This window comes from Coregonus clupeaformis, chromosome 11, assembly GCF_020615455.1.
Source record: "Coregonus clupeaformis isolate EN_2021a chromosome 11, ASM2061545v1, whole genome shotgun sequence".
Lineage (NCBI taxonomy): Eukaryota > Metazoa > Chordata > Actinopteri > Salmoniformes > Salmonidae > Coregonus > Coregonus clupeaformis.
In genome coordinates, this window is record NC_059202.1 from 1 (window position 1) to 60,000 (window position 60,000).

At 50.4% G+C, this 60,000-nt stretch overlaps 1 protein-coding gene across 1 annotated transcript; it reads right to left on the bottom strand.

Annotated features, from left to right (window-relative positions):
* Positions 1–8,105: 8,105 nt before the first annotated feature.
* On the bottom strand, positions 8,106–53,056 carry LOC121576315 (glypican-6). Its single transcript, XM_045223636.1, has 4 exons — positions 53,009–53,056; positions 48,197–48,327; positions 44,561–44,736; positions 8,106–8,904 (listed from the first exon to the last, which is right to left on the bottom strand). The coding sequence occupies exons 1-4, from the start codon at positions 53,054–53,056 to the stop codon at positions 8,687–8,689; spliced, it is 573 nt and encodes a 190-aa protein (XP_045079571.1). The 3' UTR covers positions 8,106–8,686.
* Between the last annotated feature and the right edge of the window lie 6,944 nt (positions 53,057–60,000).

Consider the following 60,000-nt stretch of genomic DNA (forward strand, 5'->3'; position numbering starts at 1 on the left):
GAGGAGAGAAGAGGTTCCCCGCAGACGGAAACTAAAACAGAAGCCATAAATTCAGACGGAGGAGAGAAGAGGTTACCCGCAGACGGAAACTAAAACAGAAGCCATACATTCAGACAGAGGAGAGAAGAGGTTCCCCGCAGACGGAAACTAAAACAGAAGCCATACATTCAGACGGAGGAGAGAAGAGGTTCCCCGCAGACGGAAACTAAAACAGAAGCCATACATTCAGACGGAGGAGAGAAGAGGTTCCCCGCAGACGGAAACTAAAACAGAAGCCATACATTCAGACGGAGGAGAGTAGAGGTTCCCCGCAGACGGAAACTAAAACAGAAGCCATACATTCAGATGGAGGAGAGAAGAGGTTCCCCGCAGACGGAAACTAAAACAGAAGCCATAAATTCAGACGGAGGAGAGAAGAGGTTCCCCGCAGACGGAAACTAAAACAGAAGCCATACATTCAGACAGAGGAGAGAAGAGGTTCCCCGCAGACGGAAACTAAAACAGAAGCCATAAAACCTGGAGTCGTAAGACTGAACATTTCAGACAGTCATAACCCTCTCCTGTACATCGCTGCCCTTCAGGCAACAGAAAATAAATACAGTTTTGTCCCTCACACCCACCCAACCCCTATATATGAACGTTTTAAATTCCTACACATGACAATATGTGATGACGTATGTAAACCATCCAATGAGGAGCAGAAGTTGGTATGACGTATAAATTGGGGGAGGGACCTTCTTTCAGGAAGCAGACCATCGTGAGTACATAGTGTGACAGAAGACTCGGATACATCTCATTACGGTGCATGTTTAAATTGAGATAACTTGACATAAAAATAAAAATAAAAATAAAACGTACTTGTGTAGGAACCTCTAAAGAAGCACACTTGATAGGTTTTGAACATATCTTGTTTTTATTAATATTCAAAAAGGTGTATTTTTCTTTGTGCAGTTAGGCTACTGTTTTTGTTGTTGCCTCAGGGCAACGTCGTGCAGCTGGGTCACTTTTCAGGGCAATATCATGCTCAATGAAAGACATGTCAGTTGACGTAAAATGGGTGGCCTTGGTCAATGTCTTTTGCCAACATATCCACGGACATTCACAGGCAATGGACACAGAGACATTCTATGGGTGAGAGGAGCCTCGTTGTTCAGTCAGGATCATCCCCTCTCATAGTGAGGACAGTGAGCTTGAAATTTAATTAAATTTAAATTTAAATGTAATAATATATTTAATTTAATATGCCATTTAGCAGACGCTTTTTATCCAAAGCGACTTACAGTCATGCGTGCATACATTTTTGTGTATGGGTGGTCCCGGGGATCGAACCCACTACCCTGGCGTTACAAGCACAGTGCTCTACCAGCTGAGCTACAGAGGACAGCTGAAGACAGCGACAGAGAGGAATCAGGTTTAAAATGCTAGTTTATGACCAACTTGTATTTTCTTATGAAAAGAGTGCTTGTTTTCTACTATATTTTCTTATTAATAAATGTTCTGAAAATATCTGATTTTCTTTTGGTGTTTTAATACCCTTATGGCACAGCGTTGTCCTGAGGCAACAAAAACCTTTCTGTTTGTGGGGAGGTCAAAGTCTTTATTTGGATTGATACACTATCAGAAAGCCTAAATCTTCCCATAAAAATGAAAAAGCTAAATGTGTGCAGTAGAGGGACAGTGATAATATATCTGACCACAACAACAGGATGCGGGGAGAGGAGAGGCTTCTGGGATAGAGGAGGACTGACGACCCACAAGCCTCCTGGTCTCTAGGGCTGAGTCCCACATTACACTCTCTTCCCTTTGGGCTCGATTCAGACGCCATTTCAGAAGCAATTTGTAGATTTAAAAATACTCTGATCTTGTATATTATTAGGGTTCGGAAAGTATTTATGAATAATACAAAAAAAGAGAGAGAGCCTTTACGCATGAAATATATTGGCAAATAAAAAAATACAGTGGTTTGATTCATCCTGAAAGTTGCCAGATTCAATTGTTCAATCCATGGAATATTGGAAGGTGAGAAAAGTGTCCAATGGGGGGGTTGATCAGTAGTCCTATAAATCTAATGTCATGAGCCTCTCACTCCACCGGGTTACCACCTTAATTTTCTTCCACTCTGCTCACCACTCTCTCTACTCAGCCTAACTAGCTCCACCTGTCCCTGCTCTGCTCGGCTCTAATTACTCTGCCAGCTGCGCTGCATTACCCACTAACCTCTCCCAGTATTTATAGCCCTGTCTTTCAGCTCTCCTTTGTCAGATCGTCTGCAAAGCTCACACCCGGAACCTGTTTGCTCGCGCTTCTGGCTCACCCTGGTTTTGTGACCCCGGACCTGCCTGGTTTTTGGATACTCTTCTGCCTCAGGAGATCCAGACCTGCTTCTGCCATTACGACTCCTGACTACTCTTCAATCCCGGTAACTCTGACCAGCCTTCTGCCTTGCTACTACGTTTTTTGGATTTCCCTTGAACTGTACTGCTGCCTGGTTTCATTCCGCCCCGTTGTGTCTGTGTTTCCTCCCCCCCCCAGGACTTCTGGACCACCAACCACCGAGCGTCATCGGACGCATCGCTGCCACTGGGGGGAGGCACAGACCCAGCACATCGGACGGGATAACCCCTGGAGCCTTCACTCACTCCCTACATCCCTTTCCCCTTAAGTTTAAATAAACTTTCTGGTGTGACGCAATTGTGGTCCTCTTGTCGTCTGTCTGAACCGTGACAGTACGATCTGACCCTTATGGACTCAGCGCACACTTCCCCCGACATGGAAACCGAAGAACCTGAGCAACCCACCGCCATGCTACGCCTGGAACACACTGAGAGAGAGCTAGGCCGCATGAGCGGCGACATCACCTCTCTGCTTCAGGCCGGCTACCAACAGCATCAGCAGTTCCAGCAGCACCAGCAGCAGTCCCAGCAGCAGCAACAACAACTTCGCCATGATCATCCAACTCCTCACCAACCTGACCCCAGCCAGTCTGCCCACCAGCCCTGCCCCGAGTTACCTGCCCCGGTCATTGCAGCCGCTGCTCCGGAACCCAAGATTGGAAACCCCGAGCGGTTCAACGGCGATTCTACCCAGGTCCGGCCATTCCTGACTAGCTGCCGACTTCAGTTCTCCTTGCAGCCAAGGACCTTCGCCACGGAGGGGCTAAGGTTGGGTATGCCATCACTCACCTGACGGGCCGAGCTCGACTCTGGGGAACAGCAGAGTTCGAACGTCAAACCCCGCATGTGCAACCTTCGACCGGTTTGCCGAGGAGATGCTGAAGGTGTTTGACCTGGATTCACCAACCGCGAGGCGTCTCGTGAACTGTTCAGTATTCGACAAGGCAGACGTACAGTCGCAGACCATTCCATCGACTTCCGAACCCTGGCTAGACGAAGTTCTTGGAACACACCATCGTTGGTGGACGCGTTCTTCCATAGTTTGGCTGACTATATCAAGGACGAGTTGGTCTCCCATGAACTGCCTTCCACTCTTGATGAAGCCATCGCACTGACTGTCAGGATCGACAGAGGGATACAGACCCGTCGTCGTGAGAGGGGGGCGCCAAGGTCCACCTACTACCGGCATTCGGAGAGATCCGACTGGGCTCCTGTCATCTACTGCCACTCACCCAGTTCAGCTTGATCAGTCTGAGCCTATGGAGATTGGGCGAGCCTCTCTCACTCCTGCAGAGCGCCAGCGACGCTTCACCTCAAACCTCTGCCTCTATTGTGGAGGTGATGGACATCGTGTGGTAACCTGCCCTTTAAAGGGCCGAAGCTCACCGGGCATAGGGGGAGTCCGGTTGAGTTCAACGACCATCCAGTCCTCCGACCGCAAACCCCTGCTGCAAGTTCACCTCCGCCTCCCTGACTCAACTCACACCCTGGCTGCTCTGGTGGATTCTGGCGCCGAAGCCAACATAATGGACATCAAGCTGGCACGCCAACTGGGACTGGAGAACCTCCGTTTGACACCTCCTATTCCTGCCCGGGCACTGGACGGACACTTACTCGGATCGGTCACTCATGTCACGGCCCCGGTCTCGATGGGTCTGTCCGGGAAACCATCAAGAAACTATCCAGTTTCACCTGCTCCCCTCTCCAGGCCAACCCCTCATCCTGGGTTACCCATGGCTCCGCCGGCACAACCTCAGCTCGACTGGGTGACCGGGGTGATCAGGGAGTGGGGAGAGGACTGCCACCGAACCTGCCTGCTTGCCGCCGCACTACCCTCGGCCAGTACCTACTAACTCCGCTCCTGACCCTCCAAGGACCCTGTGTCGATTCTGCCAAGTCCCTGCATCGTTGCAGCTCTGACCTGGGCTGTTGAGGAACAGGTGCTGGAGGCTCTCCGTAACCAGCCAGGTCCCAGCACTTGCCCAGCTGACCGCCTTTTTGTCCCCCGAAGACCTGAGGTCCCAGGTCGTTCAGTGGGGACATGACTCCCGCCTAGCTTGTCACCCTGGCTCCACCCGCACTTACAACCTGCTCGCCCAGAGGTTCTGGTGGCCCTCTCTGAGGAAGGATGTACGGGAATTCGTCCAAGCCTGCCCCATCTGCAACCAACACAAGTCGTCCTGCCAGCCCCCAGCCGGATTGCTGCAGCCCCTGCCTGTGCCCAGGAGTCCGCTGGTCCCTGCTGCGCCTTGTCCTCCTCCTCCACGGCTCGTCGATGGTGGTCTGGTTTACACCGTCCGCGCCTGCTTCGGTCCAGACGGAGGGGTAGGGGTCTCAGTACCTCATTGACTGGGAGGGCTATGGACCTGAGGAAAGGACCTGGGTGCCAGCTAGTCGGATTGTGGATAGGACTCTCATCACCGCTTTCACCAACGGCATCCTGATCAACCTGCAATCCGTAGGGGCCGCCCCAGAGGGGTCTCTAACCGTCCTGCCCGCTCGGCTTCCTGTCCTGTGCCTGATCCGGTCTCGGGACCTGTCCCATCTCCCGACCACGGCCCTCCGGCTTCCTCCGAGGATGAGGACGTTCACTCGGACCGTTCGGAGGAGTTCTAGCCCTCCTCCGGCTCCCCTCCTCCCGCCCGGCGTGGTGTTGCTCTTGGGACTTCTGGGGCCGTCCCTTGGGGGGTTCTGTCATGAGCCTCTCACTCCACCGGGTTACCACCTTAATTTTCTTCCACTCTGCTCACCACTCTCTCTACTCAGCCTAACTAGCTCCACCTGTCCCTGCTCTGCTCGGCTCTAATTACTCTGCCAGCTGCGCTGCATTACCCACTAACCTCTCCCAGTATTTATAGCCCTGTCTTTCAGCTCTCCTTTGTCAGATCGTCTGCAAAGCTCACACCCGGAACCTGTTTGCTCGCGCTTCTGGCTCACCCTGGTTTTGTGACCCCGGACCTGCCTGGTTTTTGGATACTCTTCTGCCTCAGGAGATCCAGACCTGCTTCTGCCATTACGACTCCTGACTACTCTTCAATCCCGGTAACTCTGACCAGCCTTCTGCCTTGCTACTACGTTTTTTGGATTTCCCTTGAACTGTACTGCTGCCTGGTTTCATTCCGCCCCGTTGTGTCTGTGTTTCCTCCCCCCCCCAGGACTTCTGGACCACCAACCACCGGCGTCATCGGACGCATCGCTGCCACTGGGGGGAGGCACAGACCCAGCACATCGGACGGGATAACCCCTGGAGCCTTCACTCACTCCCTACATCCCTTTCCCCTTAAGTTTAAATAAACTTTCTGGTGTGACGCAATTGTGGTCCTCTTGTCGTCTGTCTGAACCGTGACATCTAATCATCCTCACTGATCCTGTAACTGTGATGTCACCGGTCCAGTCGTCAAGACCGTGCGCCAGGCGCCAGGTTTAACCCGCTATTACGGTCTGTGTCCCATTACGATTCAAATAGGTGAACTAACGATGATATGGAATGATGCAAAATGTCAGGAAACGAACACTAAAGTGACAGTTATAAACGTATGTTGGCATATTATTATTATATTATATATTAGCTACTGAATCTCAGACTTTATAATTCCGTTATTAGCTACTGAATCTCAGACTTTATAATTCCGTTATTAGCTACTGAATCTCAGACTTTATAATTCCGTTATTAGCTGCGAATCGTTGAGTTTTCTCATTTTCTCTCCTCAGTAGGAATCTTCACCATTATACTGTATATGATTATTTTCCACGTTGGTAAACATAAATTCATGCTTTAATTTAAAGGAACAGAATGTATTATAAACCCATTTTTCAACCCACTAAATAGATCATCTTCTCTCTCTCTATGGTGAAAAAAAAAGATAACGTTTCCCTGCCATTTTTTTCCCTCAACAGCTGGAGCCAAACAAATGTAAAAAATTATAATAATAATGTCTCATCATAAAACATGGGTAGTTCATTAAACTTTATCAAGTGTGCAATTAACTGAGAGGAGCGTGACCACGGGAGAGGCTGCCCAGTGTCCCAAATGACACCACATTCCATATTCAGCGAACTACTTGTGACCAGGGCTCGTAGTAGTGCACTATGTAGGAAATAGGGTGTCATTTGGGATGCTGGTCCCCCCGCTCTGTTCTGGAACCGGAACAACATCAATGAACTCCATAGCAAAAGGAAATATCTCAGACTGGGTGATGAAATGCGTCGTATAGCTTTAGTGAGTGGAAAACAATAGTCTTTCTGTATCTCTGACCTTGTCATGCTGACTCCAAATGATACTGACGCAGTGGAACATTCATTCTCTGTTTCTCTCTCTCTGTTTCTCTCTCTGTTGTGGGAGGATGTATGGGACACGGACAGAACTTTCTCTCTCTGTTGTGGGAGGATGTATGGGACACTGACAGAACTTTCTCTCTCTGTTGTGGGAGGATGTATGGGACACTGACAGAACGTTCTCTCTCTGTTGTGGGAGGATGTATGGGACACTGACAGAACTTTCTCTCTCTGTTGTGGGAGGATGTATGGGACACTGACAGAACTTTCTCTCTCTGTTGTGGGAGGATGTATGGGACACTGACAGAACTTTCTCTCTCTGTTGTGGGAGGATGTATGGGACACTGACAGAACTTTCTCTCTCTGTTGTGGGAGGATGTATGGGACACTGACAGAACGTTCTCTCTCTGTTGTGGGAGGATGTATGGGACACTGACAGAACGTTCTCTCTCTGTTGTGGGAGGATGTATGGGACACTGACAGAACGTTTCTCTCTGTTGTGGGAGGATGTATGGGACACTGACAGAACGTTCTCTCTCTGTTGTGGGAGGATGTATGGGACACGGACAGAACGTTCTCTCTCTGTTGTGGGAGGATGTATGGGACACTGACAGAACGTTCTCTCTCTGTTGTGGGAGGATGTATGGGACACTGACAGAACGTTCTCTCTCTGTTGTGGGAGGATGTATGGGACACTGACAGAACGTTCTCTCTCTGTTGTGGGAGGATGTATGGGACACGGACAGAACGTTCTCTCTCTGTTGTGGGAGGATGTATGGGACACTGACAGAACGTTCTCTCTCTGTTGTGGGAGGATGTATGGGACACTGACAGAACTTTCTCTCTCTGTTGTGGGAGGATGTATGGGACACTGACAGAACTTTCTCTCTCTGTTGTGAGAGGATGTATGGGACACTGACAGAACGTTCTCTCTCTGTTGTGGGAGGATGTATGGGACACTGACAGAACGTTCTCTCTCTGTTGTGGGAGGATGTATGGGACACTGACAGAACGTTCTCTCTCTGTTGTGGGAGGATGTATGGGACACTGACAGAACTTTCTCTCTCTGTTGTGGGAGGATGTATGGGACACGGACAGAACGTTCTCTCTCTGTTGTGGGAGGATGTATGGGACACTGACAGAACGTTCTCTCTCTGTTGTGGGAGGATGTATGGGACACTGACAGAACTTTCTCTCTCTGTTGTGGGAGGATGTATGGGACACTGACAGAACTTTCTCTCTCTGTTGTGAGAGGATGTATGGGACACTGACAGAACGTTCTCTCTCTGTTGTGGGAGGATGTATGGGACACTGACAGAACGTTCTCTCTCTGTTGTGGGAGGATGTATGGGACACTGACAGAACGTTCTCTCTCTGTTGTGGGAGGATGTATGGGACACTGACAGAACGTTCTCTCTGTTGTGGGAGGATGTATGGGACACTGACAGAACGTTCTCTCTCTGTTGTGGGAGGATGTATGGGACACTGACAGAACTTTCTCAGGCTTCTCTCCTTCTATTATGTTCTGTACATTTGGTAGGTTTCATAATTCTGCCGTATAAAAGAAAGGAAAAATAGAATCTCATGTATTTTTTTAATTCATCATCATCGTTTTTAAAGAACATCTCGTTCTGTCTCTCCAGGAGAGAAAGGAGCACGTTGTTGTTCAGTCAGAGTTAAGGAGAGAAGCGGGTTGGGTTGGTTTGGAGACAAGAGAAAAGGTCAGAAGTTTGGCTGCTCCACTGACGGGTAGGTTCTGTTCTGGAAGTCACCAAGCAGAGCAGAGAAGAGCAGAACAGAGCAGAGAGAACTTGGGGACAAAAGCAGGATGCGGCACTGCAACACTCACACAACACTCCTCAGTCTACTACGGTTTACTACTGTGACCGTATCTCTTCATGTTTGGGGGGTTCCAAAGTCCTGTTCCGGTTCCCTTTAGAGAACACTAACAGTCAGCATGACAACCAAGCTGTCTGTCTGTCTGATTATGCCCTGGCGTCCTCTCAGGCCGGCTGGTATTATCTCCCGGGCCAGGACAGGGCTGTGAGAGTCAGGGAGAGCAGCGTCAGTAGAGACGGTCCGGAGGGATGTTTTGGGGCGCTGCCTGCCGTAGCTGAGGCGCGCTCGTCACTCCTGTCTGCTCCCACCACGGGGGCCTCTGAACCCACAAACACAAACTCTGTGGTGCATCCCTCTGTACAGCCGCTGCCGCTGGCGCTGCCGCTGCCCTCGTCACCTGGAGAGAGGGGAAAACAGGCGCCACACACACACACACACACACACACACACACACACACAGCACACACACACACACACACACAGCACAATGAGTGAGGTTCGAGACGGCACTCAAAGCACAGAGAGTGACTGTCTGCCATGACAGTTCTCAGAGCTATATCAACTGACAGTGTTATTCAAATCCCTAAGGATGTCTGTCTCGCTTTGCTGGGTTGATGTTTATTGGGATGAATCTTGTCCTGGAGGCAGAGCTGAGCGATTTCCACTAGATGGGCCAACGGCAAAGTCAAAATTGGCTATATATCATTAAAGAATCATGAAAACAGAAATGTGCTTTTTGGTCTGGAAGAGGCAGTGCAGTCTGAAAACGTGATTTCCTGCTAGTTTCCACACTATGAGGTCGAAATAACACTGGAAATTGTTAAATTACGATAATACCCTTTTAGTGTAAGAATTTCAGCCTGTTCAGGTGGGATTTAGTTTTTTACCCACAGCATGATATCACAATCTGATCTGATTATTCTGACCAATGACCAGTCATCTTTTATTTGCATATGCATCCTCTAACTTTTAAGGGGGTAAGCAGGTTTATAATAAAATATATATTTTAAAAACAAAAGTACATGTAGTTCTTGGGCTGGAAAATGGTCTTCAACAGAGGCTGGCACATCCAGGTCACATCCAACTCCGGTGGGCTGCACATAGTTCAAGCCTACAACAGTGTCCTGAAAGTCAGTCAAGAGCCACTCTCCACCCTCAGCTCCACTCTCCACCCTCAGCTCCACTCTCCACCCTCAGCTCCACTCTCCACCCTCAGCTCCACCTCCACCTCAGCTCCCTCCACCCTCAGCTCCACTCTCCACCCTCAGCTCCACTCTCCACCCTCAGCTCCACTCTCCACCCTCAGCTCCACTCTCCACCCTCAGCTCCACTCTCCACCCTCAGCTCCACTCTCCACCTCAGCTCCACTCTCCACCCTCAGCTCCACTCCACCCTCAGCTCCACTCTCCACACCTCAGCTCCACTCTCCACCCTCAGCTCCCTCTCTCCACCCTCAGCTCCACTCTCCACCCTCAGCTCCACTCTCCACCCTCAGCTCCACTCTCCACCCTCAGCTCCACTCTCCACCCTCAGCTCCACTCTCTCCACCCTCAGCTCCACTCTCCACCCTCAGCTCCACTCTCCACCCTCAGCTCCACTCTCTCCACCCTCAGCTCCACTCTCCACCCTCAGCTCCACTCTCCACCCTCAGCTCCACTCTCCACCCTCAGCTCCACTCTCCACCCTCAGCTCCACTCTCCACCCTCAGCTCCACTCTCCACCCTCAGCTCCACTCTCCACCCTCAGCTCCTCTCTCCACCCTCAGCTCCACTCTCCACCCTCAGCTCCACTCTCCACCCTCAGCTCCACTCTCCACCCTCAGCTCCACTCTCCACCCTCAGCTCCACTCTCCACCCTCAGCTCCACTCTCCACCCTCAGCTCCACTCTCCACCCTCAGCTCCACTCTCTCCACCATCAGCTCCACTCTCCACCCTCAGCTCCACTCTCTCCACCCTCAGCTCCACTCTCCACCCTCAGCTCCACTCTCCACCCTCAGCTCCACTCTCCACCCTCAGCTCCACTCTCCACCCTCAGCTCCACTCTCTCCACCCTCAGCTCCACTCTCCACCCTCAGCTCCACTCTCCACCCTCAGCTCCACTCTCCACCCTCAGCTCCACTCTCCACCCTCAGCTCCACTCTCCACCCTCAGCTCCACTCTCTCCACCTCAGCTCCACTCTCCACCCTCAGCTCCACTCTCCACCCTCAGCTCCACTCTCCACCCTCAGCTCCACTCTCCACCCTCAGCTCCACTCTCCACCCTCAGCTCCACTCTCCACCCTCAGCTCCACTCTCCACCCTCAGCTCCACTCTCCACCCTCAGCTCCACTCTCCACCCTCAGCTCCACTCTCCACCCTCAGCTCCACACTCCACCCTCAGCTCCACTCTCTACCCTCAGCTCCACTCTCCACCCTCAGCTCCACTCTCCACCCTCAGCTCCACTCTCCACCCTCAGCTCCACTCTCCACCCTCAGCTCCACTCTCCACCCTCAGCTCCACTCTCTCCACCATCAGCTCCACTCTCTACCCTCAGCTCCACTCTCTCCACCCTCAGCTCCACTCTCCACCCTCAGCTCCACTCTCTCCACCATCAGCTCCACTCTCTACCCTCAGCTCCACTCTCTACCCTCAGCTCCACTCTCTACCCTCAGCTCCACTCTCTACCCTCAGCTCCACTCTCCACCCTCAGCTCCACTCTCCACCCTCAGCTCCACTCTCCACCCTCAGCTCCACTCTCTCCACCCTCAGCTCCACTCTCCACCCTCAGCTCCACTCTCCACCCTCAGCTCCACTCTCCACCCTCAGCTCCACTCTCTCCACCCTCAGCTCCACTCTCCACCCTCAGCTCCACTCTCCACCCTCAGCTCCACTCTCCACCCTCAGCTCCACTCTCCACCCTCAGCTCCACTCTCCACCCTCAGCTCCACTCTCCACCCTCAGCTCCACTCTCCACCCTCAGCACTCTACTCTGGCATGCTGTTCTCAGCTCCTCTGAGGCCCTGAAGCAGACTTGAGTAGGGGGAAATGAGTGGTCACATCCAGCAGGGGGGGGACAAGGCCCTGTAGTAGACTTGAGTAGGGGGAATCAGTGGTCACATCCAGCAGGGGGGGACAAGGCCCTGTAGTAGACTTGAGTAGGGGGAATCAGTGGTCACATCCAGCAGGGGGGGGACAAGGCCCTGTAGTAGACTTGAGTAGGGGGAATCAGTGGTCACATCCAGTAGGGGGGGACAAGGCCCTGTAGTAGACTTGAGTAGGGGGAATCAGTGGTCACATCCAGTAGGGGGGGACAAGGCCCTGTAGTACATTTACATTTACATTTTAGTCATTTAGCAGACGCTCTTATCCAGAGCGACTTACATGAGCAATTAGGGTTAAGTGCCTTGCTCAAGGGCACATCGACAGATTTTTCACCTAGTCGGCTCGGGGATTAGAACCAGCGACCTTTCGGTTACTGGCACAACGCTCTTAACCACTAAGCCACCTGCCGCTGTCGAGTAGACTTGAGTAGGGGGAATCAGTGGTCACATCCAGCAGGGGGGGGGGACAAGGCCCTGTAGTAGACTTGAGTAGGGGGAATCAGTGGTCACATCCAGATTTCACTAGGGAGCCAGAGGCACATCGCAGGGCTAGATTTCACTAGGGAGCCAGATGCTCATCGCAGGGCTAGATTTCACTAGGGAGCCAGAGGCACAACACACATCAGGTATTGGGATAGTCCACCTTGGAGTGGGAGATCTAATCAAAACTACAACAAGCCTCTGTGATGTCCAAGCCTGTCCTCTGTGATGTCCAAGCCTGTCCTCTGTGATGTCCAAGCCTGTCCTCTGTGATGTCCAAGCCTGTCCTCTGTGATGTCCAAGCCTGTCCTCTGTGATGTCCAAGCCTGTCCTCTGTGATGTCCAAGCCTGTCCTCTGTGATGTCCAAGCCTGTCCTCTGTGATGTCCAAGCCTGTCCTCTGTGATGTCCAAGCCTGTCCTCTGTAATGTCCAAGCCTGTCCTCTGTGATGTCCAAGCCTGTCCTCTGTGATGTCCAAGCCTGTCCTCTGTGATGTCCAAGCCTGTCCTCTGTGATGTCCAAGCCTGTCCTCTGTGATGTCCAAGCCTGTCCTCTGTGATGTCCAAGCCTGTCCTATCTCCAGTTTAAATAAAAGATAGCTAGCCTCTGGGCTGTCTGGACAAAATGAACTGACTGCCGGATCTTATGACACCGTGGAATCAATAAATAAATAATACAAACTTACTAAGCTAACAAAATTACAAAAAAGTACAAAAATAAAATAAAAAAATGCTATAAAACAAAAACAATAAAATATTTACAAATGTACAGGAGCTCTCTGCCTAGGAAACATCAATGGCGCCATGGCGACCACATGGCTCTAGAGTCTAGCCAATCACAGGGTGACAGAGGAAAGGAGATCTTATTTCCCTGACGTGGACAGGGGTGACACGTCTGGTGGCACCTCAGCAGGCTGACTGGTCTAGACTGGCCGTGATCCTGCCTGATACCATGCTGAGATTAATGGAGCTGATCTCTGGGGCTACTGAACTACTGGCTGTGATCCTGCCTGATACCATGCTGAGATTAATGGAGCTGATCTCTGGGGCTACTGAACTACTGGCTGTGATCCTGCCTGATACCATGCTGAGATTAATGGAGCTGATCTCTGGGGCTACTGAACTACTGGCTGTGATCCTGCCTGATACCATGCTGAGATTAATGGAGCTGATCTCTGGGGCTACTGAACTACTGGCTGTGATCCTGCCTGATACCATGCTGAGATTAATGGAGCTGATCTCTGGGGGCTACTGAACTACTGGCTGTGATCCTGCCTGATACCATGCTGAGATTAATGGAGCTGATCTCTGGGGCTACTGAACTACTGGCTGTGATCCTGCCTGATACCATGCTGAGATTAATGGAGCTGATCTCTGGGGGCTACTGAACTACTGGCTGTGATCCTGCCTGATACCATGCTGAGATTAATGGAGCTGATCTCTGGGGCTACTGAACTACTGGCTGTGATCCTGCCTGATACCATGCTGAGATTAATGGAGCTGATCTCTGGGGCTACTGAACTACTGGCTGTGATCCTGCCTGATACCATGCTGAGATTAATGGAGCTGATCTCTGGGGCTACTGAACTACTGGCTGTGATCCTGCCTGATACCATGCTGAGATTAATGGAGCTGATCTCTGGGGCTACTGAACTACTGGCCGTGATCCTGCCTGATACCATGCTGAGATTAATGGAGCTGATCTCTGGGGCTACTGAACTACTGGCCGTGATCCTGCCTGATACCATGCTGAGATTAATGGAGCTGATCTCTGGGGCTACTGAACTACTGGCCGTGATCCTGCCTGATACCATGCTGAGATTAATGGAGCTGATCTCTGGGGCTACTGAACTACTGGCTGTGATCCTGCCTGATACCATGCTGAGATTAATGGAGCTGATCTCTGGGGCTACTGAACTACTGGCTGTGATCCTGCCTGATACCATGCTGAGATTAATGGAGCTGATCTCTGGGGCTACTGAACTACTGGCTGTGATCCTGCCTGATACCATGCTGAGATTAATGGAGCTGATCTCTGGGGCTACTGAACTACTGGCTGTGATCCTGCCTGATACCATGCTGAGATTAATGGAGCTGATCTCTGGGGCTACTGAACTACTGGCTGTGATCCTGCCTGATACCATGCTGAGATTAATGGAGCTGATCTCTGGGGCTACTGAACTACTGGCTGTGATCCTGCCTGATACCATGCTGAGATTAATGGAGCTGATCTCTGGGGCTACTGAACTACTGGCTGTGATCCTGCCTGATACCATGCTGAGATTAATGGAGCTGATCTCTGGGGCTACTGAACTACTGGCTGTGATCCTGCCTGATACCATGCTGAGATTAATGGAGCTGATCTCTGGGGCTACTGAACTACTGGCTGTGATCCTGCCTGATACCATGCTGAGATTAATGGAGCTGATCTCTGGGGCTACTGAACTACTGGCTGTGATCCTGCCTGATACCATGCTGAGATTAATGGAGCTGATCTCTGGGGCTACTGAACTACTGGCTGTGATCCTGCCTGATACCATGCTGAGATTAATGGAGCTGATCTCTGGGGCTACTGAACTACTGGCTGTGATCCTGCCTGATACCATGCTGAGATTAATGGAGCTGATCTCTGGGGCTACTGAACTACTGGCTGTGATCCTGCCTGATACCATGCTGAGATTAATGGAGCTGATCTCTGGGGCTACTGAACTACTGGCTGTGATCCTGCCTGATACCATGCTGAGATTAATGGAGCTGATCTCTGGGGCTACTGAACTACTGGCTGTGATCCTGCCTGATACCATGCTGAGATTAATGGAGCTGATCTCTGGGGCTACTGAACTACTGGCTGTGATCCTGCCTGATACCATGCTGAGATTAATGGAGCTGATCTCTGGGGCTACTGAACTACTGGCTGTGATCCTGCCTGATACCATGCTGAGATTAATGGAGCTGATCTCTGGGGCTACTGAACTACTGGCTGTGATCCTGCCTGATACCATGCTGAGATTAATGGAGCTGATCTCTGGGGCTACTGAACTACTGGCTGTGATCCTGCCTGATACCATGCTGAGATTAATGGAGCTGATCTCTGGGGCTACTGAACTACTGGCTGTGATCCTGCCTGATACCATGCTGAGATTAATGGAGCTGATCTCTGGGGCTACTGAACTACTGGCTGTGATCCTGCCTGATACCATGCTGAGATTAATGGAGCTGATCTCTGGGGCTACTGAACTACTGGCTGTGATCCTGCCTGATACCATGCTGAGATTAATGGAGCTGATCTCTGGGGCTACTGAACTACTGGCTGTGATCCTGCCTGATACCATGCTGAGATTAATGGAGCTGATCTCTGGGGCTACTGAACTACTGGCTGTGATCCTGCCTGATACCATGCTGAGATTAATGGAGCTGATCTCTGGGGCTACTGAACTACTGGCTGTGATCCTGCCTGATACCATGCTGAGATTAATGGAGCTGATCTCTGGGGCTACTGAACTACTGGCTGTGATCCTGCCTGATACCATGCTGAGATTAATGGAGCTGATCTCTGGGGCTACTGAACTACTGGCTGTGATCCTGCCTGATACCATGCTGAGATTAATGGAGCTGATCTCTGGGGCTACTGAACTACTGGCTGTGATCCTGCCTGATACCATGCTGAGATTAATGGAGCTGATCTCTGGGGCTACTGAACTACTGGCTGTGATCCTGCCTGATACCATGCTGAGATTAATGGAGCTGATCTCTGGGGCTACTGAACTACTGGCTGTGATCCTGCCTGATACCATGCTGAGATTAATGGAGCTGATCTCTGGGGCTACTGAACTACTGGCTGTGATCCTGCCTGATACCATGCTGAGATTAATGGAGCTGATCTCTGGGGCTACTGAACTACTGGCTGTGATCCTGCCTGATACCATGCTGAGATTAATGGAGCTGATCTCTGGGGCTACTGAACTACTGGCTGTGATCCTGCCTGATACCATGCTGAGATTAATGGAGCTGATCTCTGGGGCTACTGAACTACTGGCTGTGATCCTGCCTGATACCATGCTGAGATTAATGGAGCTGATCTCTGGGGCTACTGAACTACTGGCTGTGATCCTGCCTGATACCATGCTGAGATTAATGGAGCTGATCTCTGGGGCTACTGAACTACTGGCTGTGATCCTGCCTGATACCATGCTGAGATTAATGGAGCTGATCTCTGGGGCTACTGAACTACTGGCTGTGATCCTGCCTGATACCATGCTGAGATTAATGGAGCTGATCTCTGGGGCTACTGAACTACTGGCTGTGATCCTGCCTGATACCATGCTGAGATTAATGGAGCTGATCTCTGGGGCTACTGAACTACTGGCTGTGATCCTGCCTGATACCATGCTGAGATTAATGGAGCTGATCTCTGGGGCTACTGAACTACTGGCTGTGATCCTGCCTGATACCATGCTGAGATTAATGGAGCTGATCTCTGGGGCTACTGAACTACTGGCTGTGATCCTGCCTGATACCATGCTGAGATTAATGGAGCTGATCTCTGGGGCTACTGAACTACTGGCCGTGATGCTGCCTGATACCATGCTGAGATTAATGGAGCTGATCTCTGGGGCTACTGAACTACTGGCTGTGATGCTGCCTGATACCATGCTGAGATTAATGGAGCTGATCTCTGGGGCTACTGAACTACTGGCTGTGATCCTGCCTGATACCATGCTGAGATTAATGGAGCTGATCTCTGGGGCTACTGAACTACTGGCTGTGATCCTGCCTGATACCATGCTGAGATTAATGGAGCTGATCTCTGGGGCTACTGAACTACTGGCTGTGATGCTGCCTGATACCATGCTGAGATTAATGGAGCTGATCTCTGGGGCTACTGAACTACTGGCTGTGATCCTGCCTGATACCATGCTGAGATTAATGGAGCTGATCTCTGGGGCTACTGAACTACTGGCTGTGATGCTGCCTGATACCATGCTGAGATTAATGGAGCTGATCTCTGGGGCTACTGAACTACTGGCTGTGATCCTGCCTGATACCATGCTGAGATTAATGGAGCTGATCTCTGGGGCTACTGAACTACTGGCTGTGATCCTGCCTGATACCATGCTGAGATTAATGGAGCTGATCTCTGGGGCTACTGAACTACTGGCTGTGATCCTGCCTGATACCATGCTGAGATTAATGGAGCTGATCTCTGGGGCTACTGAACTACTGGCTGTGATCCTGCCTGATACCATGCTGAGATTAATGGAGCTGATCTCTGGGGCTACTGAACTACTGGCTGTGATCCTGCCTGATACCATGCTGAGATTAATGGAGCTGATCTCTGGGGCTACTGAACTACTGGCTGTGATCCTGCCTGATACCATGCTGAGATTAATGGAGCTGATCTCTGGGGCTACTGAACTACTGGCTGTGATCCTGCCTGATACCATGCTGAGATTAATGGAGCTGATCTCTGGGGCTACTGAACTACTGGCTGTGATCCTGCCTGATACCATGCTGAGATTAATGGAGCTGATCTCTGGGGCTACTGAACTACTGGCTGTGATGCTGCCTGATACCATGCTGAGATTAATGGAGCTGATCTCTGGGGCTACTGAACTACTGGCTGTGATCCTGCCTGATACCATGCTGAGATTAATGGAGCTGATCTCTGGGGCTACTGAACTACTGGCTGTGATCCTGCCTGATACCATGCTGAGATTAATGGAGCTGATCTCTGGGGCTACTGAACTACTGGCTGTGATCCTGCCTGATACCATGCTGAGATTAATGGAGCTGATCTCTGGGGCTACTGAACTACTGGCTGTGATCCTGCCTGATACCATGCTGAGATTAATGGAGCTGATCTCTGGGGCTACTGAACTACTGGCTGTGATGCTGCCTGATACCATGCTGAGATTAATGGAGCTGATCTCTGGGGCTACTGAACTACTGGCTGTGATGCTGCCTGATACCATGCTGAGATTAATGGAGCTGATCTCTGGGGCTACTGAACTACTGGCTGTGATCCTGCCTGATACCATGCTGAGATTAATGGAGCTGATCTCTGGGGCTACTGAACTACTGGCTGTGATGCTGCCTGATACCATGCTGAGATTAATGGAGCTGATCTCTGGGGCTACTGAACTACTGGCTGTGATCCTGCCTGATACCATGCTGAGATTAATGGAGCTGATCTCTGGGGCTACTGAACTACTGGCTGTGATGCTGCCTGATACCATGCTGAGATTAATGGAGCTGATCTCTGGGGCTACTGAACTACTGGCTGTGATGCTGCCTGATACCATGCTGAGATTAATGGAGCTGATCTCTGGGGCTACTGAACTACTGGCTGTGATCCTGCCTGATACCATGCTGAGATTAATGGAGCTGATCTCTGGGGCTACTGAACTACTGGCTGTGATCCTGCCTGATACCATGCTGAGATTAATGGAGCTGATCTCTGGGGCTACTGAACTACTGGCTGTGATCCTGCCTGATACCATGCTGAGATTAATGGAGCTGATCTCTGGGGCTACTGAACTACTGGCTGTGATCCTGCCTGATACCATGCTGAGATTAATGGAGCTGATCTCTGGGGCTACTGAACTACTGGCTGTGATGCTGCCTGATACCATGCTGAGATTAATGGAGCTGATCTCTGGGGCTACTGAACTACTGGCTGTGATGCTGCCTGATACCATGCTGAGATTAATGGAGCTGATCTCTGGGGCTACTGAACTACTGGCTGTGATCCTGCCTGATACCATGCTGAGATTAATGGAGCTGATCTCTGGGGCTACTGAACTACTGGCTGTGATCCTGCCTGATACCATGCTGAGATTAATGGAGCTGATCTCTGGGGCTACTGAACTACTGGCTGTGATGCTGCCTGATACCATGCTGAGATTAATGGAGCTGATCTCTGGGGCTACTGAACTACTGGCTGTGATCCTGCCTGATACCATGCTGAGATTAATGGAGCTGATCTCTGGGGCTACTGAACTACTGGCTGTGATCCTGCCTGATACCATGCTGAGATTAATGGAGCTGATCTCTGGGGCTACTGAACTACTGGCTGTGATCCTGCCTGATACCATGCTGAGATTAATGGAGCTGATCTCTGGGGCTACTGAACTACTGGCTGTGATCCTGCCTGATACCATGCTGAGATTAATGGAGCTGATCTCTGGGGCTACTGAACTACTGGCTGTGATGCTGCCTGATACCATGCTGAGATTAATGGAGCTGATCTCTGGGGCTACTGAACTACTGGCTGTGATCCTGCCTGATACCATGCTGAGATTAATGGAGCTGATCTCTGGGGCTACTGAACTACTGGCTGTGATCCTGCCTGATACCATGCTGAGATTAATGGAGCTGATCTCTGGGGCTACTGAACTACTGGCTGTGATCCTGCCTGATACCATGCTGAGATTAATGGAGCTGATCTCTGGGGCTACTGAACTACTGGCTGTGATCCTGCCTGATACCATGCTGAGATTAATGGAGCTGATCTCTGGGGCTACTGAACTACTGGCTGTGATGCTGCCTGATACCATGCTGAGATTAATGGAGCTGATCTCTGGGGCTACTGAACTACTGGCTGTGATCCTGCCTGATACCATGCTGAGATTAATGGAGCTGATCTCTGGGGCTACTGAACTACTGGCTGTGATCCTGCCTGATACCATGCTGAGATTAATGGAGCTGATCTCTGGGGCTACTGAACTACTGGCTGTGATCCTGCCTGATACCATGCTGAGATTAATGGAGCTGATCTCTGGGGCTACTGAACTACTGGCTGTGATGCTGCCTGATACCATGCTGAGATTAATGGAGCTGATCTCTGGGGCTACTGAACTACTGGCTGTGATCCTGCCTGATACCATGCTGAGATTAATGGAGCTGATCTCTGGGGCTACTGAACTACTGGCTGTGATCCTGCCTGATACCATGCTGAGATTAATGGAGCTGATCTCTGGGGCTACTGAACTACTGGCTGTGATGCTGCCTGATACCATGCTGAGATTAATGGAGCTGATCTCTGGGGCTACTGAACTACTGGCTGTGATCCTGCCTGATACCATGCTGAGATTAATGGAGCTGATCTCTGGGGCTACTGAACTACTGGCTGTGATGCTGCCTGATACCATGCTGAGATTAATGGAGCTGATCTCTGGGGCTACTGAACTACTGGCTGTGATCCTGCCTGATACCATGCTGAGATTAATGGAGCTGATCTCTGGGGCTACTGAACTACTGGCTGTGATCCTGCCTGATACCATGCTGAGATTAATGGAGCTGATCTCTGGGGCTACTGAACTACTGGCTGTGATCCTGCCTGATACCATGCTGAGATTAATGGAGCTGATCTCTGGGGCTACTGAACTACTGGCTGTGATCCTGCCTGATACCATGCTGAGATTAATGGAGCTGATCTCTGGGGCTACTGAACTACTGGCTGTGATCCTGCCTGATACCATGCTGAGATTAATGGAGCTGATCTCTGGGGCTACTGAACTACTGGCTGTGATCCTGCCTGATACCATGCTGAGATTAATGGAGCTGATCTCTGGGGCTACTGAACTACTGGCTGTGATCCTGCCTGATACCATGCTGAGATTAATGGAGCTGATCTCTGGGGCTACTGAACTACTGGCTGTGATCCTGCCTGATACCATGCTGAGATTAATGGAGCTGATCTCTGGGGCTACTGAACTACTGGCTGTGATCCTGCCTGATACCATGCTGAGATTAATGGAGCTGATCTCTGGGGCTACTGAACTACTGGCTGTGATCCTGCCTGATACCATGCTGAGATTAATGGAGCTGATCTCTGGGGCTACTGAACTACTGGCTGTGATCCTGCCTGATACCATGCTGAGATTAATGGAGCTGATCTCTGGGGCTACTGAACTACTGGCTGTGATCCTGCCTGATACCATGCTGAGATTAATGGAGCTGATCTCTGGGGCTACTGAACTACTGGCTGTGATCCTGCCTGATACCATGCTGAGATTAATGGAGCTGATCTCTGGGGCTACTGAACTACTGGCTGTGATGCTGCCTGATACCATGCTGAGATTAATGGAGCTGATCTCTGGGGCTACTGAACTACTGGCTGTGATCCTGCCTGATACCATGCTGAGATTAATGGAGCTGATCTCTGGGGCTACTGAACTACTGGCTGTGATCCTGCCTGATACCATGCTGAGATTAATGGAGCTGATCTCTGGGGCTACTGAACTACTGGCTGTGATCCTGCCTGATACCATGCTGAGATTAATGGAGCTGATCTCTGGGGCTACTGAACTACTGGCTGTGATCCTGCCTGATACCATGCTGAGATTAATGGAGCTGATCTCTGGGGCTACTGAACTACTGGCTGTGATCCTGCCTGATACCATGCTGAGATTAATGGAGCTGATCTCTGGGGCTACTGAACTACTGGCTGTGATGCTGCCTGATACCATGCTGAGATTAATGGAGCTGATCTCTGGGGCTACTGAACTACTGGCTGTGATCCTGCCTGATACCATGCTGAGATTAATGGAGCTGATCTCTGGGGCTACTGAACTACTGGCTGTGATGCTGCCTGATACCATGCTGAGATTAATGGAGCTGATCTCTGGGGCTACTGAACTACTGGCTGTGATCCTGCCTGATACCATGCTGAGATTAATGGAGCTGATCTCTGGGGCTACTGAACTACTGGCTGTGATGCTGCCTGATACCATGCTGAGATTAATGGAGCTGATCTCTGGGGCTACTGAACTACTGGCCGTGATGCTGCCTGATACCATGCTGAGATTAATGGAGCTGATCTCTGGGGCTACTGAACTACTGGCTGTGATGCTGCCTGATACCATGCTGAGATTAATGGAGCTGATCTCTGGGGCTACTGAACTACTGGCTGTGATGCTGCCTGATACCATGCTGAGATTAATGGAGCTGATCTCTGGGGCTACTGAACTACTGGCTGTGATCCTGCCTGATACCATGCTGAGATTAATGGAGCTGATCTCTGGGGCTACTGAACTACTGGCTGTGATCCTGCCTGATACCATGCTGAGATTAATGGAGCTGATCTCTGGGGCTACTGAACTACTGGCTGTGATCCTGCCTGATACCATGCTGAGATTAATGGAGCTGATCTCTGGGGCTACTGAACTACTGGCTGTGATGCTGCCTGATACCATGCTGAGATTAATGGAGCTGATCTCTGGGGCTACTGAACTACTGGCTGTGATCCTGCCTGATACCATGCTGAGATTAATGGAGCTGATCTCTGGGGCTACTGAACTACTGGCTGTGATCCTGCCTGATACCATGCTGAGATTAATGGAGCTGATCTCTGGGGCTACTGAACTACTGGCTGTGATCCTGCCTGATACCATGCTGAGATTAATGGAGCTGATCTCTGGGGCTACTGAACTACTGGCCGTGATCCTGCCTGATACCATGCTGAGATTAATGGAGCTGATCTCTGGGGCTACTGAACTACTGGCTGTGATCCTGCCTGATACCATGCTGAGATTAATGGAGCTGATCTCTGGGGCTACTGAACTACTGGCCGTGATGCTGCCTGATACCATGCTGAGATTAATGGAGCTGATCTCTGGGGCTACTGAACTACTGGCCGTGATCCTGCCTGATACCATGCTGAGATTAATGGAGCTGATCTCTGGGGCTACTGAACTACTGGCTGTGATCCTGCCTGATACCATGCTGAGATTAATGGAGCTGATCTCTGGGGCTACTGAACTACTGGCTGTGATCCTGCCTGATACCATGCTGAGATTAATGGAGCTGATCTCTGGGGCTACTGAACTACTGGCTGTGATCCTGCCTGATACCATGCTGAGATTAATGGAGCTGATCTCTGGGGCTACTGAACTACTGGCTGTGATGCTGCCTGATACCATGCTGAGATTAATGGAGCTGATCTCTGGGGCTACTGAACTACTGGCTGTGATGCTGCCTGATACCATGCTGAGATTAATGGAGCTGATCTCTGGGGCTACTGAACTACTGGCTGTGATCCTGCCTGATACCATGCTGAGATTAATGGAGCTGATCTCTGGGGCTACTGAACTACTGGCTGTGATCCTGCCTGATACCATGCTGAGATTAATGGAGCTGATCTCTGGGGCTACTGAACTACTGGCTGTGATCCTGCCTGATACCATGCTGAGATTAATGGAGCTGATCTCTGGGGCTACTGAACTACTGGCTGTGATGCTGCCTGATACCATGCTGAGATTAATGGAGCTGATCTCTGGGGCTACTGAACTACTGGCTGTGATCCTGCCTGATACCATGCTGAGATTAATGGAGCTGATCTCTGGGGCTACTGAACTACTGGCTGTGATCCTGCCTGATACCATGCTGAGATTAATGGAGCTGATCTCTGGGGCTACTGAACTACTGGCTGTGATGCTGCCTGATACCATGCTGAGATTAATGGAGCTGATCTCTGGGGCTACTGAACTACTGGCTGTGATCCTGCCTGATACCATGCTGAGATTAATGGAGCTGATCTCTGGGGCTACTGAACTACTGGCTGTGATCCTGCCTGATACCATGCTGAGATTAATGGAGCTGATCTCTGGGGCTACTGAACTACTGGCTGTGATCCTGCCTGATACCATGCTGAGATTAATGGAGCTGATCTCTGGGGCTACTGAACTACTGGCTGTGATCCTGCCTGATACCATGCTGAGATTAATGGAGCTGATCTCTGGGGCTACTGAACTACTGGCTGTGATCCTGCCTGATACCATGCTGAGATTAATGGAGCTGATCTCTGGGGCTACTGAACTACTGGCTGTGATCCTGCCTGATACCATGCTGAGATTAATGGAGCTGATCTCTGGGGCTACTGAACTACTGGCTGTGATCCTGCCTGATACCATGCTGAGATTAATGGAGCTGATCTCTGGGGCTACTGAACTACTGGCCGTGATGCTGCCTGATACCATGCTGAGATTAATGGAGCTGATCTCTGGGGCTACTGAACTACTGGCCGTGATCCTGCCTGATACCATGCTGAGATTAATGGAGCTGATCTCTGGGGCTACTGAACTACTGGCTGTGATGCTGCCTGATACCATGCTGAGATTAATGGAGCTGATCTCTGGGGCTACTGAACTACTGGCTGTGATCCTGCCTGATACCATGCTGAGATTAATGGAGCTGATCTCTGGGGCTACTGAACTACTGGCTGTGATCCTGCCTGATACCATGCTGAGATTAATGGAGCTGATCTCTGGGGCTACTGAACTACTGGCTGTGATCCTGCCTGATACCATGCTGAGATTAATGGAGCTGATCTCTGGGGCTACTGAACTACTGGCTGTGATCCTGCCTGATACCATGCTGAGATTAATGGAGCTGATCTCTGGGGCTACTGAACTACTGGCTGTGATCCTGCCTGATACCATGCTGAGATTAATGGAGCTGATCTCTGGGGCTACTGAACTACTGGCTGTGATGCTGCCTGATACCATGCTGAGATTAATGGAGCTGATCTCTGGGGCTACTGAACTACTGGCCGTGATCCTGCCTGATACCATGCTGAGATTAATGGAGCTGATCTCTGGGGCTACTGAACTACTGGCTGTGATCCTGCCTGATACCATGCTGAGATTAATGGAGCTGATCTCTGGGGCTACTGAACTACTGGCTGTGATCCTGCCTGATACCATGCTGAGATTAATGGAGCTGATCTCTGGGGCTACTGAACTACTGGCTGTGATCCTGCCTGATACCATGCTGAGATTAATGGAGCTGATCTCTGGGGCTACTGAACTACTGGCTGTGATGCTGCCTGATACCATGCTGAGATTAATGGAGCTGATCTCTGGGGCTACTGAACTACTGGCTGTGATGCTGCCTGATACCATGCTGAGATTAATGGAGCTGATCTCTGGGGCTACTGAACTACTGGCTGTGATCCTGCCTGATACCATGCTGAGATTAATGGAGCTGATCTCTGGGGCTACTGAACTACTGGCTGTGATCCTGCCTGATACCATGCTGAGATTAATGGAGCTGATCTCTGGGGCTACTGAACTACTGGCTGTGATGCTGCCTGATACCATGCTGAGATTAATGGAGCTGATCTCTGGGGCTACTGAACTACTGGCTGTGATGCTGCCTGATACCATGCTGAGATTAATGGAGCTGATCTCTGGGGCTACTGAACTACTGGCTGTGATGCTGCCTGATACCATGCTGAGATTAATGGAGCTGATCTCTGGGGCTACTGAACTACTGGCTGTGATGCTGCCTGATACCATGCTGAGATTAATGGAGCTGATCTCTGGGGCTACTGAACTACTGGCTGTGATGCTGCCTGATACCATGCTGAGATTAATGGAGCTGATCTCTGGGGCTACTGAACTACTGGCTGTGATCCTGCCTGATACCATGCTGAGATTAATGGAGCTGATCTCTGGGGCTACTGAACTACTGGCTGTGATCCTGCCTGATACCATGCTGAGATTAATGGAGCTGATCTCTGGGGCTACTGAACTACTGGCTGTGATCCTGCCTGATACCATGCTGAGATTAATGGAGCTGATCTCTGGGGCTACTGAACTACTGGCTGTGATGCTGCCTGATACCATGCTGAGATTAATGGAGCTGATCTCTGGGGCTACTGAACTACTGGCTGTGATGCTGCCTGATACCATGCTGAGATTAATGGAGCTGATCTCTGGGGCTACTGAACTACTGGCTGTGATGCTGCCTGATACCATGCTGAGATTAATGGAGCTGATCTCTGGGGCTACTGAACTACTGGCTGTGATCCTGCCTGATACCATGCTGAGATTAATGGAGCTGATCTCTGGGGCTACTGAACTACTGGCTGTGATCCTGCCTGATACCATGCTGAGATTAATGGAGCTGATCTCTGGGGCTACTGAACTACTGGCTGTGATCCTGCCTGATACCATGCTGAGATTAATGGAGCTGATCTCTGGGGCTACTGAACTACTGGCTGTGATGCTGCCTGATACCATGCTGAGATTAATGGAGCTGATCTCTGGGGCTACTGAACTACTGGCTGTGATGCTGCCTGATACCATGCTGAGATTAATGGAGCTGATCTCTGGGGCTACTGAACTACTGGCTGTGATGCTGCCTGATACCATGCTGAGATTAATGGAGCTGATCTCTGGGGCTACTGAACTACTGGCCGTGATCCTGCCTGATACCATGCTGAGATTAATGGAGCTGATCTCTGGGGCTACTGAACTACTGGCTGTGATCCTGCCTGATACCATGCTGAGATTAATGGAGCTGATCTCTGGGGCTACTGAACTACTGGCTGTGATGCTGCCTGATACCATGCTGAGATTAATGGAGCTGATCTCTGGGGCTACTGAACTACTGGCCGTGATCCTGCCTGATACCATGCTGAGATTAATGGAGCTGATCTCTGGGGCTACTGAACTACTGGCTGTGATCCTGCCTGATACCATGCTGAGATTAATGGAGCTGATCTCTGGGGCTACTGAACTACTGGCTGTGATGCTGCCTGATACCATGCTGAGATTAATGGAGCTGATCTCTGGGGCTACTGAACTACTGGCTGTGATGCTGCCTGATACCATGCTGAGATTAATGGAGCTGATCTCTGGGGCTACTGAACTACTGGCTGTGATCCTGCCTGATACCATGCTGAGATTAATGGAGCTGATCTCTGGGGCTACTGAACTACTGGCTGTGATCCTGCCTGATACCATGCTGAGATTAATGGAGCTGATCTCTGGGGCTACTGAACTACTGGCTGTGATGCTGCCTGATACCATGCTGAGATTAATGGAGCTGATCTCTGGGGCTACTGAACTACTGGCTGTGATGCTGCCTGATACCATGCTGAGATTAATGGAGCTGATCTCTGGGGCTACTGAACTACTGGCTGTGATGCTGCCTGATACCATGCTGAGATTAATGGAGCTGATCTCTGGGGCTACTGAACTACTGGCTGTGATCCTGCCTGATACCATGCTGAGATTAATGGAGCTGATCTCTGGGGCTACTGAACTACTGGCCGTGATCCTGCCTGATACCATGCTGAGATTAATGGAGCTGATCTCTGGGGCTACTGAACTACTGGCCGTGATGCTGCCTGATACCATGCTGAGATTAATGGAGCTGATCTCTGGGGCTACTGAACTACTGGCTGTGATGCTGCCTGATACCATGCTGAGATTAATGGAGCTGATCTCTGGGGCTACTGAACTACTGGCTGTGATGCTGCCTGATACCATGCTGAGATTAATGGAGCTGATCTCTGGGGCTACTGAACTACTGGCCGTGATCCTGCCTGATACCATGCTGAGATTAATGGAGCTGATCTCTGGGGCTACTGAACTACTGGCTGTGATGCTGCCTGATACCATGCTGAGATTAATGGAGCTGATCTCTGGGGCTACTGAACTACTGGCTGTGATGCTGCCTGATACCATGCTGAGATTAATGGAGCTGATCTCTGGGGCTACTGAACTACTGGCTGTGATGCTGCCTGATACCATGCTGAGATTAATGGAGCTGATCTCTGGGGCTACTGAACTACTGGCTGTGATCCTGCCTGATACCATGCTGAGATTAATGGAGCTGATCTCTGGGGCTACTGAACTACTGGCTGTGATGCTGCCTGATACCATGCTGAGATTAATGGAGCTGATCTCTGGGGCTACTGAACTACTGGCTGTGATCCTGCCTGATACCATGCTGAGATTAATGGAGCTGATCTCTGGGGCTACTGAACTACTGGCTGTGATGCTGCCTGATACCATGCTGAGATTAATGGAGCTGATCTCTGGGGCTACTGAACTACTGGCTGTGATCCTGCCTGATACCATGCTGAGATTAATGGAGCTGATCTCTGGGGCTACTGAACTACTGGCTGTGATCCTGCCTGATACCATGCTGAGATTAATGGAGCTGATCTCTGGGGCTACTGAACTACTGGCTGTGATCCTGCCTGATACCATGCTGAGATTAATGGAGCTGATCTCTGGGGCTACTGAACTACTGGCTGTGATGCTGCCTGATACCATGCTGAGATTAATGGAGCTGATCTCTGGGGCTACTGAACTACTGGCTGTGATCCTGCCTGATACCATGCTGAGATTAATGGAGCTGATCTCTGGGGCTACTGAACTACTGGCTGTGATCCTGCCTGATACCATGCTGAGATTAATGGAGCTGATCTCTGGGGCTACTGAACTACTGGCTGTGATCCTGCCTGATACCATGCTGAGATTAATGGAGCTGATCTCTGGGGCTACTGAACTACTGGCTGTGATCCTGCCTGATACCATGCTGAGATTAATGGAGCTGATCTCTGGGGCTACTGAACTACTGGCTGTGATGCTGCCTGATACCATGCTGAGATTAATGGAGCTGATCTCTGGGGCTACTGAACTACTGGCCGTGATGCTGCCTGATACCATGCTGAGATTAATGGAGCTGATCTCTGGGGCTACTGAACTACTGGCTGTGATGCTGCCTGATACCATGCTGAGATTAATGGAGCTGATCTCTGGGGCTACTGAACTACTGGCTGTGATCCTGCCTGATACCATGCTGAGATTAATGGAGCTGATCTCTGGGGCTACTGAACTACTGGCTGTGATCCTGCCTGATACCATGCTGAGATTAATGGAGCTGATCTCTGGGGCTACTGAACTACTGGCTGTGATCCTGCCTGATACCATGCTGAGATTAATGGAGCTGATCTCTGGGGCTACTGAACTACTGGCTGTGATCCTGCCTGATACCATGCTGAGATTAATGGAGCTGATCTCTGGGGCTACTGAACTACTGGCTGTGATCCTGCCTGATACCATGCTGAGATTAATGGAGCTGATCTCTGGGGCTACTGAACTACTGGCTGTGATCCTGCCTGATACCATGCTGAGATTAATGGAGCTGATCTCTGGGGCTACTGAACTACTGGCTGTGATGCTGCCTGATACCATGCTGAGATTAATGGAGCTGATCTCTGGGGCTACTGAACTACTGGCTGTGATGCTGCCTGATACCATGCTGAGATTAATGGAGCTGATCTCTGGGGCTACTGAACTACTGGCTGTGATCCTGCCTGATACCATGCTGAGATTAATGGAGCTGATCTCTGGGGCTACTGAACTACTGGCTGTGATCCTGCCTGATACCATGCTGAGATTAATGGAGCTGATCTCTGGGGCTACTGAACTACTGGCTGTGATCCTGCCTGATACCATGCTGAGATTAATGGAGCTGATCTCTGGGGCTACTGAACTACTGGCCGTGATCCTGCCTGATACCATGCTGAGATTAATGGAGCTGATCTCTGGGGCTACTGAACTACTGGCTGTGATCCTGCCTGATACCATGCTGAGATTAATGGAGCTGATCTCTGGGGCTACTGAACTACTGGCTGTGATCCTGCCTGATACCATGCTGAGATTAATGGAGCTGATCTCTGGGGCTACTGAACTACTGGCTGTGATCCTGCCTGATACCATGCTGAGATTAATGGAGCTGATCTCTGGGGCTACTGAACTACTGGCTGTGATCCTGCCTGATACCATGCTGAGATTAATGGAGCTGATCTCTGGGGCTACTGAACTACTGGCTGTGATCCTGCCTGATACCATGCTGAGATTAATGGAGCTGATCTCTGGGGCTACTGAACTACTGGCTGTGATCCTGCCTGATACCATGCTGAGATTAATGGAGCTGATCTCTGGGGCTACTGAACTACTGGCTGTGATCCTGCCTGATACCATGCTGAGATTAATGGAGCTGATCTCTGGGGCTACTGAACTACTGGCTGTGATGCTGCCTGATACCATGCTGAGATTAATGGAGCTGATCTCTGGGGCTACTGAACTACTGGCTGTGATCCTGCCTGATACCATGCTGAGATTAATGGAGCTGATCTCTGGGGCTACTGAACTACTGGCTGTGATCCTGCCTGATACCATGCTGAGATTAATGGAGCTGATCTCTGGGGCTACTGAACTACTGGCTGTGATGCTGCCTGATACCATGCTGAGATTAATGGAGCTGATCTCTGGGGCTACTGAACTACTGGCTGTGATGCTGCCTGATACCATGCTGAGATTAATGGAGCTGATCTCTGGGGCTACTGAACTACTGGCCGTGATGCTGCCTGATACCATGCTGAGATTAATGGAGCTGATCTCTGGGGCTACTGAACTACTGGCTGTGATGCTGCCTGATACCATGCTGAGATTAATGGAGCTGATCTCTGGGGCTACTGAACTACTGGCTGTGATCCTGCCTGATACCATGCTGAGATTAATGGAGCTGATCTCTGGGGCTACTGAACTACTGGCTGTGATGCTGCCTGATACCATGCTGAGATTAATGGAGCTGATCTCTGGGGCTACTGAACTACTGGCTGTGATCCTGCCTGATACCATGCTGAGATTAATGGAGCTGATCTCTGGGGCTACTGAACTACTGGCTGTGATGCTGCCTGATACCATGCTGAGATTAATGGAGCTGATCTCTGGGGCTACTGAACTACTGGCTGTGATCCTGCCTGATACCATGCTGAGATTAATGGAGCTGATCTCTGGGGCTACTGAACTACTGGCTGTGATCCTGCCTGATACCATGCTGAGATTAATGGAGCTGATCTCTGGGGCTACTGAACTACTGGCTGTGATCCTGCCTGATACCATGCTGAGATTAATGGAGCTGATCTCTGGGGCTACTGAACTACTGGCTGTGATCCTGCCTGATACCATGCTGAGATTAATGGAGCTGATCTCTGGGGCTACTGAACTACTGGCTGTGATCCTGCCTGATACCATGCTGAGATTAATGGAGCTGATCTCTGGGGCTACTGAACTACTGGCCGTGATGCTGCCTGATACCATGCTGAGATTAATGGAGCTGATCTCTGGGGCTACTGAACTACTGGCCGTGATCCTGCCTGATACCATGCTGAGATTAATGGAGCTGATCTCTGGGGCTACTGAACTACTGGCTGTGATCCTGCCTGATACCATGCTGAGATTAATGGAGCTGATCTCTGGGGCTACTGAACTACTGGCTGTGATCCTGCCTGATACCATGCTGAGATTAATGGAGCTGATCTCTGGGGCTACTGAACTACTGGCTGTGATCCTGCCTGATACCATGCTGAGATTAATGGAGCTGATCTCTGGGGCTACTGAACTACTGGCCGTGATGCTGCCTGATACCATGCTGAGATTAATGGAGCTGATCTCTGGGGCTACTGAACTACTGGCTGTGATCCTGCCTGATACCATGCTGAGATTAATGGAGCTGATCTCTGGGGCTACTGAACTACTGGCCGTGATGCTGCCTGATACCATGCTGAGATTAATGGAGCTGATCTCTGGGGCTACTGAACTACTGGCCGTGATCCTGCCTGATACCATGCTGAGATTAATGGAGCTGATCTCTGGGGCTACTGAACTACTGGCTGTGATCCTGCCTGATACCATGCTGAGATTAATGGAGCTGATCTCTGGGGCTACTGAACTACTGGCTGTGATGCTGCCTGATACCATGCTGAGATTAATGGAGCTGATCTCTGGGGCTACTGAACTACTGGCCGTGATCCTGCCTGATACCATGCTGAGATTAATGGAGCTGATCTCTGGGGCTACTGAACTACTGGCCGTGATGCTGCCTGATACCATGCTGAGATTAATGGAGCTGATCTCTGGGGCTACTGAACTACTGGCCGTGATCCTGCCTGATACCATGCTGAGATTAATGGAGCTGATCTCTGGGGCTACTGAACTACTGGCTGTGATCCTGCCTGATACCATGCTGAGATTAATGGAGCTGATCTCTGGGGCTACTGAACTACTGGCTGTGATCCTGCCTGATACCATGCTGAGATTAATGGAGCTGATCTCTGGGGCTACTGAACTACTGGCCGTGATGCTGCCTGATACCATGCTGAGATTAATGGAGCTGATCTCTGGGGCTACTGAACTACTGGCTGTGATCCTGCCTGATACCATGCTGAGATTAATGGAGCTGATCTCTGGGGCTACTGAACTACTGGCTGTGATCCTGCCTGATACCATGCTGAGATTAATGGAGCTGATCTCTGGGGCTACTGAACTACTGGCTGTGATCCTGCCTGATACCATGCTGAGATTAATGGAGCTGATCTCTGGGGCTACTGAACTACTGGCTGTGATCCTGCCTGATACCATGCTGAGATTAATGGAGCTGATCTCTGGGGCTACTGAACTACTGGCTGTGATCCTGCCTGATACCATGCTGAGATTAATGGAGCTGATCTCTGGGGCTACTGAACTACTGAGATGTGATCCTGTCTCAGACAGACTGAGTCTGCTATGGAGGGAGACTGGTAGAAACTGAACTACTGAGATGTGATCCTGTCTCAGACAGACTGAGTCTGCTATGGAGGGAGACTGGTAGAAACTGAACTACTGAGATGTGATCCTGTCTCAGACAGACAGTCTGCTATGGAGGGAGACTGGTAGAAACTGAACTACTGAGATGTGATCCTGTCTCAGACAGACAGTCTGCTATGGAGGGAGACTGGTAGAAACTGAACTACTGAGATGTGATCCTGTCTCAGACAGACAGTCTGCTATGGAGGGAGACTGGTAGAAACTGAACTACTGAGATGTGATCCTGTCTCAGACAGACAGTCTGCTATGGAGGGAGACTGGTAGACACTGAACTACTGAGATGTGATCCTGTCTCAGACAGACTGTCTGCTATGGAGGGAGACTGGTAGAAACTGAACTACTGAGATGTGATCCTGTCTCAGACAGACTGTCTGCTATGGAGGGAGACTGGTAGAAACTGAACTACTGAGATGTGATCCTGTCTCAGACAGACAGTCTGCTATGGAGGGAGACTGGTAGAAACTGAACTACTGAGATGTGATCCTGTCTCAGACAGACAGTCTGCTATGGAGGGAGACTGGTAGAAACTGAACTACTGAGATGTGATCCTGTCTCAGACAGACTGAGTCTGCTATGGAGGGAGACTGGTAGAAACTGAACTACTGAGATGTGATCCTGTCTCAGACAGACTGAGTCTGCTATGGAGGGAGACTGGTAGAAACTGAACTACTGAGATGTGATCCTGTCTCAGACATACAGTCTGCTATGGAGGGAGACTGGTAGAAACTGAACTACTGAGATGTGATCCTGTCTCAGACAGAATGAGTCTGCTACGGAGGGAGACTGGTAGAAACTGAACTACTGAGATGTGATCCTGTCTCAGACAGACAGTCTGCTATGGAGGGAGACTGGTAGAAACTGAACTACTGAGATGTGATCCTGTCTCAGACAGACAGTCTGCTATGGAGATCTCTCTGAAGCCATCCCGTGACATGATCTCTCTGAACCATCCCGTGACATGATCTCTCTGAAGCCATCCCGTGACATGATCTCTCTGAAGCCATCCCGTGACATGATCTCTCTGAAGCCATCCCGTGACATGATCTCTCTGAAGCCATCCCGTGACCTGATCTCTCTGAAGCCATCCCGTGACTTGATCTCTCTGAAGCCATCCCGTGACATGATCTCTCTGAAGCCATCCCGTGACATGATCTCTCTGAAGCCATCCCGTGACCTGATCTCTCTGAAGCCATCCCGTGACTTGATCTCTCTGAAGCCATCCCGTGACCTGATCTCTCTGAACCATCCCGTGACATGATCTCTCTGAACCATCCCGTGACATGATCTCTCTGAAGCCATCCCGTGACTTGATCTCTCTGAAGCCATCCCGTGACCTGATCTCTCTGAACCATCCCGTGACATGATCTCTCTGAACCATCCCGTGACATGATCTCTCTGAAGCCATCCCGTGACCTGATCTCTCTGAACCATCCCGTGACATGATCTCTCTGAAGCCATCCCGTGACCTGATCTCTCTGAAGCCATCCCGTGACTTGATCTCTCTGAAGCCATCCCGTGACCTGATCTCTCTGAACCATCCCGTGACATGATCTCTCTGAACCATCCCGTGACCTGATCTCTCTGAACCATCCTGTGACATTGTTTCTCTGAAGAAAGGGATCCCATACATGTCTGACCAGAAGCTCTCCATGCACACGCTCTTTCCAACCAACACTCCACGGACGTACAGGATTGGAATGAACGCTTCCAGCTCATCAACAGACAGACCCCAGGCAGTGGCTCCTTCCTCCCTGTGAGCCTCAGCCACAGTGCAGTCCCTGATCCCAGGCAGTGGCTCCTTCCTCCCTGTGAGCCTCAGCCACAGTGCAGTCCCTGATCCCAGGCAGTGGCTCCTTCCTCCCTGTGAGCCTCAGCCACAGGCAGTCCCTGATCCCAGGCAGTGGCTCCTTCCTCCCTGTGAGCCTCAGCCACAGGCAGTCCCTGATCCCAGGCAGTGGCTCCTTCCTCCCTGTGTGTCTCAGCCACAGGCAGTCCCTGATCCCAGGCAGTGGCTCCTTCCTCCCTGTGAGCCTCAGCCACAGGCAGTCCCTGATCCCAGGCAGTGGCTCCTTCCTCCCTGTGAGCCTCAGCCACAGGCAGTCCCTGATCCCAGGCAGTGGCTCCTTCCTCCCTGTGAGCCTCAGCCACAGGCAGTCCCTGATCCCAGGCAGTGGCTCCTTCCTCCCTGTGTGTCTCAGCCACAGGCAGTCCCTGATCCCAGGCAGTGGCTCCTTCCTCCCTGTGAGCCTCAGCCACAGTGCAGTCCCTGATCCCAGGCAGTGGCTCCTTCCTCCCTGTGTGTCTCAGCCACAGGCAGTCCCTGATCCCAGGCAGTGGCTCCTTCCTCCCTGTGTGTCTCAGCCACAGTGCAGTCCCTGATCCCAGGCAGTGGCTCCTTCCTCCCTGTGAGCCTCAGCCACAGGCAGTCCCTGATCCCAGGCAGTGGCTCCTTCCTCCCTGTGTGTCTCAGCCACAGTGCAGTCCCTGATCCCAGGCAGTGGCTCCTTCCTCCCTGTGTGTCTCAGCCACAGGCAGTCCCTGATCCCAGGCAGTGGCTCCTTCCTCCCTGTGTCTCAGCCACAGGCAGTCCCTGATCCCAGGCAGTGGCTCCTTCCTCCCTGTGAGCCTCAGCCACAGCACAGTCCCCTGATCCCAGGCAGTGGCTCCTTCCTCCCTGTGAGCCTCAGCCACAGGCAGTCCCTGATCCCAGGCAGTGGCTCCTTCCTCCCTGTGAGCCTCAGCCACAGCACAGTCCCTGATCCCAGGCAGTGGCTCCTTCCTCCCTGTGAGCCTCAGCCACAGGCAGTCCCTGATCCCAGGCAGTGGCTCCTTCCTCCCTGTGAGCCTCAGCCACAGGCAGTCCCTGATCCCAGGCAGTGGCTCCTTCCTCCCTGTGAGCCTCAGCCACAGGCAGTCCCAGATCCCAGGCAGTGGCTCCTTCCTCCCTGTGAGCCTCAGCCACAGCACAGTCCCTGATCCCAGGCAGTGGCTCCTTCCTCCCTGTGAGCCTCAGCCACAGGCAGTCCCAGATCCCAAGCAGTGGCTCCTTCCTCCCTGTGAGCCTCAGCCACAGGCAGTCCCAGATCCCAAGCAGTGGCTCCTTCCTCCCTGTGAGCCTCAGCCACAGGCAGTCCCTGATCCCAGGCAGTGGCTCCTTCCTCCCTGTGAGCCTCAGCCACAGGCAGTCCCTGATCCCAGGCAGTGGCTCCTTCCTCCCTGTGAGCCTCAGCCACAGGCAGTCCCAGATCCCAAGCAGTGGCTCCTTCCTCCCTGTGAGCCTCAGCCACAGTGCAGTCCCTGATCCCAGGCAGTGGCTCCTTCCTCCCTGTGAGCCTCAGCCACAGGCAGTCCCTGATCCCAGGCAGTGGCTCCTTCCTCCCTGTGAGCCTCAGCCACAGGCAGTCCCTGATCCCAGGCAGTGGCTCCTTCCTCCCTGTGAGCCTCAGCCACAGGCAGTCCCTGATCCCAGGCAGTGGCTCCTTCCTCCCTGTGAGCCTCAGCCACAGGCAGTCCCTGATCCCAGGCAGTGGCTCCTTCCTCCCTGTGAGCCTCAGCCACAGTGCAGTCCCTGATCCCAGGCAGTGGCTCCTTCCTTCCTGTGTCTCAGCCACAGTGCAGTCCCTGATCACAGGCAGTGGCTCCTTCCTCCCTGTGAGCCTCAGCCACAGTGCAGTCCCTGATCCCAGGCAGTGGCTCCTTCCTCCCTGTGAGCCTCAGCCACAGGCAGTCCCTGATCCCAGGCAGTGGCTCCTTCCTCGCTGTGTCTCAGCCACAGTGCAGTCCCTGATCCCAGGCAGTGGCTCCTTCCTCCCTGTGAGCCTCAGCCACAGGCAGTCCCTGATCCCAGGCAGTGGCTCCTTCCTCCCTGTGAGCCTCAGCCACAGGCAGTCCCTGATCCCAGGCAGTGGCTCCTTCCTCCCTGTGAGCCTCAGCCACAGTGCAGTCCCTGATCCCAGGCAGTGGCTCCTTCCTCCCTGTGTGTCCTAATACCTTTACCAAAGCTGGTGTTAGATCCTAATACCTTTACCAAAGCTGGTGTTAGATCCTAATACCTTTACCAAAGCTGGTGTTAGATCCTAATACCTTTACCAAAGCTGGTGTTAGATCCTAATACCTTTACCAAAGATGGCGTTAGATCCTAATACCTTTACCAAAGCTGGTGTTAGATCCTAATACCTTTACCAAAGATGGTGTTAGATCCTAATACCTTTACCATAGCTGGTGTTAGATCCTAATACCTTTACCAAAGCTGGTGTTAGATCCTAATACCTTTACCAAAGCTGGTGTTAGATCCTAATACCTTTACCATAGCTGGTGTTAGATCCTAATACCTTTACCAAAGCTGGTGTTAGATCCTAATACCTTTACCATAGCTGGTGTTAGATCCTAATACCTTTACCATAGCTGGTGTTAGATCCTAATACCTTTACCAAAGATGGTGTTAGATCCTAATACCTTTACCAAAGCTGGTGTTAGATCCTAATACCTTTACCAAAGCTGGTGTTAGATCATAATACCTTTACCATAGCTGGTGTTAGATCCTAATACCTTTACCAAAGCTGGTGTTAGATCCTAATACCTTTACCAAAGCTGGTGTTAGATCCTAATACCTTTACCATAGCTGGTGTTAGATCCTAATACCTTTACCAAAGCTGGTGTTAGATCCTAATACCTTTACCAAAGATGGTGTTAGATCCTAATACCTTTACCAAAGCTGGTGTTAGATCCTAATACCTTTACCAAAGCTGGTGTTAGATCCTAATACCTTTACCAAAGCTGGTGTTAGATCCTAATACCTTTACCAAAGCTGGTGTTAGATCCTAATACCTTTACCAAAGCTGGTGTTAGATCCTAATACCTTTACCAAAGATGGTGTTAGATCCTAATACCAGTACCAAAGCTGGTGAGTGAGTTGCTGCTGTTGTTTTATGCTTGAGATGTAAGGCTTGCTCTCTTAGTGATTACATTTTATTCTGATAATCCGGTCCGTATCCAAACGGTGCCGTCCCTTCCTGGCGGACGGCACCTGCTCAGCGCGCACCCTTCTGTCTATTTTTTTGGCGCTTTAGGCCTCAGAGGTGTCGTTTCAGGCTGAGGCTCAGTATTAGAAGAATAATCATCATTTCCATTCAGATCTTGCAGCAGCGCCAAAAAGGCCAAGTGCATCCATTCGTCTTGGTCTTCACGCCATTGTAAATAACACACTCTCTCACCGTGTACTGACATAGGGTACATACCATTTAGAGATTATAATTAGAATATACCAATACAATATAATGGCCCTGTTCTTCATTCACAATTGGCGATTACATAATTATGCATCGTTCGCTTCCCCCCCCCCGTCGCTCATCGACTCACCCCGTTCTCCCCATCAAACTGTATTTATTTCATCTGTTGTTATACGTGTGTAATTAGTTTCGGTATAGTATAGGTTCAGTTTCGAGGCAATTATCGGGGGGGGGTGATTATCAACTGGGCGCGGCACCTTCCACTATCGGGAGAAGGGGGCGGAGCAGGATCTGCTGTCGGGAGGGGCAACGAGGGAAAACCACTCAAAAAATGACACGCCCTCCTAAAACGGGTCATAACTCCAGTTCTGTTTGTGATATTAAGATTCTAACACCGGCAGTGTGTTATATAGACTGATTTAGATTCTAACACCGGCAGTGTGTTGTATAGACTGATTTAGATTCTAACACCGGCAGTGTGTTATATAGACTGATTTAGATTCTAACACCGGCAGTGTGTTTATATAGACTGATTTAGATTCTAACACCGGCAGTGTGTTTATATAGACTGATTTAGATTCCAACACCGGCAGTGTGTTATATAGACTGATTTAGATTCTAACACCGGCAGTGTGTTATATAGGCTGATTTAGATTCTAACACCGGCAGTGTGTTATATAGACTGATTTAGATTCTAACACCGGCAGTGTGTTATATAGGCTGATTTAGATTCTAACACCGGCAGTGTGTTATATAGACTGATTTAGATTCTAACACCGGCAGTGTGTTATATAGACTGATTTAGATTCTAACACCGGCAGTGTGTTTATATAGACTGATTTAGATTCTAACACCGGCAGTGTGTTTATATAGACTGATTTAGATTCTAACACCGGCAGTGTGTTTATATAGACTGATTTAGATTCTAACACCGGCAGTGTGTTTATATAGACTGATTTAGATTCCAACACCGGCAGGGTGTTATATAGACTGATTTAGATTCTAACACCGGCAGTGTGTTATATAGACTGATTTAGATTCTAACACCGGCAGTGTGTTATATAGACTGATTTAGATTCTAACACCGGCAGTGTGTTATATAGACTGATTTAGATTCTAACACCGGCAGTGTGTTATATAGACTGATTTAGATTCTAACACCGGCAGTGTGTTATATAGACTGATTTAGATTCTAACACCGGCAGTGTGTTGTATAGACTGATTTAGATTCTAACACCGGCAGTGTGTTGTATAGACTGATTTAGATTCTAACACCGGCAGTGTGTTATATAGACTGATTTAGATTCTAACACCGGCAGTGTGTTTATATAGACTGATTTAGATTCTAACACCGGCAGTGTGTTATATAGACTGATTTAGATTCTAACACCGGCAGTGTGTTATATAGACTGATTTAGATTCTAACACCGGCAGTGTGTTGTATAGACTGATTTAGATTCTAACACCGGCAGTGTGTTATATAGACTGATTTAGATTCTAACACCGGCAGTGTGTTATATAGACTGATTTAGATTCTAACACCGGCAGTGTGTTATATAGACTGATTTAGATTCTAACACCGGCAGTGTGTTGTATAGACTGATTTAGATTCTAACACCGGCAGTGTGTTATATAGACTGATTTAGATTCTAACACCGGCAGTGTGTTATATAGACTGATTTAGATTCTAACACCGGCAGTGTGTTGTATAGACTGATTTAGATTCTAACACCGGCAGTGTGTTATATAGACTGATTTAGGAAAAGTCAAGAACGGAGGGAGGCATGACTTAAAAAATGGACGAGTAATACTTTTTAAAAATTAATGAGCAGTCAAAATGACTGCTTTAGCGGTTCTAGTGTTAGTACTGTACACAGAGAGGTATGTGAAACGGAGATACGGAGAGACTGAACCCACACCATAGAAAGATGTTGGCTTGATCCAACACCACCATGGTTGGGTTCCCATATATTGATCCAAAACCACCGTGGTTGGGTTCCCATATCTTGATCCAACACCACCATGGTTGGGTTCCCATATCTTGATCCAACACCACCATGGTTGGGTTTTCCATATATTGATCCAACACCACCGTGGTTGGGTTTTCCATATCTTGATCCAACACCACCGTGGTTGGGTTCCCATATCTTGATCCAACACCACCATGGTTGGGTTCCCATATATTGATCCAACACCACCGTGGTTGGGTTTCCCATATATTGATCCAACACCACCGTGGTTGGGTTTTTCATATCTTGATCCAACACCACCGTGGTTGGGTTTTCCATATATTGATCCAACACCACCGTGGTTGGGTTTTCCATATCTTGATCCAACACCACCGTGGTTGGGTTTTCCATATCTTGATCCAACACCACCGTGGTTGGGTTTTTCATATCTTGATCCAACACCACCGTGGTTGGGTTTTCCATATATTGATCCAACACCACCGTGGTTGGGTTTTCCATATCTTGATCCAACACCACCGTGGTTGGGTTTTCCATATCTTGATCCAACACCACCGTGGTTGGGTTTTCCATATATTGATCCAACACCACCGTGGTTGGGTTTTCCATATCTTGATCCAACACCACCGTGGTTGGGTTTTCCATATCTTGATCCAACACCACCGTGGTTGGGTTTTCCATATCTTGATCCAACACCACCGTGGTTGGGTTTTCCATATCTTGATCCAACACCACCGTGGTTGGGTTTTCCATATCTTGATCCAACACCACCATGTCCAATACATTGCTTTGCTTCATTGCTAGTCTAGTGTGTAATTAAATGCACTTGCCAGTCACTGTAGATAGCTCAAGTACGTCATAATCTCACTTCAGTATCCTGTATAACATATGTATTTATTCATACCACTTCAGTATATTGTATAACATGTGTATTTATTCATACCACTTCAGTATACTGTATAAAATATGTATTTATTCATACCACTTCAGTATATTGTATAACATGTGTATTTATTCATCTCACTTCAGTAACACACAAAGCATCAGGGCTGCTTCTCAAAGGGCCACCCTATATAGACCCCTAAGGGCTCTGGTCAAAGGGCCACCCTATATAGACCCCTAAGGGCTCTGGTCAAAGGGCCACCCTATATAGACCCCTAAGGGCTCTGGTCAAAGGGCCACCCTCTATAGACCCCTAAGGGCTCTGGTCAAAGGGCCACCCTCTATAGACCCCTAAGGGCTCTGGTCAAAGGGCCACCCTATATAGACCCCTAAGGGCTGCTTCTCAAAGGGCCACCCTCTATAGACCCCTAAGGGCTCTGGTCAAAGGGCCACCCTCTATAGACCCCTAAGGGCTCTGGTCAAAGGGCCACCCTATATAGACCCCTAAGGGCTGCTTCTCAAAGGGCCACCCTATATAGACCCCTAAGGGCTCTGGTCAAAGGGCCACCCTCTATAGACCCCTAAGGGCTCTGGTCAAAGGGCCACCCTATATAGACCCCTAAGGGCTCTGGTCAAAGGGCCACCCTTATAGACCCCTAAGGGCTCTGGTCAAAGGGCCACCCTATATAGACCCCTAAGGGCTCTGGTCAAAGGGCCACCCTATATAGACCCCTAAGGGCTCTGGTCAAAGGGCCACCCTCTATAGACCCCTAAGGGCTGCTTCTCAAAGGGCCACCCTCTATAGACCCCTAAGGGCTCTGGTCAAAGGGCCACTCTATATAGACCCCTAAGGGCTCTGGTCAAAGGGCCACCCTCTATAGACCCCTAAGGGCTGCTTCTCAAAGGGCCACCCTCTATAGACCCCTAAGGGCTGCTTCTCAAAGGGCCACCCTATATAGACCCCTAAGGGCTCTGGTCAAAGGGCCACCCTCTATAGACCCCTAAGGGCTGCTTCTCAAAGGGCCACCCTATATAGACCCCTAAAGGCTCTGGTCAAAGGGCCACCCTCTATAGACCCCTAAGGGCTGCTTCTCAAAGGGCCACCCTCTATAGACCCCTAAGGGCTGCTTCTCAAAGGGCCACCCTATATAGACCCCTAAGGGCTCTGGTCAAAGGGCCACCCTATATAGACCCCTAAGGGCTGCTTCTCAAAGGGCCACCCTATATAGACCCCTAAGGGCTGCTTCTCAAAGGGCCACCCTATATAGACCCCTAAGGGCTCTGGTCAAAGGGCCACCCTATATAGACCCCTAAGGGCTCTGGTCAAAGGGCCACCCTATATAGACCCCTAAGGGCTCTGGTCAAAGGGCCACCCTATATAGACCCCTAAGGGCTCTGGTCAAAGGGCCACCCTATATAGACCCCTAAGGGCTCTGGTCAAAGGGCCACCCTATATAGACCCCTAAGGGCTCTGGTCAAAAGGGCCACCCTATATAGACCCCTAAGGGCTCTGGTCAAAGGGCCACCCTATATAGACCCCTAAGGGCTCTGGTCAAAGGGCCACCCTCTATAGACCCCTAAGGGCTCTGGTCAAAGGGCCACCCTCTATAGACCCCTAAGGGCTGCTTCTCAAAGGGCCACCCTCTATAGACCCCTAAGGGCTGCTTCTCAAAGGGCCACCCTATATAGACCCCTAAGGGCTCTGGTCAAAGGGCCACCCTCTATAGACCCCCTAAGGGCTGCTTCTCAAAGGGCCACCCTCTATAGACCCCTAAGGGCTGCTTCTCAAAGGGCCACCCTCTATAGACCCCTAAGGGCTCTGGTCAAAGGGCCACCCTCTATAGACCCCTAAGGGCTCTGGTCAAAGGGCCACCCTCTATAGACCCCTAAGGGCTGCTTCTCAAAGGGCCACCCTCTATAGACCCCTAAGGGCTGCTTCTCAAAGGGCCACCCTCTATAGACCCCTAAGGCCTCTGGTCAAAGGGCCACCCTCTATAGACCCCTAAGGGCTCTGGTCAAAGGGCCACCCTCTATAGACCCCTAAGGGCTGCTTCTCAAAGGGCCACCCTCTATAGACCCCCTAAGGGCTGCTTCTCAAAGGGCCACCCTATATAGACCCCCTAAGGGCTCTGGTCAAAGGGCCACCCTCTATAGACCCCTAAGGGCTCTGGTCAAAGGGCCACCCTCTATAGACCCCTAAGGGCTCTGGTCAAAGGGCCACCCTATATAGACCCCTAAGGGCTCTGGTCAAAGGGCCACTCTATATAGACCCCTAAGGGCTCTGGTCAAAGGGCCACCCTATATAGACCTCTAAGGGCTCTGGTCAAAGGGCCACCCTCTATAGACCCCTAAGGGCTGCTTCTCAAAGGGCCACCCTCTATAGACCCCTAAGGGCTCTGGTCAAAGGGCCACCCTCTATAGACCCCTAAGGGCTGCTTCTCAAAGGGCCACCCTCTATAGACCCCTAAGGGCTGCTTCTCAAAGGGCCACCCTATATAGACCCCTAAGGGCTCTGGTCAAAGGGCCACCCTCTATAGACCCCTAAGGGCTGCTTCTCAAAGGGCCACCCTCTATAGACCCCTAAGGGCTGCTTCTCAAAGGGCCACCCTCTATAGACCCCTAAGGGCTCTGGTCAAAGGGCCACCCTCTATAGACCCCTAAGGGCTCTGGTCAAAGGGCCACCCTCTATAGACCCCTAAGGGCTGCTTCTCAAAGGGCCACCCTCTATAGACCCCCTAAGGGCTGCTTCTCAAAGGGCCACCTATATAGACCCCTAAGGGCTCTGGTCAAAGGGCCACCCTCTATAGACCCCTAAGGGCTCTGGTCAAAGGGCCACCCTCTATAGACCCCCTAAGGGCTCTGGTCAAAGGGCCACCCTATATAGACCCCTAAGGGCTCTGGTCAAAGGGCCACCCTATATAGACCCCTAAGGGCTCTGGTCAAAGGGCCACCCTATATAGACCCCTAAGGGCTCTGGTCAAAGGGCCACCCTCTATAGACCCCCTAAGGGCTGCTTCTCAAAGGGCCACCCTCTATAGACCCCTAAGGGCTCTGGTCAAAGGGCCACCCTATATAGACCCCTAAGGGCTGTTTCTCAAAGGGCCACCCTATATAGACCCCTAAGGGCTCTGGTCAAAGGGCCACCCTCTATAGACCCCTAAGGGCTGCTTCTCAAAGGGCCACCCTCTATAGACCCCCTAAGGGCTCTGGTCAAAGGGCCACCCTATATAGACCCCTAAGGGCTCTGGTCAAAGGGCCACCCTATATAGACCCCTAAGGGCTCTGGTCAAAGGGCCACCCTCTATAGACCCCTAAGGGCTGCTTCTCAAAGGGCCACCCTCTATAGACCCCTAAGGGCTGCTTCTCAAAGGGCCACCCTCTATAGACCCCTAAGGGCTCTGGTCAAAGGGCCACCCTCTATAGACCCCTAAGGGCTGCTTCTCAAAGGGCCACCCTCTATAGACCCCTAAGGGCTGCTTCTCAAAGGGCCACCCTATATAGACCCCTAAGGGCTCTGGTCAAAGGGCCACCCTATATAGACCCCTAAGGGCTCTGGTCAAAGGGCCACCCTATATAGACCCCTAAGGGCTCTGGTCAAAGGGCCACCCTATATAGACCCCTAAGGGCTCTGGTCAAAGGGCCACCCTCTATAGACCCCTAAGGGCTGCTTCTCAAAGGGCCACCCTCTATAGACCCCTAAGGGCTCTGGTCAAAGGGCCACCCTATATAGACCCCTAAGGGCTGCTTCTCAAAGGGCCACCCTCTATAGACCCCTAAGGGCTGCTTCTCAAAGGGCCACCCTCTATAGACCCCTAAGGGCTCTGGTCAAAGGGCCACCCTCTATAGACCCCTAAGGGCTCTGGTCAAAGGGCCACCCTCTATAGACCCCTAAAGGCTCTGGTCTAAAGTAGTGCACTGTATAGAGAATCGGGTGTCATTTGGGACACAATGCAGCTGACTTACTGGAGTCCTGAAAGTAGATGTCGTTTCCATTGTAGGCGTTCTTCAGCTTGTTGGTCATGACTCTGAGTGTCATGATCTGTTGGCGAATCAGAGTGTCTGGTCTAGTGATGTCCACCTCTACCTCTGGGTTGTTCAGCTGGTTGGTGAGGCCGTCCTTTACCACCTCGGGAAAATACCTGGGAGAGGGAGGATAACAACTGTGTCGTCAACAACAACAACAACAGGTGTTCAGAAACAATGTCTTCTGAGGAATACAGAAGAAACATATTAAAAGACTGAATCACATTTCATTAGCAGGAAATTATTTAATTATCTGTATCGTGTGGAGCGTTCTCCAGCACTCAGAGAGCAGCTGTCAGCGGTCATAAAGAGGTTCTCCAGCACTCAGAGAGCAGCTGTCAGCGGTCATAAAGAGGTTCTCCAGCACTCAGAGAGCAGCTGTCAGCGGTCATAAAGAGGTTCTCCAGCACTCAGAGAGCAGCTGTCAGCGGTCATAAAGAGGTTCTCCAGCACTCAGAGAGCAGCTGTCAGCGGTCATAAAGAGGTTCTCCAGCACTCAGAGAGCAGCTGTCAGCGGTCATAAAGAGGTTCTCCAGCACTCAGAGAGCAGCTGTCAGCGGTCATAAAGAGGTTCTCCAGCACTCAGAGAGCAGCTGTCAGCGGTCATAAAGAGGTTCTCCAACACTCAGAGAGCAGCTGTCAGCGGTCATAAAGAGAAGAAGGTTCTCCAGCACTCAGAGAGCAGCTGTCAGTGGTCATAAAGAGGTTCTCCAGCACTCAGAGAGCAGCTGTCAGCGGTCATAAAGAGGTTCTCCAGCACTCAGAGAGCAGCTGTCAGCGGTCATAAAGAGGTTCTCCAGCACTCAGAGAGCAGCTGTCAGCGGTCATAAAGAGGTTCTCCATCACTCAGAGAGCAGCTGTCAGCGGTCATAAAGAGGTTCTCCAGCACTCAGAGAGCAGCTGTCAGCGGTCATAAAGAGGTTCTCCAGCACTCAGAGAGCAGCTGTCAGCGGTCATAAAGAGGTTCTCCATCACTCAGAGAGCAGCTGTCAGCGGTCATAAAGAGGTTCTCCAGCACTCAGAGAGCAGCTGTCAGCGGTCATAAAGAGGTTCTCCAGCACTCAGAGAGCAGCTGTCAGCGGTCATGAAGAGGTTCTCCAGCACTCAGAGAGCAGCTGTCAGCGGTCATAAAGAGGTTCTCCAGCACTCAGAGAGCAGCTGTCAGCGGTCATAAAGAGAAGAAGGTTCTCCAGCACTCAGAGAGCAGCTGTCAGCGGTCATAAAGAGGTTCTCCAGCACTCAGAGAGCAGCTGTCAGCGGTCATAAAGAGAAGAAGGTTCTCCAGCACTCAGAGAGCAGCTGTCAGCGGTCATAAAGAGGTTCTCCAGCACTCAGAGAGCAGCTGTCAGCGGTCATAAAGAGGTTCTCCAGCACTCAGAGAGCAGCTGTCAGTGGTCATAAAGAGGTTCTCCAGCACTCAGAGAGCAGCTGTCAGTGGTCATAAAGAGGTTCTCCAGCACTCAGAGAGCAGCTGTCAGCGGTCATAAAGAGAAGAAGGTTCTCCAGCACTCAGAGAGCAGCTGTCAGCGGTCATAAAGAGGTTCTCCAGCAGTCAGAGAGCAGCTGTCAGCGGTCATAAAGAGGTTCTCCAGCACTCAGAGAGCAGCTGTCAGCGGTCATAAAGAGGTTCTCCAGCACTCAGAGAGCAGCTGTCAGTGGTCATAAAGAGGTTCTCCAGCAGTCAGAGAGCAGCTGTCAGCGGTCATAAAGAGGTTCTCCAGCAGTCAGAGAGCAGCTGTCAGCGGTCATAAAGAGGTTCTCCAGCACTCAGAGAGCAGCTGTCAGCGGTCATAAAGAGGTTCTCCAGCAGTCAGAGAGCAGCTGTCAGCGGTCATAAAGAGGTTCTCCAGCACTCAGAGAGCAGCTGTCAGTGGTCATAAAGAGGTTCTCCAGCACTCAGAGAGCAGCTGTCAGCGGTCATAAAGAGGTTCTCCAGCACTCAGAGAGCAGCTGTCAGTGGTCATAAAGAGGTTCTCCAGCACTCAGAGAGCAGCTGTCAGCGGTCATAAAGAGGTTCTCCAGCACTCAGAGAGCAGCTGTCAGCGGTCATAAAGAGAAGAAGGTTCTCCAGCACTCAGAGAGCAGCTGTCAGCGGTCATAAAGAGGTTCTCCAACACTCAGAGAGCACTTGTCAGCGGTCATAAAGAGAAGAAGTTTCTCCAGCACTCAGAGAGCAGCTGTCAGCGGTCATAAAGAGGTTCTCCAGCACTCAGAGAGCAGCTGTCAGCAGTCATAAAGAGGTTCTCGAGCACTCAGAGAGCAGCTGTCAGCGGTCATAAAGAGGTTCTCCAGCACTCAGAGAGCAGCTGTCAGTGGTCATAAAGAGGTTCTCCAGCAGTCAGAGAGCAGCTGTCAGCGGTCATAAAGAGGTTCTCCAGCAGTCAGAGAGCAGCTGTCAGCGGTCATAAAGAGGTTCTCCAGCAGTCAGAGAGCAGCTGTCAGCGGTCATAAAGAGGTTCTCCAGCAGTCAGAGAGCAGCTGTCAGTGGTCATAAAGAGGTTATCCAGCACTCAGAGAGCAGCTGTCAGCGGTCATTAAGAGGTTCTCCAGCAGTCAGAGAGCAGCTGTCAGCGGTCATAAAGAGGTTCTCCAGCAGTCAGAGAGCAGCTGTCAGCGGTCATAAAGAGGTTCTCCAGCACTCAGAGAGCAGCTGTCAGCGGTCATAAAGAGGTTCTCCAGCAGTCAGAGAGCAGCTGTCAGCGGTCATAAAGAGGTTCTCCAGCACTCAGAGAGCAGCTGTCAGCAGTCATAAAGAGGTTCTCCAGCAGTCAGAGAGCAGCTGTCAGCGGTCATAAAGAGAAGAAGGTTCTCCAGCACTCAGAGAGCAGCTGTCAGCGGTCATAAAGAGGTTCTCCAGCACTCAGAGAGCAGCTGTCAGCGGTCATAAAGAGGTTCTCCAGCAGTCAGAGAGCAGCTGTCAGCGGTCATAAAGAGAAGAAGGTTCTCCAGCACTCAGAGAGCAGCTGTCAGCAGTCATAAAGAGGTTCTCCAGCAGTCAGAGAGCAGCTGTCAGCGGTCATAAAGAGGTTCTCCAGCAGTCAGAGAGCAGCTGTCAGCGGTCATAAAGAGAAGAAGGTTCTCCAGCACTCAGAGAGCAGCTGTCAGCGGTCATAAAGAGGTTCTCCAGCAGTCAGAGAGCAGCTGTCAGCGGTCATAAAGAGGTTCTCCAGCACTCAGAGAGCAGCTGTCAGCGGTCATAAAGAGGTTCTCCAGCACTCAGAGAGCAGCTGTCAGCGGTCATAAAGAGGTTCTCCAGCACTAAGAGAGCAGCTGTCAGCGGTCATAAAGAGGTTCTCCAGCAGTCAGAGAGCAGCTGTCAGCGGTCATAAAGAGGTTCTCCAGCACTCAGAGAGCAGCTGTCAGCGGCCATAAAGAGGTTCTCCAGCAGTCAGAGAGCAGCTGTCAGCGGTCATAAAGAGGTTCTCCAGCACTCAGAGAGCAGCTGTCAGCGGTCATAAAGAGGAAGAGGTTCTCCAGCAGTCAGAGAGCAGCTGTCAGCGGTCATAAAGCAGTAGAGGTCGTAAAGCTGGGCTGCATAATGAAACCAGACGGGACTATTAATGCTGAACACCTCACCTGGCCTTGGCATGACTGTTCCAGCACTGCTCTTCATCTGACTCTGTCATCTTGTCTTTAACACAGATCTCATCTGGCAGGTTGGACCAAAACTTTTTAGACTGCTTCAGCTTTTCCTTAATATCTACCACCTGCAGGAGAGGAGAGAAGGAAGAGATTAACATGGGATAGGGTTTCAACATTTTGGTAACTTTTCACCAAATTCCCTTGTTTTCCTAGGAATCCCGGTTGAAACATTCTGAGAATCAGGAGGAATTAAGCAGGAAATCCGGTATCCTCCAACCAGAGGGGTGTACTACGATCGAAGATAGATCTACTCAGGGTTTTCTAAAGCTAGCCAGCTTCAGTTAGCTTCACATTGATCTCCTCAGGGTTTTCTAAAGCTAGCCAGCTTCAGTTAGCTTCACATTGATCTACTCAGGGTTTTCTAAAGCTAGCCAGCTTCAGTTAGCTTCACATTGATCTCCTCAGGGTGTTCTAAAGCTAGCCAGCTTCAGTTAGCTTCACGTACTACGACGGTGGATATTGCTCACCCGCCTGTCGCTAACTCTAGTAGGCTGGTAACTGTGTGTGGCTAGTTGAACACCTAACTCTAGTAGGTTGGTAACTGTGCCTGGCTAGTTGAACACCTAACTCTAGTAGGTTGGTAACTGTGCCTGGCTAGTTGAACACCTAACTCTAGTAGGTTGGTAACTGTGCCTGGCTAGTTGAACACCTAACTCTAGTAGGTTGGTAACTGTGCCTGGCTAGTTGAACACCTAACTCTAGTAGGTTGGTAACTGTGCCTGGCTAGTTGAACACCTAACTCTAGTAGGTTGGTAACTGTGCGTGGCTAGTTGAACACCTAACTCTAGTAGGTTGGTAACTGTGCGTGGCTAGTTGAACACCTAACTCTAGTAGGCTGGTAACTGTGCGTGGCTAGTTGAACACCTAACTCTAGTAGGCTGGTAACTGTGCGTGGCTAGTTGAACACCTAACTCTAGTAGGCTGGTAACTGTGCGTGGCTAGTTGAACACCTAACTCTAGTAGGCTGGTAACTGTGTGTGGCTAGTTGAACACCTAACTCTAGTAGGCTGGTAACTGTGCGTGGCTAGTTGAACACCTAACTCTAGTAGGCTGGTAACTGTGCGTGGCTAGTTGAACACCTAACTCTAGTAGGCTGGTAACTGTGCCTGGCTAGTTGAACACCTAACTCTAGTAGGCTGGTAACTGTGCCTGGCTAGTTGAACACCTAACTCTAGTAGGCTGGTAACTGTGCGTGGCTAGTTGAACACCTAACTCTAGTAGGCTGGTAACTGTTTGTGGTAGTTGAACACCTAACTCTAGTAGGCTGGTAACTGTGTGTGGCTAGTTGAACACCTAACTCTAGTAGGCTGGTAACTGTGCGTGGCTAGTTGAACACCTAACTCTAGTAGGCTGGTAACTGTGCCTGGCTAGTTGAACACCTAACTCTAGTAGGCTGGTAACTGTGCCTGGCTAGTTGAACACCTAACTCTAGTAGGTTGGTAACTGTGCGTGGCTAGTTGAACACCTAACTCTAGTAGGCTGGTAACTGTGCCTGGCTAGTTGAACACCTAACTCTAGTAGGCTGGTAACTGTGCGTGGCTAGTTGAACACCTAACTCTAGTAGGTTGGTAACTGTGCCTGGCTAGTTGAACACCTAACTCTAGTAGGCTGGTAACTGTGCGTGGCTAGTTGAACACCTAACTCTAGTAGGCTGGTAACTGTGTGTGGCTAGTTGAACACCTAACTCTAGTAGGCTGGTAACTGTGCGTGGCTAGTTGAACACCTAACTCTAGTAGGCTGGTAACTGTGCGTGGCTAGTTGAACACCTAACTCTAGTAGGTTGGTAACTGTGTGTGGCTAGTTGAACACCTAACTCTAGTAGGCTGGTAACTGTGCGTGGCTAGTTGAACACCTAACTCTAGTAGGCTGGTAACTGTTTGTGGCTAGTTGAACACCTAACTCTAGTAGGCTGGTAACTGTGCCTGGCTAGTTGAACACCTAACTCTAGTAGGCTGGTAACTGTGCGTGGCTAGTTGAACACCTAACTCTAGTAGGCTGGTAACTGTGCGTGGCTAGTTGAACACCTAACTCTAGTAGGCTGGTAACTGTGCCTGGCTAGTTGAACACCTAACTCTAGTAGGTTGGTAACTGTGCGTGGCTAGTTGAACACCTAACTCTAGTAGGTTGGTAACTGTGCCTGGCTAGTCGAACACCTAACTCTAGTAGGCTGGTAACTGTGCCTGGCTAGTTGAACACCTAACTCTAGTAGGCTGGTAACTGTGTGTGGCTAGTTGAACACCTAACTCTAGTAGGCTGGTAACTGTGTGTGGCTAGTTGAACACCTAACTCTAGTAGGCTGGTAACTGTTTGTGGTAGTTGAACACCTAACTCTAGTAGGCTGGTAACTGTGCGTGGCTAGTTGAACACCTAACTCTAGTAGGTTGGTAACTGTGCCTGGCTAGTTGAACACCTAACTCTAGTAGGTTGGTAACTGTGCGTGGCTAGTTGAACACCTAACTCTAGTAGGCTGGTAACTGTGCCTGGCTAGTTGAACACCTAACTCTAGTAGGCTGGTAACTGTGCGTGGCTAGTTGAACACCTAACTCTAGTAGGCTGGTAACTGGATGCTGAAACATCCATCCACGGGCGAGTCAGTGCCACATTTTAATTTGTGCCGAAGTCAAAATGAAAGAAAACTGATCTTGCATATTCAGCAGGCTAGGGTGTGAAATAACCTTGTTGAAGTGCCGTCTTTATTGTATAACTTATCTTTAATTCCATGTTATGATGTGCTTTTCAATGCACAGACACCTTTTCCCCCCCTCCTATCGATTACATCATTTAATTAATCAGCTACACATTTTACTGTGTGTGATGTTTCAAATGCATTCTGTCAATGTGTAATGCGATAGGTATTTTAACATGACTTTTTTTAAACATAAAAACTCATAAAAAATTAAATTAAAAAAATCATCATCATTCCTCAAGTGAAGGTGATGGTGAGGTGATCTTCGCGAGACAAAGGGAATCTGATCTCATTGGTCTCAACTGAAGGAATCAACAGGATGACCAGTACGCACGGAGAACATCAACTACACCAACAAACAAGTACAGTAGGGATGATCTGAAATACAAGCAAGAAAACCCACACAGAGGAATCCTAAACATTTAAAACACCAGAAAGAAACTTTATCTGCAATAAACATGTGTTTCCTCATTTTATTTCCTTACTTTATATTCAATGTAATTTGGAAACGCAACAGAAGACAGGCAGATTGATGCTTTATCAGTTCAGCTCTGTTCAGTTCTGGGTGATGACTATGTTCTGACGTGTCACCGAGGAGATGTGACACCAGGTTACGGTCAGCCTGTGATATCACTTCACGTCCTCACTGGTTGACACGGATACGTAATGCGACGCGCCACAGAGGACAAAACAGATTTTTTTCATGATGACAAATAGATTGATGCTTATCAGCTCAGTTGAGCCCTGCCTGGGTGTTGACTGTGTTCTGATGTCAATGAGGAGATCTGACAGTAGATAACAGTCAGATTACAGTCAGGCTGTGGTGTCTGTCTGCTGTATTTCATACTGTAAATGACAGGAGATAACAGTCAGATTACAGTCAGGCTGTGGTGTCTGTCTGCTGTATTTCATACTGTAAATGACAGGAGATAACAGTCAGATTACAGTCAGGCTGTGGTGTCTGTCTGCTGTATTTCATACTGTAAATGACAGGAGATAACAGTCAGATTACAGTCAGGCTGTGGTATCTGTCTGCTGTATTTCATACTGTAAATGACAGGAGATAACAGTCAGATTACAGTCAGGCTGTGGTGTCTGTCTGCTGTATTTCATACTGTAAATGACAGGAGATAACAGTCAGATTACAGTCGGGCTGTGGTGTCTGTCTGCTGTATTTCATACTGTAAATGACAGGAGATAACAGTCAGATTACAGTCAGGCTGTGGTGTCTGTCTGCTGTATTTCATACTGTAAATGACAGGAGATAACAGTCAGATTACAGTCAGGCTGTGGTGTCTGTCTGCTGTATTTCATACTGTAAATGACAGGAGATAACAGTCAGATTACAGTCAGGCTGTGGTGTCTGTCTGCTGTATTTCATACTGTAAATGACAGGAGATAACAGTCAGATTACAGTCAGGCTGTGGTATCTGTCTGCTGTATTTCATACTGTAAATGACAGGAGATAACAGTCAGATTACAGTCAGGCTGTGGTATCTGTCTGCTGTATTTCATACTGTAAATGACAGGAGATAACAGTCAGATTACAGTCAGGCTGTGGTGTCTGTCTGCTGTATTTCATACTGTAAATGACAGGAGATAACAGTCAGATTACAGTCAGGCTGTGGTGTCTGTCTGCTGTATTTCATACTGTAAATGACAGGAGATAACAGTCAGATTACAGCCAGGCTGTGGTGTCTGTCTGCTGTATTTCATACTGTAAATGACAGGAGATAACAGTCAGATTACAGTCAGGCTGTGGTGTCTGTCTGCTGTATTTCATACTGTAAATGACAGGAGATAACAGTCAGATTACAGTCAGGCTGTGGTGTCTGTCTGCTGTATTTCATACTGTAAATGACACCACTGCGTTCCATTATTGTCAGCCCCAGCTAAAATGGGTCAAAACTGATTATGAAGTTGAAAAAAACTAATGATCTGGCTAGTTGCTAGTTGTTTTAGATCCGGACAGCTTTTCGAGTCAAGGTTTGGCACACACGTGTAAAGGACGTCTAGCTTCTTGCATAGAGAGTACCACTTCCTCCTGATTGGGCCCGTACCTGGAGCGAACTAGGGACCTCTGCCTCACAAACACACATGACAATCATCCCTGAAGGGTCTTAGCCGATCGCACCACATCAACAGCTAATGAGGCGACACAAGCGGGACACGTAACGCTGAGGAGTGAGTTTCACACATCCCCATGTGTTACACACACACCAAAATAACCCTTTATCATCTGGCTGGATGGCACTGATGCACCAGTCACAGAGGACCGACCAGCGAGAACATAATGGGGCCTCAGGTGCCTTTATCATCTGGCTGGATGGCACTGATGCACCAGTCACAGAGGACCGACCAGCGAGAACATGATGGGGCCTCAGGTGCCTTTATCATCTGGCTGGATGGCACTGATGCACCAGTCACAGAGGACCGACCAGCGAGAACATAATGGGGCCTCAGGTGCCTTTATCATCTGGCTGGATGGCACTGATGCACCAGTCACAGAGGACCGACTAGCGAGAACATAATGGGGCCTCAGGTGCCTTTATCATCTGGCTGGATGGCACTGATGCACCAGTCACAGAGGACCGACCAGCGAGAACATGATGGGGCCTCAGGTGCCTTTATCATCTGGCTGGGTGACACTGATGCACCAGTCACAGAGGACCAACCAGCGAGAACATAATGGGGCCTCAGGTGCCTTTATCATCTGGCTGGATGGCACTGATGCACCAGTCACAGAGGACCGACCAGCGAGAACATGATGGGGCCTCAGGTGCCTTTATCATCTGGCTGGATGGCACTGATGCACCAGTCACAGAGGACCGACCAGCGAGAACATAATGGGGCCTCAGGTGCCTTTATCATCTGGCTGGATGGCACTGATGCACCAGTCACAGAGGACCGACCAGCGAGAACATAATGGGGCCTCAGGTGCCTTTATCATCTAGCTGGATGGCACTGATGCACCAGTCACAGAGGACCGACCAGCGAGAACATAATGGGGCCTCAGGTGCCTTTATCATCTGGCTGGATGGCACTGATGCACCAGTCACAGAGGACCGACCAGCGAGAACATGATGGGGCCTCAGGTGCCTTTATCATCTGGCTGGATGGCACTGATGCACCAGTCACAGAGGACCGACCAGCGAGAACATAATGGGGCCTCAGGTGCCTTTATCATCTGGCTGGATGGCACTGATGCACCAGTCACAGAGGACCGACCAGCGAGAACATAATGGGGCCTCAGGTGCCTTTATCATCTGGCTGGATGGCACTGATGCACCAGTCACAGAGGACCGACCAGCGAGAACATGATGGGGCCTCAGGTGCCTTTATCATCTGGCTGGATGGCACTGATGCACCAGTCACAGAGGACCGACCAGCGAGAACATGATGGGGCCTCAGGTGCCTTTATCATCTAGCTGGATGGCACTGATGCACCAGTCACAGAGGACCGACCAGCGAGAACATGATGGGGCCTCAGGTGCCTTTATCATCTGGCTGGATGGCACTGATGCACCAGTCACAGAGGACCGACCAGCGAGAACATGATGGGGCCTCAGGTGCCTTTATCATCTGGCTGGATGGCACTGATGCACCAGTCACAGAGGACCGACCAGCGAGAACATGATGGGGCCTCAGGTGCCTTTATCATCTAGCTGGATGGCACTGATGCACCAGTCACAGAGGACCGACCAGCGAGAACATGATGGGGCCTCAGGTGCCTTTATCATCTGGCTGGATGGCACCGATGCACCAGTCACAGAGGACCGACCAGCGAGAACATGATGGGGCCTCAGGTGCCTTTATCATCTAGCTGGATGGCACTGATGCACCAGTCACAGAGGACCGACCAGCGAGAACATAATGGGGCCTCAGGTGCCTTTATCATCTAGCTGGATGGCACTGATGCACCAGTCACAGAGGACCGACCAGCGAGAACATGATGGGGCCTCAGGTGCCTTTATCATCTGGCTGGATGGCACTGATGCACCAGTCACAGAGGACCGACCAGCGAGAACATAATGGGGCCTCAGGTGCAACATGAAAGAGCCTGTACCTACATGAACAGACAGGACTCTGCTGGAGACTACAGGACTGATGCTGGATGATGACACTATGCTGGAGACTACAGGACTGATGCTGGATGCTGACACTCTGCTGGAGACTACAGGACTGATGCTGGATGCTGACACTCTGCTGGAGACTACAGGACTGATGCTGGATGATGACACTCTGCTGGAGACCACAGGACTGATGCTGGATGATGACACTCTGCTGGAGACTACAGGACTGATGCTGGATGCTGACACTCTGCTGGAGACTACAGGACTGATGCTGGATGCTGACACTCTGCTGGAGACTACAGGACTGATGCTGGATGATGACACTATGCTGGAGACTACAGGACTGATACTGACACTCTGCTGGAGACTACAGGACTGATGCTGGATGCTGACACTCTGCTGGAGACTACAGGACTGATACTGACACTCTGCTGGAGACTACAGGACTGATGCTGGATGTTGACACTCTGCTGGAGACTACAGGACTGATGCTGGATGCTGACACTCTGCTGGAGACTACAGGACTGATGCTGGATGTTGACACTCTGCTGTAGACTACAGGACTGATGCTGGATGCTGACAATCTGCTGGAGACTACAGGACTGATACTGACACTCTGCTGGAGACTACAGGACTGATGCTGGATGTTGACACTCTGCTGGAGACTACAGGACTGATGCTGGATGTTGACACTCTGCTGGAGACTACAGGACTGATACTGACACTCTGCTGGAGACTACAGGACTGATGCTGGATGCTGACACTCTGCTGGAGACTACAGGACTGATACTGACACTCTGCTGGAGACTACAGGACTGATGCTGGATGTTGACACTCTGCTGGAGACTACAGGACTGATGCTGGATGCTGACACTCTGCTGGAGACTACAGGACTGATGCTGGATGTTGACACTCTGCTGTAGACTACAGGACTGATGCTGGATGCTGACACTCTGCTGGAGACTACAGGACTGATACTGACACTCTGCTGGAGACTACAGGACTGATGCTGGATGTTGACACTCTGCTGGAGACTACAGGACTGATGCTGGATGTTGACACTCTGCTGGAGACTACAGGACTGATGCTGGATGATGACACTATGCTGGAGACTACAGGACTGATACTGACACTCTGCTGGAGACTACAGGACTGATGCTGGATGCTGACACTCTGCTGGAGACTACAGGACTGATGCTGGATGTTGACACTCTGCTGGAGACTACAGGACTGATGCTGGATGTTGACACTCTGCTGGAGACTACAGGACTGATGCTGGATGATGACACTGCTGGAGACTACAGGACTGATGCTGGATGCTGACACTCTGCTGGAGACTACAGGACTGATGCTGGATGATGACACTATGCTGGAGACTACAGGACTGATGCTGGATGATGACACTGCTGGAGACTACAGGACTGATGCTGGATGATGACACTATGCTGGAGACTACAGGACTGATGCTGGATGCTGACACTCTGCTGGAGACTACAGGACTGATGCTGGATGATGACACTATGCTTGAGACTACAGGACTGATGCTGGATGATGACACGATGCTGAAGACTACAGGACTGATGCTGACACTGCTGGAGACTACAGGACTGATGCTGGATCCTGACACTCTGCTGGAGACTACAGGACTGATGCTGGATGTTGACACTCTGCTGGAGACTACAGGACTGATGCTGGATGATGACACTATGCTTGAGACTACAGGACTGATGCTGGATGATGACACTATGCTGGAGACTACAGGACTGATGCTGGATGATGACACTATGCTGGAGACTAGAGGACTGATACAGGATGCTGACACTCTGCTGGAGACTACAGGACTGATGCTGACACTCTGCTGGAGACTACAGGACTGATGCTGACACTCTGCTGGAGACTAGAGGACTGATGCTGGATGATGACACTATGCTGGAGACTACAGGACTGATGCTGGATGTTGACACTCTGCTGGAGACTACAGGACTGATGCTGGATGTTGACACTCTGCTGGAGACTACAGGACTGATGCTGACACTGCTGGAGATTACAGGACTGATGCTGGATGCTGACACTCTGCTGGAGACTACAGGACTGATGCTGGATGATGACACTATGCTGGAGACTACAGGACTGATGCTGGATGATGACACTATGCTGGAGACTACAGGACTGATGCTGGATGATGACACTATGCTGGAGACTATAGGACTGATGCTGGATGATGACACTATGCTGGAGACTACAGGACTGATGCTGGATGTTGACACTCTGCTGGAGACTACAGGACTGATGCTGGATGATGACACTATGCTGGAGACTACAGGACTGATGCTGGATGATGACACTATGCTGGAGACTACAGGACTGATGCTGGATGTTGACACTGCTGGAGAGAGAGAGAGAGAGAGAGAGAGAGAGAGAGAGAGAGAGAGAGAGAGAGAGAGAGAGAGAGAGAGAGAGAGAGAGAGAGAGAGAGAGAGAGAGAGAGAGAGAGAGAGAGAGAGAGAGAGAGAGAGAGAGAGAGAGAGAGAGAGAGAGAGAGAGAGAGAGAGAGAGAGAGAGAGAGAGAGAGAGAGAGAGAGAGAGAGAGAGAGAGAGAGAGAGAGAGAGAGAGAGAGAGAGAGAGAGAGAGAGAGAGAGAGAGAGAGAGAAGGAAGGAGAGAGAGAGATAGAAGGAGATAGAGAGAGAGAGAGAGAGAGAGAGAGAGAGAGAGAGAGAGAGAGAGAGAGAGAGAGAGAGAGAGAGAGAGAGAGAGAGAGAGAGAGAGAGAGAGAGAGAGAGAGAGAGAGAGAGAGAGAGAGAGAGAGATAGAAGGAGAAGGAGAGAGAGAGAGAGAGAGAGAGAGAGAGAGAGAGAGAGAGAGAGAGAGAGAAGGAAGGAGAGAGAGAGATAGAAGGAGATAGAGAGAGAGAGAGAGAGAGAGAGAGAGAGAGAGGGAGAGAGAGAGAGAGAGAGAGAGAGAGAGAGAGAAGGAGATAGAGAGAGAGAGAGAGAGAGAGAGAGAGAGAGAGAGAGAGAGAGAGAGATAAAGAGACAGGGAGAGAGAGAGAGAGAGAGAGAGAGAGAGAGAGAGAGAGAGAGAGAGAGAGAGAGAGAGAGAGAGAGAGAGAGAGAGAGAGAGAGAGAGAGAGAGAGAAGGAGATAGAAGGAGAGAGAGAGAGAGAGAGAGAGAGAGAGAGAGAGAGAGAGAGAGAGAGAGATAAAGAGACAGGGAGAGACAGGGAGAGAGAGAGAGAGAGAGAGAGAGAGAGAGAGAGAGAGAGAGAGAGAGAGAGAGAGAGAGAGAGAGAGAGAGAGAGAGAGAGAGAGAGAGAGAGAGAGAGAGAGAGAGAGAGAGAGAGAGAGAGAGAGAGAGAGAGAGAGAGAGAGAGAGAGACAGAGAGGGAGAGAGAGAGAGAGACAGAGAGAGTGAGCGAGGGGGGAGAGAGAGAGAGACAGAGCAAACTAGAATGCTATTTGGCTCTAAACAGAGAGTACACAGTGGCAGAATACCTGACCACTGTGACTGACCCAAAATTAAGGAAAGCTGTGACTATGTACAGACTCAGTGAGCATAGCCTTGCTTTTGAGAGAGGCCACCGTAGGAAGACCTGGCTCTCAAGAGAAGACAGGCTATGTGCACACTGCCCACAAAATGAGGTGGAAACTGAGCTGCACTTCCTAACCTCCTGCCAAATGGATGACCATATTAGAGACACATTCGGAAAGTATTCAGACTTTTTCCACATTTGTTACGTTACAGCCTTATTCTCATCAATCTGCACCCAATACCCCATAATGACAAAGCAAAAACAGGTTTTTATAAATGTTTGAAACTGTATTTAAAAAATAAAACAGAAATACCTTATTTACATAAGTATTCAGACCCTTTGCTATGAGACTCGAAATTGAGCTCAGATGCGTCCTGTTTCCATTGATCATCCTTGAGATGTTTCTACAACTTGATTGGAGTCCACCTGTGGTAAATTCAATTGATTGGACATGATTTGGAAAGGCACACACCTGTCTATATAAGGTCCCACAGTTGACAGTGCATGTCAGAGCAAAAACCAAGTCATGAGGTCGATGGAATTGTCCATAGAGCTCCGAGACAGGATTGTGTCGAGGCACAGATCTGGGGAAGGGTACCAAAACATCTCTGCAGCATTGAAGGTCCCCAAGAACACAGTGGCCTCCATCATTCTTAAATGGAAGAAGTTTGGAACCACCAAGACTCTTCCTAGAGCTGGCCGCCCCGGTCAAACTGAGCAATCGGTGGAGAAGGGCCTTGGTCAGGGAGGTGACCAAGAACTCGATGGTCACTCTGACAGATCTCCAGAGTTCCTCTGTGGAGATGGGAGAACCTTCCAGAAGGACAACCATCTCTGCAGCACTCCACCAATCAGGCCTTTATGGTAGAGTGGCCAGACGGAAGCCACTCCTCAGTAAAACGCACATGACAGCCCGCTTGGAGTTTGCCAAAAGGCACCTAAAGGATTCTCAGACCATGAGAAACAAGACTCTCTGGTCTGATGAAACCAAGATTGAACTCTTTGGCCTGAATGCCAAGCATCACGTCTGGAAGAAACCTGGCACCATCCCTACGGTGAAGCATGGTGGTGGCAGCATCATGCTGTGGGGATGTTTTTCAGCGGCAGGGACTGGGAGACTAGTTGGAATCGAGGGAAAGATGAACGGAGCAAAGTACAGAGAGATCCTTGATGAAAACCTGCTCCAGTGCGCTCAGGACCTCAGACTGGGGCGAAGGTTCACCTTCCAACAGGACAGTGACCCTAAGCACACAGCCAAGAAAACGCAGGAGTGGCTTCGGAACAAGTCTCTGAATGTCCTTGAGTGGCCCAGCCAGAGCCCAGACTTAAACCCGATCGAACATCTCTGGAGAGACCTGAAAATAGCTGTGCAGCGACGCTCCCCATCCAACCTGACAGAGCTTGAGAGGATCTGCAGAGAAGAATGGGAGAAACTCCCCAAATACAGG

Excerpts from the sequence above, each read along its gene's own strand:
- LOC121576315 (XM_045223636.1), bottom strand. The coding sequence starts at position 53,056 with ATGATTGTCATGTGTGTTTGTGAGGCAGAGGTCCCTAGTTCGCTCCAG. Across the intron at positions 48,328-53,008 it reads AGGTCCCTAGTTCGCTCCAG|GTGGTAGATATTAAGGAAAA; the intron begins GTACGGGCCCAA and ends CCTCTCCTGCAG. Across the intron at positions 44,737-48,196 it reads AACAGTCATGCCAAGGCCAG|GTATTTTCCCGAGGTGGTAA; the intron begins GTGAGGTGTTCA and ends TCCCTCTCCCAG.